Genomic DNA, 72089 nt, shown 5'->3' with positions numbered 1-72089 from the left:
TTACACACTGACATTTTTCCCAGTGCAGATTTGCATCAGTTCATTAGTACTGACAGCAGATGGTAGCACTTTCACACAAATTTACCTTCTGAATTGATCTAAGAAATGTCACTAAAGAGATCCTGACAGTTTTGATGTTCTTCCATTTCTGAAAATGGTATGTTAAACAAATAAGGTGTAGGATTTTAGATTTTTTTAACTCCAACACATAATTTCTAAACCAAGTAAAGATGCTTTTATCTCTGATTCTGGCTGTCTGAAGGAGAAAGTAGAAAATGCAGATAATCCTTCCTGATAGTGTAAACCTTAAAAAATCTCCATTGCAGAAAAAAGGCTTTTGAAGAATATTATCCAGATTGTCTACACTGATCAAATGCCTCAAATTATTTGTAAATTCTCTACCTTACTTTGTCTGAATACAAATTGCTTGGCTTACAGGATAAGCTCATTGAATGTGACTGAAAAAAATAGTATTGGCTCAAGTCACAAGGCTAACTTTGATTAATAACATACTTAAAGGATTTATTTAACAACAAGAAGGACCTTTTGAGTTCTAAATGCTCTCAAAAACGATACCTTTACTAACATTCTAATGGCAGGAGCACAAGTTAGTACTGACTTAATTTGGCTAAAATACAGTAACTTTGTTCCATATAGTTTTATCCCCTCCCTTCCTTTGTGCTATTATTGTCATGTATATTACATTTATGTATGTTATAAACCCAACACTACAGTATTATAATTTTTGCTTATATAATCCTATGTCAAAGTAATTAAGAGAAGAAAATATACTTAGCTCATTTTTTATGTTTACCATTTATGATGCTTTTTATTTTTTCCTGTGGATTTGAGTTACCCTCTGGTATCTCAATAATACCCTCTGGTATTATTGCCTGAAGGACTTCCTTTAGTATATCTTATAGGCAAGTCAAGGAATTCTCTCAGTCTGTTCCTTGAGAATGTATTTACATTACCTTCATTTTTGAAGGACAGTTTTGCTGGATATAGAATTCTTGATTGACAGTTCTAGGGGTTTTTTTTCCCCAGGACTTGAATACGTCTCTCTGCTGCTATGAGAAGCCAGCCATTATTGTATTCTTATTCCTCTTTATGTGATGAGTTCTTGCTCTCTTTGCTACTTTTAAGATTTTCTCCTGCCTTTGGCTTTCGGCCATTTGACTATGACGTGTCTAGGTGTGGATTTTTGTGTTTCTACTTAGGGTTTGTTGAGCTCCTTGTATGTGTAGCTTAAATGTTTTTCATCAAAGTTTAGAACTTTCCAGCCAGTATTTCTTCAAACATTTTGCCTGCCCTTTTCTCTCTCCTTTCCTTCTCAGACTCCTACTACGGGTATGCTGGTATGCTTGGTATTGTCCCACAGGTCTCTGAGGCTTTGTTCTTTTTTCTTCATTTTTTTTCCCCTTCAGATTGAATAATATCTATTAACATATCTTCAAAATCATTAATTCTTTTTATTGCCATCTCATATCTACTGTTGAACCCATCTAGTGAATTTTTTATTTCTGTATTGTACTTTCCAACTCCAAATTTTTATTTGGTTCTTTTTATAGTTTGTGTTCTTTGATTGAGATTACCTATTTGCAGAGTCATTATCATAATTTTCCCCTTTTAACTCTTTAAATATAGTTTTCTTTAATTCTTCAAACAAATTTATAATAGCTGCTTTGAATTCTATGTAAATCTGATAACCAGGCCCACTCAGAGTCAGTTTTTATTAATAGATTTTTTTCCCTTTGTGTGTATCTTTTCTGTTTCTTTGCCTGTCTCATAAATTTTTTTGAAAACTAGACAATTTAGATAATATATTGTAGCAATTCTGGATTCCTATATTTTTCCCTGAGGGTTGTCTCTTTGTTATTGTTGCTGTTGTTTTTGTTTGTTTGTTTTAGTAGCTTTCCTAGGTTTTACCTGCAGAATTTGCCTACTCTGTAAGTGTGGCCATTCATGTCTCTATTTTGTCTTTCATTCTTATTTTCACGTTTTTGCCTGACTTCCACAGGGTCACCAGCTCTATCTGCATACCTTGCTGGTTAGCCAGTGATTGGACAGAGGTTGTGCTTATATACCTCAGGCCTATAAGCCTTCCCTCATTTGTTCATGGATGTGTGTGTCGGTTGGGAGCACATCCAAATTTCAGTTAATGTTCTGTCATCAGCTTTTACTTTTCATCAGGCCTTCTTGTACCTCCCCTGAACATGTGCTTAGTTCCCATCAGCCCAGGATACCTGGAGAACTTACCTAGCCCTTCTACAACTGTCTCACCTCCAAGATCTCCCTATTAGATTTTGTTGCTAATGCCACCGGGCAGTAGTTTTCTTTGACTGTTGGAAATCAAGTCAGCCTTGCTAGCAGCACAGCTACTGATTCTCATGGCCAGCTCCACTCCCGTAAAACTTCCCTGTTGAGGAGCCAGGTGGAGGTGGGGGAGAGTATGAGAGTATTTCTAGGCAAGAAGGCTGAAGACTCTCTCTGTGTCTGACTTGAGGTTCTAGCAGCTTTTCATGAGTTAAACACTTACCAAATTTTTTATTTGCCTTTGGTTGATTTCCACATCCCAGAAGTGGGGTTTTTTTGACAATTTTGTTCAGTTTTATACTTGTTTTTCAAGGAAATTTGTTGACCTCTATATCATTCTGCTATAGCTAGAAGTCTACTCCTATTGTTATTTATTTATAAAACTTTTCTCAAGAGATTACACAAATGTCCCTTATTATAATTCCTATTATAAGGAGATCAACATCTCATAGCTTGGCTTTTTTAAACCAACGCATCTTACCAAAACAATATAATTTTCATGTTTAAAATACAATTTAAACATTTGATTTTTAAAGGCAGTCATTGCTTTAAATATATTCTATCTAATTATATAAATATAAGTTCTTAACATAATAAAAGACAAAGAATTTTTTTAAACGTCGCCAAACCTGTATTAAAGAACTGTCCAAGCTGATCTAAAAGCTCTTCTAAGGCATGAAAGTCCCTATTATTTAAAAAAGTGTTTCACATAAGTATTACCATGCATTTTATTAGAATATAACCTTAAATGCTAATATAACTGTTTTTATTTTGTTTGAGGAAAAATGAATATTAAAATGCTGTAGATTACTGAAGGGTTTTTCAAGTCCCTGAACTTGTATTTTAATTTAAATTCTTTAAATTTCTTTCCATTAATTTGTCCTGAATACCAATATATTGATAATTCTAATTGCCATATATATTGTATATAGACTTTTTACTAATTTAGAGTTTTCTTGCCCTTGGTTATAATCAGTTGTCAAATGTTCCTAAACATTTAGACACTGGTCAGTGATATTTTTCCTGTGCTGCATAACTCTATAGGAGCTTTCTGTTTTTACATATTGAAATTGGACTTTGTTATAGGGTATTATAAGACCATATTCTGGATGTCTGAGTGCTATTATCCTTGTCTGTTTAGATAACAATGGGTTTAATAATAATAGCCAACTAAGTGCTTATTATATATGTCAGGCACTGTTTTGAACAGTTTTCTGGCATTTTTTTCATTGAAGTAACACAGTCAGTCTATGAGGTGGATACTATCATTAGTCCCAGTTATCAGATAAGGAAACAGAGACATGAAATGATTAAGTGGTTTGCCTCAAAGCTCACAGCTACTGAGTAGTGGAGCAGAACTTAAGTCTTAACTACAGATCCCAAGCCCGCTCTTATCTACTTGCTATATGGAGTGAGCAAAAGATGACTTGTAGACATGAAGTCCAAGTCTTTACTAAGGAGCATCAAATAAGCAGAGCTACAATGTGACATGGGCCGACATCTGCTTAGAAAATGGACCCCTGAACTTTAAGTGTGTCTGTAACTCTCAGATGTATGTTATACTCTGATGTGGTTATTCTTCTGAGGTCTTGTTAAACATTAGGCCACAGACCTGTAAGGAAGAGGCAAGGTCTTGTCTGTATGATGAAGCCATTCCTCATGAGAGTTACCATCTCCTCAAGGAGACTGAATTATTAGGGGTTAAGATTCTTGGAGGACACTCTTGCATAGTGGTTGTGAGTGCTTCCATCCACCATGCAGGCCAGAAAGGGAAAGCCCAGCCAAGATCTCTTCCTAGTGTCCCCCATGACTCAAATGGGCCTGGGAGCCCCAGGATTGTAACACTCCCGATCTTTTAGAGCCCTGTTGCTTAGTGTTCTGTTACCCTTTCAGTATTCCCAGGCTTTCAGTAGAGTCTTGTTTGACTAGTCCATTCCACCTCAGCTACAGGAAACCTGGGCTCAAGTGTTTATAAAGTTGGAGGAGTTTCCCCATGAGCGTGAGAGTGGCCATGGGAAACAAGGGCTGCCAAGGGGAGGGTGAGTCCTGGAGGAGTGGAGGCATGGCTGAGCTGACTCTCCCCTTCATGAGTGTTCCATGTAATGCCATCCTTGGAGGTCTAGGTTTCATTTTATTAAAGAAGGTAACATGTCTTCATAGATTTGGTTACTGCTCTTCATTCCTTCCAGTGTTTACTACACAAGTAATCCAAAAAGAATTTAGACTAAATTTAACCTTTTAAATCTCAGCTCTGTAAACAATAATTATTTTAGCCCAGGATGATTCTAAAATTCTTTCACATTTCCTGTGTACATTTCCTGTACTCATTTCCCTTTATGGTCTACTGTATCCATCAAGTTTCTCTGCACAGTTGGGTTTTTCTTGCCATTCTGATCTCTGTTTAAAGATCACCTCTTCAGTAAGGCCTTCCCTTTCACCAAATCTAAATTATTACCATAGTCCCTCCAAAATCACATTACCCTGTTTTGTTTTATTCATAGCACTTACTATTATCTAGATTATCCTGTTTACTTATTTGTTCTATGTGTTTATTGGCTGTCTCCTGCACTGGAATGTAAGTTCCATGGGATCAGGGACTTAGTTTATCTTAGAGATAGTGATCTCTGTAACTAGATCCAGAACTATTCCTGGAAGACACATAAGAGATGATCACTAGATATGTGATGAATTAATAAATATTAGTTTGAGGCAGGTAAGTGGAGCCAGAATCAAGTTGGACCGGAGGACTTGTGATAAGCATAACACATCTGGGGCTGTGACCCCAGCATCTGGTTAGGGACAGAAATGAGGGGTAGGGAGAGAGCAGGAGATGGGAGCTCAAGCTCTGTGTGAGAATCAGGACCCTGGGCAGAGACATCCAGAGGTGGCACTCAGGGAGACATACTCCAATCTACTCCCAGTGGATAGCTCAGCCCTCACCACATGCGCACACACGTGCTCACAAACACATGCATCTCCATGCCCAATGTCACCCATACAAATGGAACTATTCCTCCCATTTCTTATGGTTGGGTGTGTTCGCTTGTGCACAGCCATGAATGTTTTAGGGTTGGACAGTGGAGGCAGCAGGATACAATTCTTCCCATGGACAGCTCTGAGTTCAGCTTCTCCTTGGACTGGCTGAGAAGAGAAGAAACCAGGAGAAGAAGCTAGGCAGCCCCTAGTCGAGATCTAGCCTACAGGCTTGTTTTATTTGGCCCACACCATGTTTTTAAAAAATTGTGCCCATGTTTAAATTTAGGGGGTTTTGCATAAAAATCTGGATTTCTAGGTTATTTTGACAAATGGGAAGACCTGGCACACCAAGCCTGCACCCCACATGGCAGAGCTGGCTGAAGCAGAGTGGCAAGCACAGCCTCGGCTGGGCTCTCCAGGTCCCCACAGTCCTTGTCACCTGCTGGTGTAGTTAATTGGCCTCACCCCTTCGGGTCACCTGTCTGGTCTTCATAGGTAGTTGTCTTGGTCTCTTTGGGCAGCTATAGCAAAATACCACAGATTGGGTAGTTGATATACAACAGAAAGTTATTTCTTACAGTTCTGGAGGCTGGAAGTCTGAGACCAGGTTTAGGTCTCCAGCCCTCTCTCGTGAGGGCCCTTTTCCAGGTTTCAGACTTCTGTGTCCTCACATGGCAGAAAGGGGCAAGCTAGCCCTCGGGAGCCTCTTTTATAAAGGCATTAATCTCATCATGAGGGCTCCACCCTCATGACCTAAGCACTTCCCAAACGCCCTACCTCCTAATACCATCACACTGGGCATTAGGATTTCAGTGTATGAATTTGTGGGAACACAAACATTCAGATCATAGCAGCATTTGGGTTTGCAATCTCTGGCATAATGGCTAATGCACAATGTAAGCAATTGATAAATTTATCAACAATAATTGTTTTTGCATTGGTAGAATTTCTGCATAGATCACTCACTATATAGAAACCTTCTAGGGCTCCCCAATGCTTGCCAAATGATGTTCACATCCCTAACTTGGCAGCAGTCTGACCTGTATCTTACATCCAGTCATTCTCTCGTAAAGGCAGTGGAGTTCCGTCTTACGGACTTTGAACTTACGGAAACAGCCCCGTAGGCTTGGGGGAGACAGAATGAGAGACATAGATAAACAGAGAAACTCAGGGAGAGAGAGACAGACAGACAGAAGCAGTGCAATTTAAATAGTGCCAGCTGTTCCCCTCTTCCACACCACCGCCTATCCCATCTGCTCACTGGACATGTGCCCACTGGCACTGGATGCAGTTATGCCTGAAACAATTAACATGTTGACAAAATTTATGTAAGAAAATATGTGAATGATTTTGGTCCCCTTACCATTGACAAAGGGATGAATAAAATGCATTGTTCAGATGGTCAGGCTCCTGGACTTCATGGATATCCTTGAGTTAAGACTGAAGAATAATTATAGGCCAAAGGAAACACTAGCTAAAGAACAGTTAGAGGGAACTGATAAATGTATCTGTAGCTTGTATTGAGTGCCTGTCCTTTATCGATAAATAGTTTCTTCTCACCAACTTTTTCTCATGTTTGGGTTATGAATTATATTTCAAAATAGGAATCAATCTGTATCTTAATTTTATAACTTGAAATTTAAAACAAATCTTTCTCTTAAAGGAGTAAACCAGATTATGGATTTTAACTTTTTCAAGGTAACTTAAGCTGGCAATCCTGGGCCAACTCTGATTCTTACAGGAGCATCCGATACTTGGACAACCCTTTTTTGTACTTCATCCCTGCAAGACGAATGAATTCATGACTCCTGTGTTAAAGAATTCTCAGAAAATCAATAGGTAAGAAACACCATCAAGCTACATTGGCTTTCACTCTTATTTTAAAAGTGTAAATCTTTTTATGTGATTCTAAAAGCTAAGCTAAAAAAGAAATGTTCTTTGTAATAATAGTAATGGCTAACATTTATTGATTTTTTTTTTTTTTTTTTTTTTTTTTTTTTTTTAACTGTGTGCTAGGCACTGGTCTAAGTATTTCGGATATAGTAAAGCACTGGATTCCTGTAACACCCCTCCGAGCTAAGGACCATTATTTTGCCCAGTTTGCAGAGGAGGAGGCTAAAGCAGAGAGGGGCTAAATGCCTCTGCTAAGGTCACACGTCTAGTTAAGTGGTGGAACTGGCATTTGAACCCAGGCACTTTTGCTTCCAAGCTATGCACTTAACTGCACTCTGCTTGCTACCTTAGCTAATGTTGTCAATTGCATCAACTTGGAACCATCGAGGGAAGTCAGGAGCCCCAGTGCCTTGACCTTCCCTTCAACTGCTTTAGTGAGGGATGGATCCTCAGCCTCTTTGGCCCTCGAGTCCCTGTTAAGCAATGGGCTGGCATTTGGAAATGCTGAGATTCCAGGTGCTGAGCGCACGTCTTTGAAGAAAGCCTCATTTCTATGATTGTTGGTAACTGATTTCCTACCACTCAAACAACTACAATGGAAACAGTTTTCTGTGTTTCACTTATTTCCCAGGAATGTCAACTACATCACGTCATGGCTGAGCATGGTAGGGCCAGCTGTCGGGCTGAATCTGCCTCTGAGTTACGCCAGAGCAGCCTTTCAGGATGAAGGAAACGTCGACAGACAAGGTAAAAAGAGAAGCCTGCGCTGCATGTTTCACTGTTGCAAAGATCCTGGTGTCTCTTTTGCACTTGGATGTGTCGTCCCTGCTGGCACCACCATGTATTAAGTCTGCTTTCATCTTTAACGGACTGGGCACTGACTTGTTTGTTTAGTTTTCCAACCAATCAGCAACCCACTCATTTAGGAAGCTTTTGGCTTTGCTATAACACTCACCCAACCACAGAGCTGAGTGGTTTTATTTTAGAATTGATATTCTTGAAACAAGTCTTTACTGCTCAGTTAACCTTCTTTTATTTTCTTGGCTTTTGTTTTGTTCTTGTTCTTCAGGTTCTTCTATTGAGCCAAAGAGCTTAGAAGAACTCTGAGAGTTTACGTGGCCGGCCCTGGTTTTAATGGGACCAATATGGTGTGAGATTCAGATCACCGAGATTTTGACGTGGATTTTTTTTCCCTTGGAAGCAAATGTCTGCAGCAACTGATGTACTACTCTATGTTTAGAAGAAACACTGCAAAGACACAAATCACTATAAATAGCAAAAAAGGAATCTAACTTGGTAATAGAAATACTGACATCATCAGGGCACTTCCAGGTCGTTCCCTCATGTCTCTGAGACTCATTCTCTTCATCTTTCATTTGAGAATAACAAGCTACCTCACAGGGTTGCTGTGTGAAGCACATGAGAGCCTTAGTGTATGAGAAAATATGGTAAAGTATTATGCAAATATTCATCAAATGGTCACCTTTCTTATATTTGATTGTCATTCACCTAGGCTGTCAATAAATTTAATAGTCAGTAAGATATTAAGATGAACCATAGAATTGTCGGTTTGGGGTTGCCTGTTTTGTTTTTCATTTTAACTTGCTAGGGTCTTAAACTAAGAGAAAAACGTAATTGACTCTTTAGAGCATCTAGATTAGTGTCTGTCAGTGGGGGATGCACTTTAGAGTCACTTGAGGATCTTTTACAATTACAGACGCTGGGGCCACCTGCTGGAACAGCCCCTCTGGGGTGATTCTGATGCACATGCTCCTGAGGAAGTTCTGGTCTGGATGTACCTTTCGAGTGGCATTTATTTGTGTTGCTTTGGTCTCCCAGTAGGTCTTTTCCAATTCTGTGCATAGCTCCTGCAAGATGGACTTACTTCCTAACATTGCCTGGGCCTTGCCCCGAGAATCTGGATAGCAAGGAAGTCTAGGAGGCATTTGGAGAGGCGGCCTACTTTGGAGAAGCAGTTAGGATGAGGGGATTATCTGCTGGCGAATAGCAGAGGACCGCGACAGCCCTGTGAGTCTCTAGGTTAAGGGCTGTACTCTCACGAAGGGAACAGAAGTAGAGAAAGGGTTAATTCAAACTGCTGGAAAAGCTAAAAGCAAATTTTAAAACGCTGAGCTGCACATATTCTTGCTGGGATGAGAGCCTGCTTACATGCTTGTTGGGCATTTTGGTATTTACCACTTAACATCTTTTCAGCTTCTGCAAGGGATTTCCACCTCCTGCCCCCGACTCTCCCTAATGTAAACACAGATTTCTCAGCAAGTCATTTCTCAAGCCATGTCATTTCTAGGGTAAAAAAAAATTGTAATAATGTGTCATCTGGGTGATGTACTCGTCTGGAAATACTAGTTATCCTTTTTGAACAGATTCTGAGATGATAGTAGTCTGTCAGGTTGGGGGCAGTGTGTAGTTTCTTTTTTTTTTTTTTAATTAATTAATTTAATTTATTTATTTTTGGCTGTGTTGGGTCTTCGTTGCTGCGCGTGGGCTTTCTCTATTTGCCGTGAGCGAGGGCTACACTTCTTTGTGGTGTGCGGGCTTCTCATTGCGGTGGCTTCTCTTGTTGCGGAGCACGGGCTCTAGGCAGGCGGGCTTCAGTAGTTGCAGCACGTGGGCTCAGTAGTTGTGGTTTGTGGGCTCTAGAGTGCAGGCTCAGTAGTTGTGGCGCACGGGCTTAGTTGCTCCACGGCATGTGGGATCTTCCCAGACCAGGGCTTGAACCCATGTCCCTTGCATTGGCAGGTAGATTCTCAACCACTGCACCACCAGGGAAGCCCTAGTTTCTTTTTTTTTAAGTTAAATTTTTTTTTTAATTCCCTGATTGATGAAGACCTAAAAACTCACCAGTGGCAAAAAAACAAACAAACAAAAACTCACCAGTGGCAGAACAAAGTTCTGAAGAGCTCCTGTAGGTTGTAGAGACCACCCTCCCCAGACAGATGCTTCTCCTCGAGCAGCTCTATTTCTTTTCAGAATTTTTTTCACTTAAACTTTTAATTTTTGGTTGATAAAAATTTCCATTTTTTAAGAATGCAGTTAAATAACAGACTGTTATCCCAACTGTTATAAAATTAGAAAATATTTTGTTTTGTCAAAGTAACAGTTCTTTCTCTGCAACATGAGGATATTTTTTCTTCGGGGTTTCCTCTCCAGCCAATACAATGCAAAGCCCCTTCAGTGAGGAACAAGACTGGTTAAAGCTGCTACAAGTTAGTCTCCTAAACTCTACTTTTGTGTGATCTTGGAAAAACTATTTCACCTCTTTGGTCCTCAGAGTCTTCATCTGCACCATGAGGAAGCTCAGCCGTGTGACTTGTGAGGCCCATCTGACTCTTGGGTCTGTGAAATTGGGAGAAGTCTAGGGAGCTGGACTGTGAGGTTGGTTTGCTACTAGCTGCGTGGCTTGAGCTAATTTTCTTAATCTCCTTTAGTCTGTTACCACTTCTGTTTTAAAAAGTCCGTTAATATCAATCCCACTCACCTAACAAGGGCACAGAGATCGAAATGGTGAGTGAGTCTGAATGTGCTGCATAACTAACACAGTGCCGCGTGGAGTCAGCAGGAGAGGATAATCTGCCCTGCTGCCATCGAGGCACATGCCTGCTCCTTCCCACCTCAGTTCAGGCCTGACTTCTCCCCAGGCGAAGGGGCTCCTGGTCGGGCCCCTTCTCTGCCCACAGCCTGACTGTCGCTCATGCTGGTTCTCACCTGGAAGTATTTCCCTCCCCATCTCTCTGCCCAATTCTCAACCTGCTATATGTGATCCACTCTTTACAAAGCCATCTCTGACCACCACAGCCCCCCGTGTTGGACCTCTCCCTTTGTTATCCTTGTACTTATTCATAGAAGCATTTAACTATCTCCTTTTTACTCTGATTTGATGGATAATAAATAACTTACTGAGCCACTTTTTTGGGTATGTTGTAAGGTGGCATTCAGGAAGGGTTGCTGTCTGCCCCTCGTAAGTGATCCAGGGAAAGCTTTCAGTCTGGGGACCCGAGTGGGTGGGCTAGTTCTTTGAGTAACCATGGAAGGGTCAGAGGGTGTGCTGATCATCAGGTACTAGCCTACAATCTGGAGGTTAAAAAAAAATGAAACTACCACCCCCCACCCAATATGTATAAGATAAGGAGGAAAAAAAAGTCAGAAGTGGGTTTTTGCATCCATTTCTCCCAAGATAGGTATAGTTTTTCTTAATGCTCTCAAGATATTAGGAAACGGAGCTCTGCATTATCAAAACTAGTTCTTCACATATATATGGAATCTAAAAAAAACAAGTTCTGAAGAACCATGGGGCAGGACAGGAATAAAGACGCAGACATAGAGAGTGGACCTGAGGACACGGGGAGGGGGAAGGGTAAGCTGGGACAAAGTGAGAGAGTGGCATGGACATATGTACACTACCAAATGTAAAATAGATAGCTAGTGGGAAGCAGCTGCATAGCACAGGGAGATCAGCTCGGTGCTTTGTGACCACCTAGAGGGGTGGGATAGGGAGGGTGGGAGGGAGACGCAAGAGGGAGGGAGATATATGTATATGTGTAGCTGATTCACTTTGTTATAAAGCAGAAACTAACACACCACTGTAAAGCAATTGTACTCCAATAAAGATGTTAAAAAAAAAAACAAAGAAAAACTAGTTCTTACATAATTCAGAGAGCTGATATCCCAGTGAGTTGGAGTTTGGGGGGGATTAAAATCTGAGAGTAAGAATATGCAAAGATTCACTTCGGCAGATACTTACTGAGTTCCTCTTGTGTGCTGAGCCCTAGGCTGGGTGGCAGGGGCAGCAGACCGAGAGCCCTGACCCGGCTCATACGAATGCCCCAGTCCAGTGGAGAAGACAGACAAGATGAAAATTGATGGCCCGACGTGTGCTGTAGCGGAGGTGTGGAAAGCAAGCACCAGGGAAGAGTCACAGAAGAGGAATGTGAGTAGAGTTGTGAAAAATTTAGGATTTAGCCAGGCCAAGAATGGAGGAAGGAAAGACCTTGAAGTTGCATGTGGGGGAGTGGTAAAGAGTGAGGCTGGCTAGCAGGACTGGGGCCAGGTCTGGAGGAGCCTTTATTGCCACACTGATGATTTGTATTTGGCCTGAAAACCACAAAGAGCTGCTGAGGGAATTCAAGTAGAACAGTTAAAGTGATCATATTTGTATTTCAGAAAGAACTCGTATTTTTAAAATGACTAATCACACATACACTTTGTTGTTTTTTTCACCAGCAGGCACTGGCCCACAAACTTTAGAAGAAACAGGAGTGCAGAAAGGGCTGGGAGTATGTCAAGGACAGTTTTTGAATTTTGCCTAGCACGTTTCAAAGCAAAACCTGCCAGTGTCCTGAAAAGTCTGAGTCCTGGTTTACTGTGTTATTTGGGGCAAGTCACTGCACCTCTCTGAATCTCTGTTTCCTAACGTATTAAATGGAAGGAAGGGTATTAGATCAAGTAAAATCAATTTATTGGATTATGACCAGTATTTTTTTATGAAATAGAATATGTCTAGGAAAAGCATTCCCTGGGTTTCCTTTACTGTCACAATACTATCATACAGCACATCTGACACTAGATGTTATGGGTTTTCCACACATCAGACAAGTCTGCAACACCAGCTAAGTGTTCTACAATTTAGTTCAGTTCTCACACCATCTACCTGAAGTTAGTATCAGATCCTCCAGGTTAAGTGTTCAGTTCCATAAGACTGCCCCACTTAAGATACCAGTTGCAAGTCCCAGATTGTCACCTGTATTTCTAACTGACCAGCTATAAATCTGGGTTCCAATGACCCCCCTCCTTGGGTCCAGTAATTTGCTAGAATGACTCACAGTACTCAGGGAAACACTTACTTATGCTTATCAGTTTGTTATATAACAAAGGATATGATAAAGGATACAGAGGAAGAGCTGCACAGGTGAGGTCCAGAAGGGTCACAAGTGCAGGAACTTCTGTCCCCCTGTAGTTGGGGAGCACCACCCTCTTGGCATGTAGACGAGTTCACCACCCTGGAGGCTCTCTTAAACATGTACTTTTGGAATTTTTATGGAGGCTGCATCACATAGGCATGATCAATCATTAACTCCACTGCTAACCCCTCTCCCCTTCCCGGATGATGGGGGATGGGGCTGAAAGTTCCAAGCATTTAATCAGGGCTTGGTCTTCCTGGAGACCAGCTCCCATCCTGAAGCTATTCAGGAGCCCACCAAGAGTCAACCCATTAGAACAAAAGCCACTCCTATCACCCAGGAAATTCCAAGGCATTTAGGAGCTCTGTGCCAGGAACTGGGGCAAAGACCAATATATGTTTTCTACTAGTTCACAAGTACATAGAAAAAAGTGCATTGCACATAGGGTATCATTGTTTTGTGAAACTTTGATTTCAACTAGAAGTAGAAACACAGACATAGAAAATCTGTGTCTATGGTGTGTGTGTGTGTGTGTGTGTGTGTGTGTGTGTGTGTGCACTAGGTTGTGATGTAAACGTATCTCTAACTCCAGGGAGCAGAGATTTGAAAACTAATAGGCAAATAAACTCCCTTCCAATTCTAAGACCTTTGATTCCCTTCTTATGCTGCTGACCAGTAAGTTGCTAAAGGTTGTTCTGGAAGGTATAGGGAGTACTTAACTATTAGCATGCCCATGGAACTGGGCTACTTTGATATGCACATAGGTTCTGGAAGCGCCCCTTCTGGGTTTTTATAGGGCTTGTCTGTAAAAGTGCTTTCACATTTTTATTCTTAAATTTCTTAGTGTTCTTTAAAGCAGTTCTGTAATGTAAACCCCTTCTTTTGTCTAACTTTTGTGTTGTCAATAGCGACACCTAGTGGTAAAAGAGTCCTATTGCAAATATCTTGTACAGACTTAGAGCTGAAAAGTGATTTTAGAGATCACCAAGTCCCATTTTGTAAATTATTAAAAACAAACTGGAAACTCACATGTATTCCTACATTCATATAAACTTTACATGAGAATAAATAAAACCTATGGCTAGGTGGTGATTTCTTGCGTTACTTTAAAGCTTTTCAAATACCCAGAGATCACTGTTAGCAATAACAGTGAAGCAGAAATTTAACAAAGCATACCCAGATAGGCTAACAGGAAGTCATAGTTCAGTATACCTGCAGCCGTTGGTGCATTGGTATTTACATGTGCATGCCAGATCTTCAGGGTTTAGTATGGTGCCTGGCACTTGGTAGTACTCAATAGATCTCCGTGGAATGTTTGTGTATGTGGGTGATCACTGAGCCCAGGGGAAGCCTCCCATGGTTTCCTTTCTGCAGACGCTAAGGACTGGACCTGTTTTGCTCCTGGGAACTGACACCCACTCCTCTATCCTTTGAGAAGATTCATTTCCCCTGCCACCAGCAGCAGAGTGGGAGGAGGTTTCCACAGCCCCCTCCTTCAGTAGGTTCAGAGAGAGAATACCCAAGCCTTTTCCTGCGCAGTGAGAGGGAGATGGTTAAATATAGTAGCATATAGTAGTTAAGGGGAGTGAATTCATCTCCATGTATCAAAACAGGCAATTCTCGGGGCCTCCCTGGTGGTGCAGTGATTAAGAATCCACCTGCCAATGCAGGGGACACAGGTTCGAGCCCTGATCTGGGAGGATCCCACATGCCGCAGAGCAGCTAAACCCATGCGCCACAACTACTGAGCCTGAGCTCTAGGGCCCGCAAGCCACAACTACTGAGCCTGCACACCTAGAGCCCATGCTCCTCAACAAGAGAAGCCACCGCAATGAGAGGCCCGCGCACTGCAACGAAGAGTAGCCCCCGCTCACCACAACAGCAACAAAGTGTGTGTATGTGCCGCGCACAGCAGCAAAGACCCAACGCAGCCAAAAATAAATAAAATGAAATAAATAAAAGAAAAAAAAACAGGCAATTCTCATAGAATGTTGAGTTAAAACAGAAAACAAAAACTAGATGCTAACTATGCATGCCACTTAACACTATATAAAAAATACACCAATACCACACATTTTCTGTAGTACATATTCAGTATATGTATCTAAAAACATTAAAGTGGTCAGAAGGACACACAGAAGTTGTAAGAGAGGTTACCTCAGAGGTGGAGAGTGGGAACTTGGACTGGAAGTGATCAAAGAAGACTTGGGCTCTTTTTTGGGCAGTATACACATGTATCCAGAGACTGCAAAACTAAAAATGCACTAAAGAAAAAGATTTTCGTCCTTATAGATAATTTGGAAGTCGCAGAAAAATTTGAAGGAGAAAATTTAAAACTTACTTGTGTTTATAACCCAGGATACTACAGTTAAAATTTTGATATATTTTCTTGTTGTTAAACATATTTAATTAGGATCATTCTGTATATGGTTTTACACCCTGATTTTTCCCACTTAACATTTTATGTGCAGCATTTTCTCATGTCATTTAACATTCTTTGAAGAAAAACAACTTAAAATGACTAGTATTTCTTTTAAATCAAAATGTACCAAATAGTTTTAGGGCTTTGGGGTTGTTTCTAATTCTTCACTGTTTATTTAACATGCATTCAACTAGCACTTATTTCCTGCATGGTTAGGAGGACTTGTGCTAGGGATATAGTGTTCAGTAGGGTCCCCCTCCCCCCAGAGCTTTCAAATATAAGATATGTGTGCAGAAATAGTTGCTCACATTATGTTTCTCTGGGTTACACTGTTACTAAGGGAATGAAGGGATCAAAGGATATGGACTGTTTTAAGATTTTTGATTCATGTCGCTAAACTGTTCTACCAGTAAGGCTATACCAATTTACATTCCCCAAAGCAGTCTGTGTTTTACCATTTCCTAAAATCAATGAAAATGATTTTAGTTTATTGTGCTTTTATTATTGAACTGATCATTTTTCTTATCTAGTCTTGCTAAAATTTGCATGGATTCTTTGTTCAGCTTTGTTTCTTCCTGATGTGTTACATATGTCTCAGTGCTCCTAGGGTTAGTTTCCAGCTTCTTTATTGTCCACTTGATTGTTCCATATCTTCATTTTGCCCCTATCAGAGCTGACTGTACTGGTTCTAGTATGACCAGAGAGAGTATGGCAGTTAAGCAATTAGGACATGTACGTAATTTTAAAAAATTATTATGGGAAATTTCATACATACCAAAAAGTAAATAGTACAATGAACTTTAACATACCTATAAATCAGAATCAGCAGTTACCAAGATTTTTGCCATATTTGCTTCATTTAACCCTTTTTTAAAACTTTATAGTTGCTTAAATATTTTAAAGCAAACACAAACGTTGTGTCATTTGTTTTTACAGGCACACACTGCACATTTTTTATTTGATCTATTCTGTCAAGTTTTACTTCAGTCTTAGGTGTTAAAACATCTTTGGGTTTTTGCCCTCTGCTTTTATTCCTGAGGTTGGGGCTTTATACCCTCTTTCTGATTCTGCATTTACCAGTGACATTGTGGAACTTTTCTCTAAAATGGCCCACTGCTCCATAATTAGGTTAGCTGGTGCCGTCAGAGCAGTATGTGAAATGTGCAGGTTGCAGGTTCTGCAGCCTGGATCATGCATCCGCAGATCCTCACCACTCTGGGGACATTTCATAAATGATGTCAAACCACAGGCAACTTCTCACGACTGTTCTCAGCTGTGATTAAATTGGAAAATTATGTAATAATTATGTAATAATCTGCTCACTGATGTACAAATTTAAACAGTAGCTGGTTTCTTGGGAAGAAACCATTCAAAACTCTGAAAAATATATAGATCCCTTTTCCAGAGAAATGTATGTGTTGGGTATGTGTGTGTGTGTGTATGCATACATGCACAGGTACATATTTATATCAGAAAATTCTACATACAGTTTCAGGAGGTTCCTAGACCCTCTAAAATATAATCCTAGACCAAGACTCTTAGTCAATAAATTGTTCAAAATGGCTTTCTTCTATTATACACAGAGACACACACAGACACACACACACACACCCATACATACACACACACATCTATGTTATGTCATGGGCAGGAGGAAAAGGGGTATGGTGACAGGGGGAACAAAAATACCTAATTATAAACATAAGAAAGTGTGTAAAATATAGAATAAACAAAGTCAACTATTGTATATACTGGAATTAAAATTCTAAGGAAATACCTGGAATCTATCAGGAACCTAAGGGGGGGCAGTGTGGTCCAACTTACCTGCAAACACACAAAAACAGAATACCTGAAGCTGTCAAGCTATATAGAGGAAATATATCTTCTTATAAACTGGATAAACAAATTCACCAAGCTGTTGGGGGAGAAAGATATGACAAGACAATCTATTTCATGTCATTGTTTCCAAAGCAGGTGTTAATGGACAAAACGTGTTTCAACAAGTAACATTTCCCTCAACTGTTCTCAGCTGTGATTGACATAAAAAAAGAATTATTTAAAATGTGGCTCACTCTGCCCCCTATTGTACAGGTTTAAACATTCACTGGTTGTTAAAGAGGTAAGAAAGCATTATAATGTATTTATCAGCATATAACCTCATCTTATTTGAAAATTTGGGTATGCTCAGCATGTCCTACACTTGTAACCCAGCCAAGTAACATGACCCATTGTTCGGCTTCTAATTAACTACAGTCAAAGAGGTTTAGAAAGCCAGACTTAAACAAAAACTCCTACACTGTGAGTAGATTAGACAATTCATGTCAATAATTTATTACCACAAATAAGCAGATCACTGGTAAGGACCTGCAGAGGAAGCTGACACTTCTCAGACTGGAAGGTCTGAAGGGGTGATCTGGAGGCCACAATTTCCTCCTCTCCCTCCTACAGGAAAAGCTCTCCTTATCCTCAGAATTGCTGTTTGAAAGCTTCAGGTCCTCTGGGAAGCAAGGGAGGTCAATGATGTTCATCAAGCCTGGCTCAAGTTCTAAGGGCTGTATGTGAGTGGCTCCCTCATTTTGAAGATAGACACCACATATTGAAGGCTTAAGTGACAGTCTGAATGAGGTGGCAACTGTTTGTGTGCATATTTGGAAATGTTGGTTATCTGTCACTCCTGGGTGCCCTCAAATGATCACTCTAAAACATTCAGTTGTTAAATGTTTTAATACTTTGCTCTAAAACTCCTGTGGTGACAATACCATGACAATAAGCTTTAAAAAGTCCACTTCTTTTCCTCACATACTAGTAAATATAACATCATTTTACCAAATCATACGGATAGAAATTGTGCTAGAAACTAAGAATGCTTAGTACATCCTGCCAAGGCAGTCCCCCAAGTACAATATCATAAGAAATGTGAGTTAATACTTGGATGATCCATTTTATTTTAGACTTTATAGGTTAGAATAAAGATTATACAAGCAGCTGTTAGTGAAAATTTTATTGTAATACGGTAATTTATGACCTTAGTCTCTTTTCTCAACTTTGTGTAAAATCAATAAAGACATGTTAGCTACTTTGACAAACGTGAAACAGGCTCCAGGAATGTTACCCAGCTGACTATTATAACAAAATCCAGACATTTACCTGGAATGAAACACAGAAAATTCATCTATACAAAGATATACATTCAAATGTGCATAGCTGTCAAATTAGAACTGTCTCAGCTCTATCAAAAAATAAAAGGAAAAAACCCCATATAGTTGAGGTATTGTATATTTCCATAATACAGTTAACAACAAAAACTCTTATTAAATACCCAGCATTATGTATGCCATAATTCATTCACTAAGGAGCCACCTGTAAGGTAGTATTTATTATTTTGCTATGAGGTGCATCTCCTATAGGAACAGTTTAATTTAGAGGACAGATTATTTTTCTAGTTTCAGCTGTGCCAATTACTTGGGCAAATTATTTCAAAAATACTTAAGAGCTATTTTTGGCTTCTGACTTATAAAATGAGGTGGCTGGAATAGAGCAGTAGTATCCCCATAAGTGCGGAAAGCAAGGGGATAGCTTCATAAAGACTGCCTGATAGCTTGTCGATAAGACAGATTTTTTCCAGAAATACTGTAAAGATTGTTTCCCAGAAGATCAGGAGTATTTGTATAATCTAACAAATGCCTTAAGGACTCTGATGTTCTGGATTTGGGAACCACAGGACTAAGTGATCTCCAGATTCTTTCTGCACTAACAATTTCTGATTTGTTTGGGGTTTGCTAGGCAAATGTAAGAGGTCACAGAATTTAAATATTTACTCATCCACAATTTTTAAACCTTTTAATTTGTAACTAAGACTCACAAGAAGTTGCAAAAACAGTATAGTTTGTATACTTCACCCAACTTCCCCTTAATAACATACTTGATAACCAGAGTATATTTTCAAAAGCAGTAAATTATTAACTAAACTACAGAACTTGCTTTATTTCATCAATTTTTATATGCACTTTCTGGGGACTATGAAATTCCATCACAAGTATTGATTTGTGTAAATACCACCACAGTCAGGACACAGGACTGTTCCATCACCACAAAGACACTCCCTCCTGCCACTCTTTTATAGTTTGTCTCTATCCCCATCATTCATCCTTGGCAGCTACCCATCTCTTCTCCATTGCTATAATTTGTCATTTCAAGAAGTTCATATACATGAAATGATACAAGACATATGTAACCTTTTGAGATTGGCTTTTTGTACTTGGCATACCACTAAGATCCACAGAAATTGTTGCACCCAACAAGTGTCTTTTACGACTGAGTAGCATTTCATTTATAGATGCAACCAGTTTATTTGCCCACTGAAGGACATTTAGGTTGCTTCTAGTTCTTGACTATCACAAATACAGTTGCCATGAACATTTGTGTACAGAATTTTGTGTGGGCAGACATTTCATTTCTGTGTGATAACTACCCAGGAGTGCAATTGCTGGATCCTAAGCATATGTTAACCTTATAAGAAACTGCCAAACTTTTCTAGAGTGACTACCATTTCAGAGTGAGTCCCACCAACAATCCAGTTGCTCCACAGTCTTTCCAGTGCTTGGTATTGTATTTTTAATTTTAGTCATTTGCTAGGTGTATAGTGATATCTCCTTATGATTTTAACTTGCATTTTCCTAATGGCTGCTGTTAATCATCTTTTCATGTGCTTGTCATCTCTTCAGTGAAATGTTTGTTCATTCGTCCATTTTGTAATAGGATCGTTTTCTTACTTTTGAGATTAGGGAGTTCTTCATATATTTTGGATACAAGTCTTTTACTGGATATATGACTTGCAAATATTTTCTCCCAGTCTGTAGTTTCTTTTCATCCTCTTGACAAGATATTTCACAGAACAAGATTTTAATTTTGATGAAGACCACTTTATCCTTTTTTTCTTTTTGTGGAACGTGCTTTTGGTGTAATCTCTTAGAACTCTTCACCTAACCCTAAGTCATGAAGATGTTGTTTTTGTCTATAATTTTTAAAGCTTTACTTTTTATATTGATATATGATCCATTTTGAGTTAATTTTTGTAAGAGGTGTGAAGTTTAGGTTGAAGTCCATTTTTCTGCTAATCGAAGGCCCCACTATCTACTGAAAAAAGTATCTGTCCGCCCCTCAATTACTTTTGTATCTGTCACATAGCTGTTGGTCACACCTGTGTAAGTCTATTTCCAGTCTCCTAGTTTATTGATCTGTCTGTCCCTCCTCCGACACCACACCCTCTTGATTACTATAGCTACAAATTGTCTGAAAACCAGTTTGTGATTCCTCCACCTTTATTCTTCGTTTTCGATATTGTTTTAGCTATTCCAGTTCCTTTGCCTTTCCATACAAATTTTAGAATTAGCTTTTCTATTTCTACCAAAAAGAGCTGCTGGGATTTTGCTTAAATTTTGCACCCAAGGTTAGTGCCTCATTTCCCTCCCTAGAACTTCGAGAAGGATCCAAGAATGAAGGGGCTTTATTCACAGGTGGTGGGGGAGTAGGGGGTGGGATGGAGGGAATACACAGGAGGCAGAGGCAACTCACATCAGGGTCAAACATTTGGGTCTGAGGCGCCTGTGGTGGATTTATGGGTCAGTCGTCACAGGACAGAGGCGTCCTGGGTGTACCCAGGAGATAAGTGCGAACCATCGTAGCAGGGTGTCTTAACTCCCAGGCTTGTTCATCTTTATAGGTTTGGCTAAGGTCTCAGCGCTGCAGGAGCGAGACGCGGGAGTAGGTGGCTGTCTGTTCCACCCGGCCTTATCGCCCGACCCCTCCTCCCTTTCGCGCGCCCACCCCTGAGCAGAGCTTCCTACTGCCAGGGCCCCACCCTCCCGCAAGGGGTGCCCTCCCAGCACCTGAGCCCAGGGGTGAAACTGTGATCCTCAGCAGCCTCTTCTGTTACAGGCAGGCGAGGCCCAGGGGCTCCCGATTTGGCTCAATTACGCCCATCTGGAAGCATCTGGTCAGCATTTGGGAATGGTTTAACCAGTAACTGTGCAATTAGAGGCACTAGGAAGCATCGGGATGGAAACCAAGAACTGCCAGTCCAGTTACCACATACAAACGTACCAAATTACTGACACTGCAGAAATACAAAGGATCATGAGATATTACTACAAGCAACTCTATGCCAATAAAATGGACAACCTGGAAAAAATGGACAAATTCTTAGAAAACCACAACCTTCCAACACTGAACCAGGAAAAAATAGAAAATATAAACAGACCAAACACAAGCACTGAAATTGAGATTGTGATTAAAAATCTTCCAACAAACAAAAGCCCAGGACCAGATGGCTTCACAGGCGAATTCTATCAAACATTTGGAGAAAAGCTAACACCTATCCTTCTCACACTCTTCCAAAATATAGCAGAGGGAGGAACACTCCCCAACTCATTCTATGAGGCCACCATCACCCTGATACCAAAACCAAAGATGTCACAAAGAAAGAAAACTATAGGCCAATATCATTGATGAACATAGATGCAAAAATCCTCAACAAAATAGGAGCAAACAGAATCCAACAGCACATTAAAAGTATCATACACCATGATCAAGTGGGGTTTAACCCAGGAATGCAAGGATTCTTCAATATACGTGAATCAATCAATGTGATACACCATATTAACAAATTGAAGTAGAAAAACCATACGATCATCTCGATAGATTCAGAAAAAGCTTCTGACAAAACTGAACACCCATTTATGATAAAAACCCTCCAGATAGTAGGCATAAAGGGAACTTCTTTCAACGTAATAAAGGCCATATATGACAAACCCACAGCCAACATCTCAATGGTGAAAAACTGAAACCATTTCCACTAAGATCAGGAACAAGACAAGGTTGTCCACTCTCACCACTATTATTCAACATAGTTTTGGAAGTTTTAGCCACAGCAGTCAGAAGAAAAAGAAATAAAAGGAATCCAAATTGGAAAAGAAGTACAGATGACATGATACTACACATAGAGAATCCTAAAGATGCTACCAGAAAACTACTAGAGCTAATCAATGAATTTGGTAAAGTAGCAGGATACAAAATTAATGCACAGAAATCTCTGGCAGTAATATACAGTAATTCCTATACAGTAATGATGAAAAATCTGAGAGGGAAATTAAGGAAACATTCCCATTTACCACTGCAACAAAAAGAATAAAATACCCAGGAATAAATCTACCTAAGGAGACAAAAGACCTGTATACAGAAAACTATAAGACACTGAAAAAAGAAATTAAAGATGATACAGATAGATAAACCATGTTCTTGGATTGGAAGAATCAACACTGTGAAAATGACTATACTACCCAAAGCAATCTACAGATTCAGTGCAATCCCTATCAAACTACCAATGGCATTTTTCACAGAACTAGAACAAAAAATTTCATAAGTTGTATGGAAACACAAAAGACCCTGAATAGCCAAAGCAACTTTGAGAAAGAAAAACGGAGCTGGAGGAATCAGGCTCCCTGACTTCAGACTATACTACAAAGCTACAGTAATCAAGAGAGTATGGTACTGGCACAGAAACAGAAATATAGATCAATGGAACAGGATAAAAAGCCCAGAGATAAACCCATGCACATATGGTCACCTTATTTTTGATAAAGGAGGCAAGAATACACAATGGAGAAAAGACAGCCTCTTCCATAAATGGTGCTGGAGAAAATGGACAGCTGCATGTAAAAGAATGAAATTAGAACACTCCCTAACACCATACAAAAAAATAAACTCAAAATGGATTAAAGACCTAAATGTAAGGCCAGACACTATAAAACTCTTAGAGGAAAACATAGGCAGAACACTCTATGACATATATTACAGCAAGATCCTTTTTGACCCACCTCCTAGAGAAAAGGAAATAAAAACAAACAAATGGGACCTAAAGAAACTTAAAAGCTTTTGCACATCAAAAGAAAACAGAGACAAGACGAAAAGACAACCCTTAGAGTGGGAAGAAATACAAATTAAGCAACTGACAAAGGATTAATCTCCAAAATATACAAGCAGCTCATGCAGCTCAATATCAAAAAAACAAACAACCCAATCCAAAAATGGGCAGAAGACCTAAACAGACACTTCTCCAAAGGAGATATACAGACTGCCAACAAACACACGAAAGGATGCTCAACATCACTAATCATTAGAGAAATGAAAATCAAAACTACAATGAGGAATCACCTCGCACCAGTCGGAATGGCTATCATCAAAAAATCTACAAACAATAAATGCTGGAGAGGGTGTGGAGAAAAGGGAACCCTCTTGCACTGTTGGTGGGAATGTAAATTGAGACAGCCACTATGGAGAACAGTATAGATGTTCCTTAAAAAACCAAAAATAGAACTACCATACAACCCAGCAATCCCACTACTGGGCATATACCCTGAGAAAACCGTAATTCAGAATCATGTACCACAATGTTCATTACAGCTCTGTTTACAATAGACGGGACATGGAAGCAACCTAAGTGTCCATCAACAGATCAGTGGATAAAGATGTGGCACATATATACAATGGAATATTACTCAGCCATAAAAAGAAACGAAATTGGGTTTTTAGTGAGGTGGATGGACCTAGAGTGTCATACAGAGTGAAGTCAAGTCAGAAAGAGAAAAAAAAAATACCGTATGCTAACATATATATGGAATGTAAAAAAAAAAAAAAAAGGTTATGAAGAACCTAGGGGCAGGACAGGAATAACATGCCGACGTAGAGAATGGACTTGAGGACACGAAGAGGGGGAAGGGTAAGCTGGGACAAAGTGAAAGTGGCATGGACACATATACACTACCAAATGTAAAACAACTAGTGGGAAGCAGCTGTGTAGCACAGGGAGATGAGCTCAGTATTTTGTGACCACCTAGAGGGGTGGGATAGGGAGGATGGGAGGGAGACGCGGGGATATGGGGATATATGTATATGTATAGCTGATTCACTTTGTTATAAAGCAGAAATTAACACCAGTGTAAAGCAATTATGCTCCAATGTTTAAAAAAACCATATGCAAACTGACAATGTACTTAGCACCCGCTCTCATGAAAGAGATATTTCTCATCTCTCCAAATCCTGTGGAATTGATTAGAGAATGGTACTATGTGTGTACGTCTATATTTGATATCTTTGGTTGAACTTTTCAGTGGAGAAAGCCTGTTAAAGATAGAACATGTCTACGAAAACCAACTTGCTCACTGGTAATTTGGTACACTCCCCTGGTATTATTCAAGTTGGGTGTGTGAATAAAAGCTTTTCCCCTATTAAAAAAAAGAAAAAAGTACCAAATTAACATGTACATCTTAGTAATATGTCAAATATATTTCAATTAAAAAAATAAAAAACAGCCTGTCTCCACCCTCGTGGAAAGACAATCACACAATTGCGACAAGTATAAGCACAGAGAGTACAAGTATAAGCACAAGTGTGAAGTGTGAATTTGGGATCAGAGAGGTCTGAGGTGGGAGGAGCAGCAGGTGACCTGCCAGGCACTACCTGAAGCTGGTTAGGGAATGCAGGTTTGAGCAAGTGAGAGGTCGTGCTGCTGAGCAGGCAGAGAAAAGACAACACACAGGGTCTTCTATGCCAGGTATGGATACTGGTCTTGATCTTAATGGGAGATAGTAAGACAAAAATTTCCATTTTCCAAAGATCTTAAACTTAACTCAGAGAAAAAATTAACTCATACCTACTAATGCTGCCAAAAGCAGTTCTTCAGATCACAGATTTCATAAGGCTAATAAACTTTTTTAGATATAATTTTACCGTTTTTTCCTATCGAAACCTTCAAGCAATTTGTGGACAGAGGACCCCTATGTACCCAACCAACACCCACTTCAATTATCAAAAGACAACCAACCCATCTGGACCATTTCTACGTAGTCACTTCCACTACTTTGTGTGCCTCGAAATAAATCTCAAGGTCAAAATCTATATTACTGACAAGCTCAAGACAAGAGTACTTAGATCAATCTTTCCATAACTGGTCTCCCTTACGCCTTAATTTGCCTGGGATACACTTCCATTAACTCCTGTCTACTAAACTGTGTAGTGCCTAAGTTTTGCTATCATAAACACAAAATTACCAGATGGATCCTGATGACCTTTAGATAAATGAAAATCACCAGAGCAGGGAGTAACCTGACCATAGTATCTATCATATTGGGTCCCTAAGGAGATGGATCCAGGAATGTACATTTCTCAGAGATCCCAAGATGATTCCCACTAGAAGCTCAGAGTTTTTTAGGCCCTTACACAGGAACACTGTATATTTATTCCAGATTTAAGCAATATTGTTTATTCCACGGAGAAGGGAAAAAAATTGTTATCAATTCCATTTACTCTAGAAAATCCTGAATTAACTGTTTTCTCAATCTCCTAAAATTGGTAAAGCATACAATGCATTTCTGTAGTAAGAAAAGACACAAAACATATTTTTGGCATATGGAAATTTATTACTATCATCATCAAAACTTATGACCTTGGTCTTTCCTTCTTGCCTTTATATAAGGCCAAAAGAGAGACATTGGCTACTTTGACAACCTTAAAGCGGACTCCAGGAATGTCACCAACAGCATGACCTTTGCGACCAAATCCAGCAACCAGAACTTCATCATTTTCCTGGAATAAAATCAACAGTTTACTTCTGGTGTAAGTGGTAATCACCAAAAATACCCATTTAGCCTATAAACAACTGAGGGAAACAGTTGCTACCCCAGAAACAGAAGCTAACAGACTAAAACACTTACCTCAATAAAATTCAAACAACCATCATTGGGTACAAAGGCGGTGATTTTTTTGCCATTCTTGATTAATTGAACCCTGACACACTTCCTGATGGCAGAATTCGGCTGTTTGGCTTCAACCCCTCTGAAACATAAACAGCATGTAACACAGTAAGCTGGCTTTCTGAAAAGGGACACATTTTAGTTCATTAAGCATAAAACTTATTAGAAACTGTAGTATTCCTACCTTTTCAACATAATCCTCAATTGCTAAACTTAAATGAAGTTTTTCTTTAGTCTTAGTTTCATTAGACCAATAGGGGAAACTTCTAGCCTCTTTATAGTTGTAAAACACGAACCAAGAAATAAAGCTAGAAATCCTGGATTCAAATCAGTACCACTAAATTTGATGGGATCATTTCATAAAGTCAAAAAACAGTCGAGTGCTGGCAAATTCATGTGGCTCAATCTTAGCTGTAGAACATCAGGCAAGAAACTTCTCCATATTAGTTTCCTCACCGGGAAAGACATAATTGTAAAGATGAAATAGTTGATGGGTGCGAATTACTTAGAATAGTTTCCACACATATTAAGCTCTCATAATGTCCCTTGTTTCATTATCGCTACTTTCTCCCCTCCGATGCCACCCCAATTCCTTCCAAACTAATGTTGAAAGTTTAAAAACCTCTGGAGGTTATTTAACTTCCCAAAAGACGCAGCTACACAAAGACCTAGAATTTACATCAAGACTTCTTCAAGCGCATCTATCCCGAGTTACCATACTAAAACCATGAAGGAAAGAGCGATGGACTTTCACTTACACTTTTTCAAGCACAATTCCCTTAGCATGAGAGGCACCTCCAAAAGGGTTGGCCTTCAGGGCAGTGCCCAAATGGGCTTTCTTGTACTGTTTATCATGCCACTTCTGGTCTCGTCGGTGGCTACGGAGCTTCCTGGCAGTACGAAGACCGCGACACTTGCCTAAAATTGAAAATCACCTTAGATCCCCAGTAAAAACACCCAAATCTTTTTTTACATTATCTCAGGTACTACTAGCCTCCTCTAGACTACAGGCCGGTAGGCTCTGACATCACACCCTGGCCCTAGTCCGAACCGCAGTTTCCCTTGAACCATCTAAGACGTGGACACAAGCGCTCCAACAGGTGTGCTCTCCCCAACGAATGAAGCCCCGCGCTAAAGCTCAGGGGGAGCAGCGCCCTCCCCAACGCCCCCGCGTCCCTCTCGAACTCCGGCTCCGCGGCCTCCGAGCAGCCCTGGCCCCTTCCCGCCCGGCCATGTGCCTGCGGCAGCGGCGTTCCCCCGGCGCTCCCCGTCTGCTCCCCACCGTGGCTCCCCCTCACCGTTCCGTTTCTATCTGCCCGCCCGTCCCCGAAACCCCAGTTTGCACGCAGCCCCCTCACCCCAGCCCGGGACACCTCACCCATCCTGCCGGCGCCACTGGCCTGAGCGAAAGAGAGAAGCAGCGCAGGAAGGAGCCACAAGCCATCGCGAGCAAGCCCCGCCCAGATGAGGACCCTTGCGGCTGTCTGCGCAGCGCCTTGTCCGGCTGGCGCCTCTCGGTAGAAAACGAGAAGTCTGCACCACTTTCCAGAATCTGCGTCGTGTTTAATTTGTGCGCAATTCAGAGATATCTAATTTTCACTGGGGTTTCTTTCTTTTTATGTGAATGCCTTAGACAGAAGGAACAGGGACTACCAATCCCAGAAGCCTTTGCACGAGCCCCGCCCCTGACGCAGGCGCCCTGGGCAAACCCACAGGGCGGGCTTTGTGGCGCTGGGTCGGAGGACGGAGAGGTCAGGCGTGTGGGTCTACGTGCAGTCGAGTGGAGGGCTTTTGCTTACAGTTTGGAAAATCAGACCTCGGAGCCTTAACTCCTACTCACAAGAAGCACAGTAAATTGAAAAACGTTTAGTGAAGCAAGGTGACGTAGTATTTAAAAACCCATGCTTTAGTGAGAGACCCGGCCTTAAACCTCAAAGCTGCCGTCTTGGTTGTGGAATCTTGGGTGATTCATTTAATTGAGTCTTTAACTTCCGTTTCTCCTGGAGAATGAAATAGATATGAAAGTTTTCTGGGATGTTGGTTCATTCCACAACTAGTTTTTAAAACGTATTCTCTGTTCCCGGCACTGTTCTAGGCACTTGAGGATACAACAGTTAACAAGAGAGTGAAGGTTTCTGCTCTTATAAAGTTTATATTCTAGGTACGAGAAGACAAAATATAAGTGTATTTAAAATAAAAAGATAGTTTTATATATGGATAAGGTGCTATAGAGAAAATGCAGTTGGTTAGGTGATAGTGACTTGGGGGTGTAGGTGGCTACCTTGGGTAGGGTGGTGTTAGAAGGGTAGTGTTAGAAGGTATCTCTGTGGCGATTACATTTGAGCTGAGATCCTAAAGAGAGGGAGTCATTCAGACAAGTGTATGGGTAAAGCCTTCCAAGAAGAGGGATTCTCCATAAGTAGAATGGGTTGGCGCTTCTCAAGAACTGAGGGATCAGGGAGGGGGGAGCTGAGTGCTTGAAGAGTAGTGTGGTGCTAGGTGAGGTTTGAGAGGTGCACAGGGCCTTATGGAGCCTGTAGACCATGGTCAAGACTTTGTTTACTCTTCCTGTGATTGAATGCCTTTGGAAAGTTTTCAGCAGGGGAGTAACAAGATAGGGTTTATATTTTTTTAGTTTCACTCTGGCTGTTGTGAGGAGAAAAAAACTGTGAGATGAATCTGTGAAGCCAGTTGGGAGGGTGTTAACGCTACTTCGGTTGGGAGATGATACCCTTCTCAGTCCAAGGTGGTAAAAGTGGCTGGATTAAATTTACAGTTTGATGGTAGAGCCAACAGGACTTGCTCAGGACTGTAGGATGTGAGAGGGAAGTTAATTATAATTTGCGACCTGAGCAACTGAATGACTTGTGTTATTTACAGAGTGGGAAATACTGGGAGAGGAGCAGATTTAGAAAGGGATATTAAGGGTGCTGTTAAGGATGCGTTAATTTTGAGAAGCTTGTTAGACTTCCAGGTAGGGATGTGAGGTGGGCAGTTGGATATACGGGTATGGTGTTCAGGAGAGTCATCAGTGAATAGATAGCATTGAAAGCCATGGCTCTGAGTGAGATCGTTTAGGGGATGACTGTAGGTGGAACAGAGAGAGGTTGGAGGCCTGAGCCTTAGGCACACGGAAACTTAGTGGTATGAAGGAAGCAGATGAAGCGAAATAGACTGAGAAGGAGTGGCCAATGCCGTGCTCTAATCAAAGCCAAGTGAAGAAGGTGGAAGTGAGCGAGTGTGAAGGAAGGGTAAGATGAGGACTGAGAATTGTATTTTGGATTTGGCAATGTGGAGGTTGTTGGTGCCGTTGTCAAGAGGGGATCCCGTGGAGTGGTGAAGATGTAAGCGTGATTGGGTTGGAGTCAAGAGAATATGGGAGAGAAGGAACTATAGACAGCAATTATGGACAGTTTTTGCAAGGAGTTTTTCTATAATGTGCAGAGAAAGGGGGCCATATGGAGAGGATTGTGGAGCCAGGATGGATTTAAGAGGGCACATTTTATGACATTTTTGTATACTGATGGGATTATTCCAGTAGAGAAGTAAAAAATAGATAATTCATAGAGAAAAGGGATGACTGCATGAGCAAGTCCTTGAGTAGACTAGAGGGGTGCCTAAGTGGAGGAATTTTTTTTTTTTGGCTGCGCATGCGGCCTGTGTGATCTTAGTTACAGTCCAGGGATCGAACCTGCACCCCCTGCAGTGGAAGCGCAGAGTCTTAACCACTGGACCACCAGGGAAGTCCCTAAGTGGAGGAGTTGACCTGAGGAATAATAACAATTCATCTACAGTAATAGAGAAGGCAGAGTATAGGGGTACAACTGCAAGTAAATTGAAAGATCTGTTGATAAGAAGATGTGGAACTTCTCTTTTGACTACCCTTATCTCAATGAAATTAGCAGGGTCATCAGTGAAGAGAAGGAGTAGGGAAAAGAGGTTTGAGTAGAGGGGGTAAGATGTGAAATCACGTAGGATAACAATGCTAGCATTAAATAGTATTTACTGTGTGCCACATATTTTATGTGCCTTACATATATTAACTCATTTAATTCTCATAATTCTGAAAGGTAAATACTTTTATTACCTCTTTTACTGAGGGATAGTGTCTTAATCCAGTCACACTGCTGTAACAGAATACCATAGGCTGGATGGCTTATAAACAGCAGAAATTTATTTCTCACAGCTCTGGATACTGGAAAGTCCAAGACAAAGGTACTGGAAGATTTGGTGTATGGTGGGAGCCCGCTTCCCGGTTCATAGACTCTTTTGCAATAACATCAAGTGGCAGAAGGTCCAAGGCAGCTCTGGGGTCGCTTTTATTTATATTCTGTTTTTTTGTTGTTGTGTGTTTTTTTCCAGTTTTATTGAGATATATTTGACATATTGGAGCCTCCTTATAGGAGTACTAATCCCATTCATGAGGGCTCCACCCTCATAACCTAATTTACTCCCAAAGGCCCCCCACCTACTAATGCTATCACATTGGGGATTAGGTCTCAACATGAATTTTGCCTTCTAATTTAGAAGTGTGGGAGGATAGATTGACAAGAGAATATAGGATTGTTGAACAATTTTGAGGACTCATTTGAAACCGTAGTTACAAAGTTACATCAGTTAGCATGGTTTTGTGTATTGTTCAGATTCATTCAGTGTAGTGACTGAGTAGGTAGAGAGTTAGCTTTTAACAGGCCTGGGAGTGGGATCTAGTTAGGTGAATGTGATGGAGGAAGGGCAGCAAGGGAGTTGAGAGTGATTATAAGGAATCTCTCTTTCCATGAGATTGAAGCTGGAGGAGTAAAGAGCCAGAGATAGGCAAAACAGTTCTGAAGGCCTGGCCCTACCAGATATGAGAAATTTCTATGAGGCTAAGTAAGATAGTGCAGCATTAGTACAGAAGTAGATAAATTGACTAATGAATAGAATTGAGAGCTCAGCAAAAGACTCCTATAGAATTAGTATAGAATATTATTAAATGACAGAATTAGATGTCAGATCGATGTGTAAAGGAAGGATTGTCAAACAGATGGAACTGCACAAAAAGTGGTTACCCAAAGTAAATTGAATCACCATCTCAGGCTAAAAACAAAAATCAACTCCAGGCAGATTGAGGGCCTGTATGTCAGCAATACAATTTTAAATTCTTAATAGAAAACAAAGGTGAATATCTCCATGAACTTAGGAAAGGAAAATATTTCTAAAGGAGAAGAAAAGAATGATACATTTGACCATATTAAGAACCTTTGTTCAACAAAAACACCTGAAAGAAAGCAAAAAAACAAGTTACAAACTGAGTTGATATTCACAGGAAGTGTTCATATAAAGTTGGGATGGTTTGTTGCTTGAAAGTTTAGTAAAACATCCTGTAAAATCATCTGGGCTGGGTGTTTTCTTTGTGGGAAGGTAATAAACCTCAGCTTAAATCTCTTTAATTAAATCTCTCATTTAAACTAAATCTCTTAATTTACAGAACTATTCAGAGAACTGTGATTTCTTCTTGAGTCAGACCTGGTAAGTCATTTTTTTAAAGAGTTTGTCTATTTCATCTAAGTTTTCAAAATTGTTTCATAAAGCTGTTACGACATTCTCTTATGCATGAATATATGTATTTTATATATATTTGTTTTTGGAAGGTTTTTAACAGTGAATGTATAGTACTATATATAGTATATAGTACTATACAGGTTATCTCTTGTTTTGAGTGAACTTTGGTAATGTGTGCCTTTCAAGGAATTTGTCCATTTCATCTAAGTTGTCAAATTTATGGGCATAAAGTTGTTTGTACTATTCCTTTATAATCTTTTAAATATCTGTAGATTTATAGTGATGTCTCATTCTCCATTCCTGATATTGGTAAGTTGTATCTTCTTTCTCTTTCTTTCTTGGTCAGTTAGAAGTTTTGTAATCTTACTGATGTACTCCAAGAACCAGCTTTTGCTTTCACTGATTTTCTCTGTTGTTTTTCTGTTCTCATTTTTATTGATTTCTGGTCTTTTTTATTATTTACTTTCTTCTGCTTGTTTTAGATTTAAATGGAAGCTTATGTCATTGATTTGTGGTCTTTGTTCTTTTTTAATATATGTAGTATGACTATCCTCCTAAGTACTGCTTGAGCTGCATGCTGTGAGTTTTGATATGTTATATTTTAGTTTTAATTCATTTCAAAACATTTGCTAATTTCTCTGTTGATTTTCTTTTTGACCTATGGATTATTTAGAATTGTGTTACTTAATTTCCAAATATTTGGAGATTTTCTAAATATCTGTGTTATTTATTTCTAATTTAATTCCATTATGGTCTAAGAACATCCTTTTTTGATTGCAATATTTTTAAAATGTGTTGAGGTTTGCTTTATGGACCAGAATATAGTCATTCTTGGTGCATTCTCTATGTACACTTGAAAAGAAAGTATATTTTGCTGAGGAAGAATGTCCTATAAATGTTAATTAGCCCAAGGTGGTTGATAGTGCTGTTCAGGTCTTCTGTATCCTGTGTTCAGGATGATAGTGACATTATGTGGAGAGAGTGGGGATCATAGTTGGATGTTGGGTTATGTTTACTTTAGGTAGTGGGTTTAATTATTATATTATTATATAAATCAACAAATAAATAAAGCATGAACCAATGGTCAGAATGTGTTATGAACCAAGGATTTTGATTACTATAAAAATTTTTTTAAAAGGATTTAACTTTTGTTTTTGGCGCTTTGAATATTTTACTTCGTGATAAAGAACTTACGTAATTTGGAGCCTGAAAGGTGACAGAATTTCCTTTGACCTTGGACCCTGAATTTTCTAAAAGGGTATCCAAACAAGAATCAGCTTGAGGAATTAGAGGAAAAGAAAGCTGCCATGGCTAAAGTGTGGTGAGCTAGCTGGAAAACAGAGGAAGGTGAAGTCCGAGAGGTGGACAGGATCAGCTCACGTCCAACCTGTAGGCCAGGATAAGGAATTTGGGTTTTATTCTGAGTGTGATGAGAAGCCACTGGAGGCTTCAGGTGAAAGAATGACAAGATCTGATCTGCATCTTAAAAATATCACTGTGCCTGCCATGGTAGGCCACCACAGAGGGACAAGAGAGGACTCAGGCTATCCAACGAGGGGACTGTTGCAATAGAATAGGTGAGAGATCATAGATAAGTAGCATTGGAGGTGGAGAGATGTCATAAGGGTCAGGATATAATTTGGAGTTAGATCATGTTGGAAAGAGCAAAATCATTGACATCATCATCACTATCACCACCACCACCATCACGAACATCTAACAGATATTGAGTACTGTTTAGTGTCAGGCTTAGGATTTCACATGCATAATTTCTTTTATCCTCAAAACAACTCCTCTGTGGTAGGTGCTGTTATTAGACCCCTTTTACCATTTAAGTTGAGACTTAAAGAAGTTAACTTTCTTAACCAGAACACATTTGTTGGTTTCCAGATTAGTTACAAGACACAATTTTGATTTTTAAAGAGTTTAGAAAAATGTTTGATGAATGTAAAGTAAATGTGGTGCAAAATTGATGGGAAATAATTTTCTAGCCAGCAAAACACCAGGAAATCTCAGGGGTATAGTTGTTAAGATTAAAGTATTCTTAATATAAATTGCAACCCCTTATCCATGGGTTACTAGAGATATGTGAAAACCGACAGACACTTTGTCACAAAAGATCCTATTTGGTAGTTCTTAAAATGTTCGGGGAATGGGGGCAGGAAGGAGAACAAGTTTTTCCTAGTATTTCCTCCAAGTAGAAGGTGTTAAATTAGTTTAACTCCTTATTTCTCTGCCAGTCTACTCATTCCATGCCAGGTGAGATGAGGTGACATCTCTCTTCATGTGGTAAATTTAGAAAAAATAGTTTAGGCATGTTCAGTTCTTCCTTTTTTCCTTTTTGGGACCCAGCCTCCCATGGAGCACACATTTCCTCCTGTTTCTTCTGGGGCAGGCCTCTCTTCCCTATTGAGAGCCTAGTGCTGCTGTGATAGGCTGCCATGTCTGTCTTCTGCAGGGAGGGGTTCAGTTACAATGCATTTTGCTCCTGCACTAAGCTTTGTCCTCCAACCTGGCCTTTCATAGTAATAAAGATGGTATTTGGGCCTCTGCTTGTCGTACTCCTTGTTTTATATCTCAGTTTAGCACTCAGGTGGGGCAGAAGAGTATTATTATTTGACTTCTCTCAGAGTCCCCCAACTAAGAAGAAAGATTGATCTTCATAAAGTAGATCAATTGATGAGACTTAGGTCAAGGGTGATGCTGTTTCTTTGTTTTGTATGGGCAAGAAGTTAGCTTTGGGGAAGAATGACTAAGAGTTTTAACAATGTTGACAATTGATTCTGGAGCATTTGGAATGGTTAGAAGTTTCCTAGTGATTTAGCTATAAAAATGGAGGCATTAGTTGCTGTGGAAATGTGACAAGATAAAATAACAGCTTTATGGGGCTTCCTTCGTGGCGCAGTGGTTGAGAGTCCGCCTGCCGATGCAGGGGACATGGGATCGTGCCCCAGTTCGGGAGGATCCCACATGCGGTGGAGCCGCTAGGCCCATGAGCCATGGCCGCTGAGCCTGCGCGTTCGGAGCCTGCGCGCCTGGAGCCTGTGCTCCACAACGGGAGAGGCCACAACAGTGAGAGGCCCACGTACCACAAAAAAAATAAATAAATAAAATAAATAACAGCTTTAAGTGGGGAAGAATAAGCAGTAAAAGTAAGACCAGTGCGTATATGCTCTGTATAACTACTATTAATAAGTGTTGAATGCTTCATTTTACCTGATTAAATTATTAAACACAACTTTTCCTTTATCCAAAATTAATGAGATTTCTTATCCTCTCATTCTAGCTACTTTTTGATGTAGTTGTTGTTTCTTCTCGTATACCTATTCTGTGGAACTAAAGAAATATGTGTATTGCCATATAATCTTACTAACATTCAAGCCTGATCTTTAAAATCTTGTTATTTAATTAAACCTCTGTGTAGGATCCAAGGGGAATTGACAGTGCTGTTCTTTGATGCCCTTTGTGAAGTTCCTGGAAGAGAGTTATCATTTTAATATGCATGTTAAAAGTTATTCTCCAGGTGTTCTCTAACTTGGCTGAAAACCAAACAAAAGAAAATAGGCCTCTATTTCATTAGGGACCTTTGAATTATAAGAAATGAAAGATAATTTTTCTCACTAGGAAAAGAAAATAACTTTCTTCACTCAATGGAACATTAAGTTTTAGAATCTTATTCCCTGGAGAGGTTTAAGAACCTGTAGATGGGCCAAATCTGTGCTGTCTGAGTTCAGTGGGGACCAGTTGATGTTTGTGATGGAGAATGGCTGGTGTCACTCTTTCTGCCTTTTCATTCCATAGTAAAATGAAGTTTCACCAGGACTGTTTGTAGATTATTTAAATGTAATAATATTATAATATATAAATATAAAACTTTTATGAAAGTAAATGTGTAAAATTTTGAGCATTTTCTGTTACTAAGATTTTTATTGTTTAAAGGACTTTAAATAAGGTTAAACAAGATTTTTTTCCATAAATTGAAAACAAAAGAGAAAAAGAAGGAATGAGGAAGTGGAGGAAGAGAGGAAGAAAAGAAGTGAGGGGTTCTGGGTTTTTATAGCTACACAAAGGACAGAGGTAATTTTTCCACTGCTCTAAAACATTACTTTTTGATCTTGTTGGTTCTAGCAGTCAATACTGATTATGAAGATAACCCAAATGAATGAATCTATAACCAGTTCATATATAAGATCATTTTTTGTACTATGTGCCAATGAATTTTGAAATTTACTTATATAGGTTTTCAGTTAAAATTTCCAGGCTTATGTTAATTATGCAACAGACAACATCTTGGATTTTTACCGAGTAGTTGTACATAATGCTCTGAAGTATTAATTTTTGTCCAAAGAATCCATTTTGCTCTTTCTATAAATGGCAGCTTAAAGTATAGGGCAACATCAAATAGCACATATTCTCAATGTGAGTTTTATTTTATGAATTAAAACTCTGATTCCTGTCTGTTGAGGTGAGGACTGTGCAGGTGCCTGTGAGAACATTTTTGAGAGTAGTAGAGGCATTTTCTTCGCCAGGAAAGCTGCTTCAACTCTTCAAAAGAGATAGTTATGACTCATCTCTTAACTCTTTATCTATTATATACCTGCCTGTCTCCCCCTCATCTAATCAGCCATTGCTTGGAGTGGAGGTGGGACTTCAGAGAAGTTTGCTAGGTGAAACATCCCCAAAGTGTTTACCCCAGCAATTATGTGGTGTTCACATCTCTGCATATCACTCGTTTGAGATCTTTTTTGGGGTGAAGACTAGGTCCTTTTTACCTTATATTCCTGGCATCTAGCATATAACAATCAATGTTTGCATCATGGACAGATTTATGAAACATCAGGCCTCCTGGTTCAGTTTAGCTTGAGAAACAAGAATGTAAAAGTGTGCCACTAATTTGGCACATTATCCACATTCCACGAAGTCAAAGGGGGATCTCAAGTAAGAAACATTAACATTTAAATCAAAAGCACTTGTGTTTCCTTTGCTAACTGATTCTAATCAACTCAAGTTGATTTGATGAAAATTGGTAGAAATCATGGCATCAGTTAGGCTCTGAACTTGATAAAGAGTCCGTATTAGTCTGGATTCTCCAGAGAAAACCAATAGGAGATATATACATATATATGCACACATATGAATATGAATATATGATTTAATATAGGAGTTGGCTTTTGCAGTTATAGAGGCTGAGAAGTCCCAACATCTATAGTCAGCAAGCTAGAGACCCAGGAGAGCCAATGTTGTGTAGTTCCATTTGTAGTCAGGAAAAGACTGATGTCCTTGCTACAAGACAGGTAGAGAAAGTGAAGTCTCCCTTACTCTACCTTTTCATTCTGTTTGGACCTTCAGTGGGTTGGATGAGGACCACTCACCTTGGAAAGGGCAATCTGCTTTGCTCAATCTACTGATTCAAAATGTCCATCTCATTCAGAAACACCCTGAGAGACACAACCAAGTATCTGGGTACTTAACAGCCCAGTTAAGTTGACACACATTAACCGTCATAGAGTCATACCCCTGACAAGGAGCAAGAAGTACATACATACTATGGTATTTTGCTAATAAACTAATGTAATGTGGGTTTTGTCGATTTGCATTTTCAAGCTACCGAATTTGATAGAATACTTGAATTAGTTGACTTTCTAGGTACAATTGCCTAAATATTCAGGCTCTAGGAGTCACAGCCATGTGGCATGAAGTGGGAATTAATTATGTAACATTTTTGATAGGTTTATTCATTATTCTGTACACTTTATTTAGCACCAACTTGGACCAGCAGCGTCTTGGTGTACATCAGTTAATTAGACATGTTCCCTGCCCTCACAGAGCAGGCCTTCTGATGAGGAAACGCAATGTAAATAGGTAACAAGAAAATAAATGTCTTGGTACAAATTGTGATATATGTTATGATGAGAGTGAACAGAAGGCAGGGAGAGCTAGAGGGGTGTGAGGTGATCCCTACAGAAGGAACAATATGTGCAGAGTCATTGAGGTGCAAAAAAGCTTGGCATATGGAGGGTGTTGAGAAGCTGAGTGCAAACCAGTGTGCTGGAGCATGGTGGAAGAAGGGTGGCCATAAATGAGGCGAGAGAGACCAACAAGGGCCAGGTCATGCAGGCTTTGTAGGAGGTATATGGATTTGGATTTTGAATCAGCGTGCAAAGACCATTGTAATTGATTTGAACATTTGACTAATGCGATTTTCAGTCTGAGAGCATTTGGATGAATAGAGACTGTGGTCTGACGAACGCTAGATGCTCCTTGAAGTAAATATTAGAATTAAGATATATCCATTTTTTTCCCATGAGAACTCAATTCTGTATAGTTATATATGATTATGGAAAATAGATTTTTTTTTAATTAATTAATGTATTTATTTTTTTTGGCTGTGTTGGGTCTTCATTTCTGTGCCAGGGCTTTCTCTAGCTGTGGCAAGCGGGGGCCACTCTTCATCACGATGCGCGGGCCTCTCACTATCGCGGCCTCTCTTGTTGCGGAGCACAGGCTCCAGACGCGCAGGCTCAGTAGCTGTGGCTCACGGGCCTAGTTGCATGGCATGTGGGATCTTCCCAGACCAGGGCTCGAACCTGTGTCCCCTGCATTAGCAGGCAGATTCTCAACCACTGCGCCACCAGGGAAGCCCTGGAAAATAGATTTTTGATATTCATATTTTCAGGAAACATTTCATTTAATAATATATAGTAAATCAGAAAATGAAGCAAATCCAAGTATTTTCAGTTGAAAAAAAGGCAGCATGGATGTACAACTTCCTGTTCTCTCATGGAAAATGTTGAGGGAATATTTTCCATGCACCTCTGTATTTTCTGTTTTTCTTGTAAGTCACTAATTGCTCTTCGTTTTGGAATATCTTTAGGATAGCGAATATCGATAGTATAGCGAACAGCCTTGAAAATGTTGAGGGAATATTTTCCATGCACCTCTGTATTTTCTGTTTTTCTTGTAAGTCACTAATTGCTCTTCGTTTTGGAATATCTTTAGGATAGCGAATATCGATAGTATAGCGAACAGCCTTGAAAGGTAGAAATAATGTCTTTCTCTCTAGCAGAGGGGCAGGTTTGTTTATAGCCTTGGAAACTCAGGGTCTTTCTCCTGAAATGAAACCCACCGTGTGTACAAGCATCCATCTGGGCCCACCTATATTGCTTTATGGGCAAAGGGAACTAACACAAATAGACTGATGCTCATACTGCTTGTTCTGTGGTGAGTAGTAAATAAAGTCCTTTGTCTCTGACCCATGAGTCTTGTCTTCTGCTAGTATCCATGAAGCCATAACAGGCTAATGTGTTAGCTCCCAAGTTGGGAAAAACCTCAGACCTTCAAAGTTTTGGACAGAGACCCCTTAGCTGTCTGAGCAGGCAGATACAATGCCACACAGGTGATACCCTGTGCTTTGCAGTCTGCAAGCTATCATATTAGCATTTTTTTTGTCACTGATTTTCTCCTCCAGAGTCACAAGATGAGCTATTCTCAGACAATCACATCTGAAGTGTGACTTCTATTCTAAAATACTCGTGTGAAACCTACTAACTAGTAATTATTCTGCCTTAAATATTCTTAACCAAGTGGGAAAAAATTTCGACACCAGAAAGAATGCTATATTAAAATTTTAGAATCATCCAGTCATAAAATATATTAAAATGATACTTGATTTAAATAAAAAATGTTGTATATGTGTATGTGCCTGAAAATATAAAGGAAGCGTATTTTCAAGAAAGTTTGTTACATGATAAGCACTAAGGGACTACAGAACCATTATTATCACAGTATAGGATCACCATGGGCTTGGGCTCTCACCTCCTCCTGACCAGGCGTTTGAGGAGCAATGTGATCAGCTACTCCTTCTACTACCGTGGGAGACTATGAGGTATTGCTCGGGCAGCTGGAGATGTTCTTTGTTTGCACTGTCCAGTACAGCAGCCACTAGCCACATGTGGTTATTGAGCACTTGAAGTTTGGTTAGTCTGAATCGAGATGTGTATAAGTGTAGATTAAATCAATATACCAGATTTCAGACTTAAGGCAGAAAAGGAAGGTAAAATATCTCATTAATAATTTTAAAAATTACTTATGTTTGGAATAATATTTTAGATGTATCAGGTTAAATAAAATATATTATTAAAACTAATTTCACCTGCTTATTTTTAATTCTTTCAATGTGGCTACTAGAAAACTTTAAATTACATATGTACAATAGCTCTTATTTTATTTCTACTGAGCAATGTTTTAGATCTTTGCTACTCACAGAGCAGTCCTCAGGCAAGTAGCATCAGCATCATCCGGAAACTTGTTAGAAACAAAGAAGCTCATGCCCCACCCCAGGCCTACTGAATCAGGATTTGCATTTTTAGAAAATCTCATGTGATTTGTATGCATGTTAAAATTTGAGTAGCAGAGAGTCCCTAAGACTAGGATTGCCAGATTTAGCAAATAAAAATACAAGTTGTCCAGTGGAATTTAGTTTTCAGATAAACAACAAATAATTTCTTAGTATAGTATGTCCCAAGTATTGCATGGGGCATACTTAGTAATAAAATTATTTGTTTTTTTATCTGAAGTTCACATTTAACCAAGTGTCCCGAATTCTATTTGGCAACACTGCCTATGACAGAACTCCTCCTGCCCAGACCTGTCTTGCTCCTTGAAATTCCATGGAATCAGGAAGAGGACAGAAAGGTAAAAGAAAAGGTGAAGGGTGGAAGTTGGGTGCAGTGAAAGAACAGAGAAGAAGGGAAATACATGCTGAGAAGTAGGAATAAGATGGGGCATGGACAGACCTTTTTTATTTTATAATTTTTATTAGCAATTTTCTTCCTTATTTCTCTTTTCTCCCACTTCTCCCAGTCATTGTGATTTAATCTCATTTTCTATAGGGCTCCCTAGAGCCATGTTAGAAGATGGTATTTGTGCAAAGTGGACAGTGAGGAAGGTAGTATCTCATCAGGGTCAAGTCCCAAGTCTTCCTATAATGCATCCTCTCTGAAATGCTACTTACAAATAGCCCCTTTCAGCTACCAGTAGTTTGCCATTAAAAAGATCAAGGTTCTTAAGTGTCAAAAATGCTGACACTTGGGCTTCCCTGGTGGCACAGTGGTTGAGAATATGCCTGCTAATGCAGGGGACACGGGTTCGAGCCCTGGTCTGGGAAGATCCCACGTGCCATGGAGCAACTAGGCCCGTGAGCCACAACTACTGAACCTGCGCGTCTGGAGCCTGTGCTCCGCAACAAGAGAGGCCACGACAGTGGGAGGTCTGCGCACTGCGATGAAGAGTGCCCCCGCTTGCCACAACTAGAGAAAGCCCTCGCACAGAAACGAAGACCCAACACAGCCAAAAATAAAAATAAGTAAATTAAAAGAAGGCTCAACATTAAAAAAAAAATGCTGACACTTTCATTTTGGAGGATTTTCTTTATTGTGGCTTTTTAATTGTATGTTTTTATATAAAACAATTGTTAGGAATTTTGTTTGTTGCTTTTTAAGTGGTGGTGGGTGGAAGTGGAGGCTGGCAAAGAAGGAATAACAATAGATATTCTTTATTTAGCTAGGCATTGAAGTAAGAAAAGGCTTTCATCTGTGTTAATTATTTAAAATTTTATTATATTGTGATAAAAACACAATATGAGATGCAGTCTCTTAACAAATTTTTAAGTGTGCAGTACAGTATTGTTAAATATAGATGCAGTCTTGTACAGCAGATCTCTAGAATGTATTAATATTGCTTAATTGAAGCTTTGTGCCAGTTAATTAGCAAGTTCTATTTCCTCGTTCCCCAGCCCTTGGCAGCCACCATTCCACTATTTGATTCTATGAATTTGCCTATGTTAGACACCTCATATAAATGGAATCATATAGTATTTGTGACTGGCTTATTTCACTTAGATAAATGTCCTCAAGGTTCATCCATGTTGCCACATATCGCAGAATTTCCTTTTTATTTAAAGGCTGAATAATATTTCATTGTATGTATATATCACGTATTGTTTATCCATCCATCCATCAACAGAGACTTAGGTTTTTTTCTACCTCTTGGCTATAGTGAATAGTGCTGCAGTGAAAATGGGAGTACTAATCTCTCTTTGAGATCCTGATTTCTATTCTTGTGGATAATGATCCATAAGCGCAATTGTAGGATCATATGGTAGTTCTATTTTTAATTTTTTGAGGAGTCTGCATATTGTTTTCCATAGCAACTGCACCATTTTGTATTCCCACCAACAGTGTACATGGGTTCCAATTTCTCCACATACTTGCCAACACTTCTTTTTTTGATAATGACCACCCTGACAGGTGTGAGATGATGTCTCTTTGTGGTTTTGATTTTTATTTCCCTGATGATTAACGACATTGAGCACTTTTCATATACATGTTGGCCATTTGTGTGTCTTCTTTGGGGAAATGTCTATTCAAATCGTTCGCCCACTTTAAAATTGTATTTGTTTTATGCTATTGAGTTGTAGGAGTTCCTTATATATTTTGGAAATTAACCCTATATCAGACGTATGTTTTGCAAATATTTTCTCTCATTCTGTAGGTTGCCTTTTCACTCTGTTGATTGTTTCCTTTGCTGTGTAGAAGCCTTTTAGTTTGATGTAGTCCTATGTCTGTTTTTGCTTCTATTGCCCATGCTTTGGGAGCATAGCCATAAAATTATTGACGAAGCCAACGTCCTGAAGCTTTTCCCCTATGCTTTCTTCTAGGTTTTAAGTCTTTAATCCATTTTGAGTTGATTTTTGTATATGGTGTGAGATAAGGATCCAATTTCATTCTTTTGCATGTGGATATCCAGTTTTCCCAGCATCATTTGTTGAAGAGACTGTCCTTTTCCCATTGTATGTTCTTGGCACCCTTGTTGACCAGTTACCATTATGTGCATGTATTTATTTCTAGGGTCTCTAGTGTGTTCTATTGTTCTATATGTCTGTCTTTATGCCAGTACTGTTCTGTTGTAATGTATTTTGAAATCATGAAGTGTGATGCCTCCAGCTTTGTTCTTCTTTCTCAAGGTAGATTTGGCTATTCAGGGCCTTGTTTAATCTTCACAACAATTCTTTGAGTTAAGTACTTTTGTCCCCACTCTGCAAATGAAGAAAAGTAACTTGCCTAATATCAGATAGCTAGTAAGAGCTGGAGCTGGGAATGCACTTGAGTGCTGTCTGACTCCAAAGCCAGTGTGCTTTACCATTGCATTCCATGCCTCTCAACAAGTGGAGAGTCATGAATTCAATAGGACACATACATAAAATTAGTTTAGCCTCAGAGAGTTTTACTTAGTTATTCACCTGAAAAATGCCTATGATATTGTATACTTCATAGATTTTTGAGGAGAATTTGTTTCCTGAAAAGCATTATGAGATTCTGAAGAGAGTACCAAAACTATGCCAATTTCTAAAAAGAGCTTAATAATCTTTCATTGCGCTGAATAATCAAACAACCTAAACAGACTCATTAGTTTCACTCTGTACTCTAAATTAAGCAGTATCAGGCCCCTCCTTCCACCCTCTCCCACACATAATACATCCTGGAAAAGCTATCTTTTTATTGGTTGAATATATTAGTCAGTCACATGGTGTAAAAAGTACTGTCTCTGATCTGTTTGCATTTATGAATTAACAGATGTGCCTGGTTTGAAAAACGGATTCATTTCTTGATGGGAAGAAAAATCTTTAGTTTTTCACTTTATTTTTTTATGTGTGGGATTTTCACTTACCTTGGACCAGTTACTTGCCAGGAAGAACGTAAGGTGAGTAACTGCACATCTTTTAATATAATGCATCTGCAAACTTCAGTGCAAATATGAAATTATGTGGTTCTGTAATTTCTTTATATTGTTGCACAGCTACATTTGTTAACAATTCAAAATGGGTATACTAGATTAGAGCATTTGGTAGCTACTAAAATCATTGAACGAGAGTTTATAAATAAGAGATTAAAACATAATCTTTATTATAAGAGGGAAGAGTTAATTTATTTGTTCAAAATATCCAAGAAACATTTGTATTATGTATCAAAGTATATCTCTATGAGAAAATGACTCAAATCAGTGTTCATGTTTCTTTTATACTTATAAGTAAATGTTAATTTCGGTTTCTCCTGCTGTTTTTATGTGAGAAGAGAGTAAGAAAACATTTAAAAACCTCAGAAATATGTTACCTGTCCCCCAAAGAACAGGTATTAAATCATTTTAACTGGTAGGAGATGGTAATTGTGTGTAGTACATACTATTTAAAACTAACAAGCAAAATTTCTATTTCTATTTCCTTTGTCCTTTTGGCTTCTTTCCATACCATGTAAGGGAACATATAGAGATTTCTATATAAAGAAGAACATGCAAAATCTGAACAGCAATTAACTTATGTCATATCCCCAATTACTTATTATGTGCTCTCACAACAAATCCATCAGGGGATTTAGTGTGAGCACAGAGGAAGGTGTCAAGCAGGATGATCTGCCAAAACTTGTGATAAGGAATTCTTAAGTCATCAGCTAATAAAAACAGTAAGTACAGGTATTTTTTATTTGTTTCCAAATCAGTTAGTGCTTTCCTTCAGGTTCACTTTCAAGTAATAAGTGACCTATACTCCTTAGGTGGTTAAAGCTTAGTAATGTTTCCTCACCTGGTTTATACAGAAATGACTGATTTGTGTATTACACTGGTAAAATATACACCAAGAACTGTAAAAATCCCAGTTCTGTTTTTGAAGCAAGATTAATGGGTTTAAATAATTTTAGTTCCAGAAGAGACCGTAGAAATCATACAAATCAGTGATCATTTGAATCTAATAATATGTCATATTAATTCATTATGAAGGAAACAACAGTTGCTGTTTTGTGAATGTTCTTTCATATCATAGATCTGAAATTTAAAATATATTTCAATTCTATGAGTAATTCAAGGTTCTTAAGTCTCTAGGAAGGGTGATTGTATTTTAAGCCTGATACATGTTACCTAAGCTTAGAGAAAGTAGGGGTCATCACTCTTCATTTACATATTCCTTCCTCAAATTGGGTTTATACTTAAAAAAAAAGGAAATCTTTTCCCTCTCACACAACACCCCCCGTTATCTCCCATTTCCCACTTGCCTTTCAGAGTTTGTTCGTTCATTAAATTGTTAGTTCATTTATGCATGTAACACATAGTTTTAATACTTGATACTTTTAAATAGGCACAGTGCTAGGTGCTGGTTGTACAATGGTGAGCAAAACAGATATAGTCTGCCCTCTTGGACCTTTAAATCTAGAACATTAATCAAATGAATGATATTATTACAAATAAACTGTGAAATGTGCTTTGAAAGAAAAGTATGGTAGACTGTGAACACATATAATAGGGGGATCTGAACTAGTCTGAAAAGTTAGGGACAGTGTTTCTGAGGAAGTTATATTTGAGCTGTGATATGGAGGACATGACAAGGAGGTAGGGGGAAGGGCAGGATGGAGAACATTCCAGGTAGAGGGGACAGCAGGTGCTAAGACTCTTATGAGGGAAGAAGGGAACATGAAGCATTCAGGGAACTGAACTAAAGAACGCTAGTGTAGCTGGAGGAGAGAGGGGCGGAGGCAAAATGAGCACAACTAGCAGGCTGAGGCCTTTCAGGGCCTTGGAGGCCTTGGTAGGAACCTGATCTTCACCCTGAGCAGAGCCATGAAGGAGCTACTTCACCTTCATCTTCATGAAGGCATACTTGGGAGACTCATGGTAGAACACCTGGTAAATCAAAACTATTTCACCAGCCACTGCAAGCCTAGGGCTCTTGATTACTTTTCATGTATTGCAGAGTTCCCTTTTACTGGAAAAGGGTCTGAATATTTTAGTGCTAATGTAGGTTTACTTTTTTTACATTAAAAATCAGTGTTTCTTAGTTTATTCACATGGATAATTTTAACCAGATAATCCTTTAGTTCTACTTTAGTTCAGAGATCATGTAGTGATGTGAAAATGCATGTGTACTGTATTTTGTCTTTGGTTGAGATTATGGCTTCCTTTAAAACCTCATTAGTTTAGGATTATGGGTGTGGGCAAGGCCTATCCAAATTAGAGTTTATTTGAAAAAGAATGTAGCAGCATTATTGTATGTCCATAGATTCATTGTAATGAAAATAAGCCTATTTTGTGTGCTAAAAGCTTTTCATTAGTGAATATGTGGAAAATTTTAATTAGTAGAGTCTCAAGCCAAGCATATTAATGATGTGATAACTCATTCATTTATTCATATACTTTTATTCAGTAAACATTAAACTCCTTTGCTGACTAGATATTTTCAAATGACTTGATATATTATTATCTTATATAGGTAAAATATATCTCAATTTTCTGTTTTTGTTCATTAAAACATTTTAAAATTGAATCCTTAACCTTGTATCATGATTTTTGGATAAAGTTCAAATTTAAAAAATTTAAAAATCTATTTGTATATGGTGATATTAGAAAGCTTGAAACTTTTCAAGAAATATTTCTGGGGTATTAGTGTTTCTTTCATGTATTCAGTTACTGTTTAACTTATACTATAGAATTTGGAGTTTAAGTAGGTAGATATCTTTCAGCTAAAGCATATCTCTATTGTGGTTATATGATTATTTTGATCGGAGCCTCACGCTTGCTGCTCAGGAAATTTAATTTCTTAGTGCTCCTAGGTGTGATTTGATTCAGAGGACTGATTAATGCTAACCATACTCACAAGAGACATAGTATAAATCAGAGTGCTAATTTATAAATTTTTAAAGTAAGGCATCTTTTAAAAAAGAATAAATTAGAAAAATTTCTCAAAGTAATACATATACATGGTTAAAACAATCAAATGGTACCAAGACACATAACAAATTATTAAAAAACTGTCTCCTATTTTGTCAGCTTTTCTCTAGTAACAAACAACTCCAAAATTCCAGAATCTTACAATCTCAAACATTTATTTCTCACCCCTGTTACATGTTGACAGCTACAGGTGGGCTGCCATGGCCCTGCTCCAGCTCTGTTTCCCATGTCTTCTCATTTCAAGACCCAGACTTGAAAGATCAGCCTCTATTTGGACATGCCATTATCATATCAAAGAGAAAAGGGCAAGGGGTGGCAGATGCATATAACATCTCTTAAAGTTTCTGTGGAACTGGCACATTATTGCTTCCACTCATATTCCATTGGCCCATATTCCAAGACATACAGCCAAGCCTGATGATGGGGCAGGAAATATTCCCCCCACAGGGAGGTACTACAAGGAATATGGCCAAAGACAGGGATACATTCATCTCTGGGATTGCTGTTCCTAGGGAGTTAGTTGGGAACAATCATACAGTCCACCACTGTATGTATTAAATATTATTATTTAAATGATATATGCAGATGATTTCTCAATTTACACATTTTAGATTTTGTGTAACAACTTCCTTTTATTATCAACAGAGTATTTAACATATAACATGGTCTCTCAGATCCTCCTTTTGCGTAGAGATCTCCCTCTAGTTTTCCCTTCTTCAGAGCCCTTTTGTCCTGTTCCTCCGATCTGGATTGATTCTCTCTAGGTCTGATGTGCAGTATTCATCCGTAGGTTTCTCTTCATTGTTCTTCTGAGTTTGATCGACTGTTTATTAGAACCTATGCTTTCCTCTTTCTTGGTTTTATCCCTTACTTTGGTGGAGCATGTCCTCCATTAGCTTTTGAAAGGGTGTAAGAAATACATTTTCTGAATCCTTGCATGATTCTTGTTTTTTATTTCTGGAAGCTTATAGGACATTTTCTTTCTTCCAGTCTTCAAAATGTTACAAGTACCTTACCTCACAAGTATCAACTCAGAATGGATCCTCACATAGCTAAATGTAAATGCTGAAACTTTAAAACTTCTAGGTAAAATGCAAGAAAAAATCTTTGTGACCTTATGTTAGGAAATATTTCTTTTAGACACAAAAAAATTGGACAATAAAAGAAAAACAAATTCATTAGACTTTTGAAATTTAAAACTTTTACTTTTTGAAAGTCACCATTAAGAAAATGAAAAAGAGGGCTTCCCTGGTGGCGCAGTGGTTGAGCGTCCGCCTGCCCATGTAGGGGACACGAGTTCGTGCCCCGGTCTGGGAAGATCCCACATGCTGCAGAGTGGCTGGGCCCGTAAGCCGTGGCCGCTGAGCCTGCGCGTCTGGAGCCTGTGCTCCGCAACGGGAGAGGCCGCAACAGTGAGAGGCCCGCGTTCCGCCAAAAAAAAAAAAAAAAAAAAAAAAAAAAAAAGAAAATGAAAAAGACATAGAATGGGAAAAATGCTTTTCAATGCATATATCTGACAGAGAACTTGTATCTAGAACATACAAAGAATTCTTTCAACTCATAAGAGGACCATGAACTTATTTTTAAAAATTGGAAAAAGTTTTAAACACACACTTTACAAAAAAAAATATATGAATGGCCATTAGACACAAGAAAAGATGCTCAGCATCATTAGCCATCAGGGAAATGAAAATTAAAACTACAATGAGATAGCAACCCACACCCATTAGAATGGCTACAATTAAGCAGACTGACAATACCAAATGTTTTGTCATAAGAATATGGAGCTACAGGAAAGCTCACATGCTGAAACTGATTGGCAGTTTAAAAGTTAAACAAACATACATTATGACTCAGCCATTCTACTTTGGGTATGTATTCAAGAGAAACAAAAACATATTCCACAAAACCCCATAAATGTCCATCAATGGGTTCATAGACAAAATGTGGTATATGCATAGAATGAAATATTTCTCAGTAATAAAAAGGAATGAAATATTGATACATGTAACAAAATCAGTGAATTTTAGTCATTATAAATCTGAAAGAATCCAGGCACCAAAGAATATATGTTACATGCTTCTATTTATAATTGGAGAAGATACAAACTAATCTAAAGTGACTGAAAGTAAGTCTGTAGTTGCCTGTGGCTGAGGTGAAGGAAACATCACTTCACTGCAAAAGTGCATGAGGAAACTTCTGTGGGATGTAAATATTCTGTATCTTTATTGTGGCAGTGTGTCATAGGTATATGTCTATGCCCAAATCCATCAAATTGTACACATTGAGTGGATTAATGCAGTTTACTATACTTAAATTATATGTCAATAGAGCTGATAAAGTGAAAAAATAGCTGCATGCATATATGAATTTATTAACAGCATCTAGTAGACATTATAGTTATCAATTTATCATCTTAAATTCTCACTAGCTGTTAGAGGTTGTATTACAAGGAGAGTGGTGCATTTAATTTGTAATTGGTTCCATATAATTAATTCTAAAGCATTTCACTATAATATAGATTTAGTAACCCTTTATATCCAAAATTATGTTTTGCATATAGATAATAATGTGTAATATATATATTTCTCTAATTGTAAAAATGTTGAGTTTATATGATAGTTATATATATAGGTCTTGGATAGGAATCTCTAAATACAGAATTTGATCTGTATTCTCATATATTACAGGTACAACTTATGAAAAATTAAAAATATGCAGTAAACTAAAAATTTTTATGACATGACACAATTGGAGATTTAAACTGATGTGATATTAAAGAATTATTAATATTTTCTAGATATAATTGGGCTGTTACTTTTTAAAGTCCTTATCTTCTAGAAATACATACCTAAATAGATAAATTTCTGATATTTTCTTCATAATACTAGAGTGGGGAAGTGGGTGGGCACATAGGTAAAACAGGATTGGTTATGACTTGATAATTACTAAAGCTGGATGATGGGCACAGGTACTTGGGGAGGGTGAAGGAGCTTATATTTTTCTGTTTAAATTTGTGTATGTTTGCAATATTCTACGATAAAAAGATGTATATATCTTCTAACATAGCAATTTCACTTCTAGGACTTTATCTTAAGGAACTTCTCAGGAGTATGAGCGAATAATCCATGATAATGTTCAATGTAGTATTGTGGAAACACTTAAATACTTAATAAGTTTTTAGTTTAAATAAATTAATACATTTGTATGATGTAATACCACATGGAATTCAAAATTATGTCAGAAAAATATGTAATAACGTGGGAAAATATTTGTGATATATTTTTAAGTAAAAAAAATGACACACTTTAAAATGGGATGTTTATAAAAATCTGTTTAAATGATATAAAAAATAAATTATACTTGTGTGTAGGGTGTGTATACATGTATATAGAGTGAAACACTGGAAGGATATATTATAATTTATATCTTCATAATTTTCAGAAATACCTTTTTGGCAATAGAGTCTGTCTTTTTTTTAATAAAAAGGGTTGAATATTTTTGCTTTAATATGTTGACAGTACAATGTGGTATAAAATTTCACTGTAAAATATTTTATTATGTTTTATTATTTGGTTATTTGATTTATTATTTGGTTATTATTTATTTTTGGTTAAACCTCAGTGTCTAGCATACTGCTTGGCACATAGTAAACTCTCGTGGTAGGTTGTTTGTTCGATGAATGAACATTAGGGTTGATATTTAAAAATATTTTCTACTTTAAAATTTTCAGTCTTTTCCTTATTTTCTTTGAAGAACATATATATTATTACTTTTAAAATCAGAAATTCACTATTCAAAAGTGAACAGTTTTGACAGGCTAAGGTTCTGCTCCTCTACTCTGAGATGTAATAAACCAAAATGTCCTTAAAATTACATACAAAATCTAAAATGTAGATATTTGTTCAGCATCGTTTTATTTTTGTTTCTTCTAGTTTCAGCTCTCCAACATCTTCAAATAAAGAAGTGGTTATGAACAATGGTAAGACTTGTAATTGCCCTTGTGATTCCTTGCGGGGTGGAGGAAGGGTTCTGTCTGTGATGGGCTTCCCTGAACACCAGTACTGGCATCAGCAGTCTGATGTGAAAATCTCTTAAACTACAGTATTCTAAATTATGAGCCAAAAGAGACTTAAGCCTGTGCTTAGCATATTATTGTCACTCAGTTACATTAATAAATATATGACACTTAGCCCTTGTACTCATATCATTTTATTTGACAGATCAGCAGAATAATGGAGGTATGAAACCAGTGCAGGATTTCACAATACGAATCACACAGGTATGAACATGTTAGGAAACTAGATTGTATCATAAAAAAAAGTAAACACGTTTCAGTCAGGTCAGAGCCACTGTGAAAATATAGGTAATAATTCTATTAATAACTAACATTCTTGCTTGAACTTTAGGTGAGGAAATGTATTATGGTAATCTTACAGTTGAGAAAACACTAAAGTTTCACTTGCTGTCATATATAGTATTTTCATTACAATATTCAGTTTTACTTTTGTTCCTTTCCAGATAGAATCACTATAGTAACAGTTTATCTTTGGTTACTGGTAAACTTGGGTTGTTGCTGCCTGTTCAATTTCTCTTTTATCTCTGTTTACACTGGAGTAATTGGTATGGAATAGTTGCTCTAGATAAGTGGATCTTCTTTCGGATAGAGACCTGCCTCTATGATCTCCAGAGTGACATACTGAAGTGCATTGTCTTGGGCTTCCTGGAAATCTGCAAAGGTTTCATAAGATGTAGAATAAGGTTAGTACCTTGCTAGTTTATGTATATTAAATGACCTGGAACTACACTGTCCAAGACAGTAGACACTAGCCACATGCCGCTATTTAAATTTAAATTCAAATTGGATAATGTTAAGTAAAATTAAAAATTAAGCTCCTCAATTGTACTGGCTACATTTCCAGTGCATAATAGCTAGTATCACAGGAAGTTCTGTCGGACATTAATGGTCCGGAGAATTATGCTTGATTTTCAGAAACCTCTTATTTTCTTTATTTAACATATTAATGAATTTATTTAAAGTTCTGAATTATTTGGGTTCTTATGATATTATTTTTTGAAAAGATTACCACCATTAGTTTCAAGGCATGGTGAATTTTTAAAAAAAATTAATAGACTTTTTTTTTTAGTAGTTTTAGGTTTACAGAAAAAATTGACCACAAGTACAGAATATTCCCATATACCTCTCCAGTCTGCAGCCCCCACCCCTGCTAATTTCCCCTGTATTTAAAATCTTTCATTAGTGTGATGCATTTGTTAAAACTGATAATCCACTATTATTACTTTCAAAGTTGGCTTTTGGTTTGTTTGTTTTTATAATTTGGTCCTTTACATTTTTGGTGCTTTGTGGAACTGGGTTCATGTGCCTTTCAGGTATACCTATCATTTTTAGGCTTGGTAGGTCCACCCATCTTTTCCCCACAATAGCATGGACTCTGAAGCCAGCAGAGTTTCAACAGGTTTTGAATTGGCTCTTTTACTTCCAAGAAGCCTTTTGTACCATGGATACAAATTCGTATCTTAAATTTCATTTATTTGGTTAATTAGGCTCTCAACTACAATCTGAGCAAAGATTTAGAAAAAGAACCTTGGAATGCATTCAGCCATCATAGCCCGGTTAATGTCTCCGTGGATGGAATTCCCTGCATTCTCTTTTGGGCCAAAAGAATAACAATTAAATTTAAGAATCAGACCTGGCTGGACCTTACAGATGAAGCCATTGGCCACAAGGCAATAGTGGATGCTGGCAACTCAAATTGCAGTGAAGGAAGTGCCATGTAACTTGACTGCTTTGCCGGAGCAAGCCCTTAGGGCGAGTGTAGCCTATTAACTAGGTGGTCCAGTTTTCTGTCATTTCGGAAAGTAGAAGTAGGCTCCTTTGTACATGACCCTGACATACATTTCTGAGGAAATGTCTAATGTCTAAAATGAAAGAACAAGTCAGAAATTAATTTTTTTAATTTCTTATTTTTTTTCCCAATTTTCTTCTGAACACTTTAGCTAATTGTTATAATACTTTGTGGAAGTTCAGGATTCTGAAAATGAAGTTTCCCAAACTCGTTCTGAAAAAGAAAAAGGATTCCAGGCTCTATGTCAACTCCAAATGTGAGGTGTCAAACTACTTTTGTCCCAGCAGGAAGGAAATTGCATATCGGTGAGCAGAGTCATACATATTCTAGTGGGTGAAACAAAGAAAGCTGACTCCATCTAGCCAGGGCAGATATTTGATTCTAGGAAGTGTTCTGAAGTTATGCAACATTGCCTGTTTGCAAATGTGCAAGGGTAACTTTGAATGGCCAAATTTCAGAGAATTCTTTAGGACATTTAAAAAATGATTAGAATAATTATTTTTGACTTGAGATAAGCAGATTAAACAACTATCTCTTTCGAAGAGGAAGTCAATTTCCAGTGCCTTTCTCTGCTTTTCAGCCATCCAAGCAGATATTTTTTGCTTGTATTTGTTTTGGTCCAGAGGGAGGAAGTCTGGCATGTCCCACTTGCTTTCTATAAAGCTCCTTGCTTTCAGCATTTGTTGGCATAATGGAGGCTTTTGGAAGATTTTCTGCATTTGTTCTGGTCTGGTTTAGATGGGCAGAATGCTTTGTATAAACCATAACATGCTCTGTGTTTGTGTGTGTGTGTGTGTGTGTGTGTGTGTGTGTTTCTCTGTATTATTCTTATATACTTTGGTGGGAACACTTTTTTATTTCTGAACTTTACTTCTCATTTAAAAATTCTTGGTGATGGGTAAAAAATGGATTATATTCATGTATGCTTACAAGTTACATTACAAGTTTTAGTAAGTATGTTGCTATTCACAATGACTATCTCTTATCAGAGAGCTAGGGAATTGTAAGCAAAATCCAGAGTCCTCCCGGATTTGTTTATTCTGTTACAGCATAAATATCAAAGAGACTCCAACATTGCTGAGAGCTCAGGACTTTTTCCTCAGCCTCTAATTAATTCCCTACAGTGCTCTTTATTTGTGGTCAGCTGCGGGGAGAGAGGCTGATTGCCTGGGGATAGTCTTGCCTGTCCATAGCTGACTGGCCCTCCTTGATTCCATTTATCCTGACCCCAGGGAATTTGTGGGGAAGATCAGGGCACCACAGGGCTTTTTGCTGGACTTTAGAAACCTTGATTACCACTGGGAACCTAGAGACAGAAAGAATGAAAACTTAGCTTCTAGGCCTAGTTCTGCCAGTGAGCTCTGTGACTTTATAAACAGGAGCCACTCTAGGATCATCATGTGTGAGATGGAGATGGTGGCATCTATTACTAGCAGCTAACAGGACTGGAGCACTTGGAATTGGCCGGGCACCTTGTGAGGACTTCACAGGTATGTTATCTGTTATTCCTCACAATGCTATTGCAAGTTAAGACCCTGAGTCTCAGGTACAGTTATCATCGGTGTTTCAGGTGAGGGTGAGCTTAGGAAACTTGTTAAGATCATACAGCCTGTATGGTAATAGAGCTGGGGTCTAAAACATCTTGAACAATGCCATTTTCCCTCCTCTCTCTTGGCCCTATCTCACTGCAGTGTGAAAATCAAATGAGGAAATGTATGCATGAGAACTTTGCCAAGTGCTACTCAAAGTATAAGATACTAATGACAACTAGAGTAAAATAGTGTCTAGTTACCTGGTAGAGAGGCCTAAGGAACCTTTGGTTTTCATAATACACAAATTAATGATTTTTTTTTTTTTTCTGTGTCACTGCCCAAGAATTCTAGTGGGTGAGTTCTGAGCGTGTATCATCCACCTTTTGGAGTCCTGCTCAGGTGAGTGTGCAGGCATCCTGGAGAGCCCTCCCAAGGGCATGAGGGGGAGGCTTCCCAGGTTGTGAGGCGCTCAAGGACCAGCTGCTGAGACTGTCCCTGATTCCTGTGAATTGCATAGATTAGTGAGATGCCTTTGTTGTGCTGGCAAGGAAATCTTATATTCAAGAACCAGAAAGGGAGTTGCGGAAAGAACAAACCCAAGCTAAGACATAACCATGTAAGGTCAAAAGCACAGATTTTAAAAAAATGACCATATTTTAGTGCTTGGAAACAAAATGTTCAGGGAAAGGCAAATTGTTGGCAGACAGATTTGCTACAGAAGTCTTTTTAAATAGTGAAAGCCTTACAAACAGAGCATAATCCCAGCATCTGTGTGTATTTTGAATTTAGGCAATTAAAGTCTCAAGAATTCAGAATCTGTTTTAAACATGGGAGGGTAGGGTGCTTGGAAGAGTAAATGAAGCTCTTTTTTGAGTGACTCCCTAGGTTGTATTTCCCCTTTATGGTACAGCATGTGGTGCAGTGCTTGGCACATAAAAAAATCTCACTGAATGATTGCTGAATTTGCTTTGTTGAAATTGGGCCTCATGTTCTTTACTCCACAGCAGAGCATGTTAACAGCTTTCATTGAAACCAGGACTGCCGAAGAAAGCTCTTGGGACATCAGAAGCATGGAGGCCATTGAGCTGCTCCACCAGAGATTCGGGTGGGCGCAACGTGGCTTTGCTTGGAGCTTCAGTTCATTAGTTGGAGAGCCAATTTGTGGGTAACTAAGCTATTCTGATTCCTTGGAAGAACTAGAGAACTTCTGTTAGAGTAAGTGACCAGTCAAATTTATAAAGTACAATCCAAGAAATACATTCATTTCTTTAAACTATTTTCAATAATTTGTAACAGATTATCAGAATATTGTTAGAGAAAAATCCTCTTGAAAACTTGCTTTACCGAGTAAATTAGCTTATAAAGTGTTTGTAAATGAGTGCTTCTCAGGTATCTAAGCTTATGATGTTAGGAAATAAAGATATTTCTTTTAGCGATCTTATTAATATGGTTAATTTTGTAAATACTCTTTCCCTTTCTCCATAAGTAGTAGGAAGATAAATGAGCTCAGTCACTGACATTTCTATTTCTTGATAAGTGGGACCAAATTGATGAGATTATATTTGTGTGATTTTTTTCAAATTTGTAATTGGACATTTTATAACCATCTACTTTGACTTTTTTGGTTTTATAATGTATATTGAGGTGTTATAACTTCAAGACATTATAATGTCACATATCAGCGTCATCCTTTATATATTTAAATTTCTCACATTTTCCCATTTCAATTGTATTTAGCTTTTCATCATTCTTATTTTTCAACCTTATTGAAATTTAAATGAAATATAATAAACTGCACATATTTCAGGTATACAGTTTGGTCAGTTTTGACATACGTTTATACCTGTGAAACCATCCTCACAAGCAAGACAGCAAACATTTTCGTCACACTCAGAAGTTTCTTTGTGCCCCTTTGTAATCCATCCCTCTGCCATTCCCACCTTTCTAGGTAACCACTGTTCTGCTTCCTACTGTTATAGATTAGTTTGCATATTCTAGAATTTTATATAACTATAATCATATAGTGTACGCTCTTTTTTAGTTTCCTTCACTTAGTATAATGATTGTGATATTCTTCTACATTGTTGCATGTGTCAAAGGAGTATTTCTTTTTACTGATGAGTAGTAAGTATTCCTTTGTATGGATATATCACAGCTTATTTATCTTGATGGAAATTTGTTTTTTCCTCCAGTTTTTAGATAACTTTCCAAATAAAGTTGCTGTAAATATTCATGTACAAGTCTTTATAGGAGCATATATTTTCATTTCTCTTAGGTGAATACCTAGGAGTGGAATGGCTAGATCATGTGGTATGTGTATGTTTAGCTTATTAAGAAACTGCCAAATGGTTTTTTAAAGTGGTTGTAGCGTTTACCTTTCTACCAGCGTTGTATGAGAGTTCCAGCTACTTCACATCCTTACCAACATTAGGTATGATCAGTGTGGGACTACAGAGAAAATATTATTATGTTTCTATATGGTTAGCAATTTCTAAACAGATTTTGCTCGGACCTGGGTTAAAAGATAAGTCTTGGAGTTGGTAAGGGATGTACCTCCTCAGAGGAATGTGATTACATGTCAAGGAGTAATGAAACTCAGCACCGTCGAGATATTCCAGGGCTTGGAAACCCAGAGAAGCTTCTTATCGTCTGCTTGGAGACTTTATTTACCTACATGGGTATTAGACATGCACCCATTTGTTCAGGAGGGGAAGAATTGGGCTAAAAGGGGAACCAATGTGGTTATTGCTCTGGGTTAGTGATAATCTATCTCCCCTCCAGGAAATCTTGTGTTAATGTTCCAAATAATGTGAATAAATATAGATACTAAAAGCTTAAGAGTGTTTTTTTTTTTTTGAAAAAAGTTTTAACCATACCGATTACTGTACTACGGCATCATATTGTGGTTTCATTTTATATTTGCTTGATGACTAATGATATTGACATCTTTTTATGTACTTACTGGTTATTTGTATATCTTCCTTTGTGAAGTGCATGTCTTTTGAACACCTTAAGGTTGGGTTGTCTCCTTATTATTGAGTTGTTAGTGCTATTTGCTGTATTTTGGATACGAATTCTTTGTGTATATGTGTTGTGAATATTTTCTCCCATTCTGTGACTTGCCTTTTTCATTTTCTTAACAGTATCTTTTGAAGGGCAAAAGTTTTTAAATTTTGATAAAGTGCAATTTATCAGTTTTTTATTTTATAGTTCATACTTTTACATTTTTTCAAGAAGCTGTTTCTTACCCCAAGATTGCACAAATGTTATTTTATGTTTCTTCTATGTGTTTTATAGTTTTAGTTGTTACATTTAGACCTGTGATCCATTTGGAGGTAATTTTTGAGTATAGTGTGGAGTAAGGATTATTCCTATTTTGATGGACTGTGTTTCTGTTTTCTAAGGTTGTCTCTGAAGTTTGGTGATGCTGAAAATCCCAGAGGTATTGATATAAGGTAGGTATGGATAGCACTTTGGAATGTCATAGGTTCAGCACTTCAGATTAGCTCCATATAATTTATTCATTCAACATGTATCAAGGGACTGCTGTGTGCCCAGTATTATGACACATGAAATGCCACATTTATCTAATTACACTGAAAAGTCAGTGATGTTATGATGGGATCCTATAGTAATACTTTCTTTAGTTTCTACCAAAGCAACTATACTTTTTCCTTCTTCCTTTAGCGACCTAGAAAATACATGAACCTGAGAATGTGATACCTCTTTCCTCTGAACAAAGAATAAAATATGTTTAAAGCTCCCAAACTGAGGCTCTAGTTTGAAGTTATTTTCTGTATAGCTCCTTACAACTGAGTCACACTTATCATTTAACTGTAACTAAAAATTCTCTGTTAGCTGAATTCCCCAGCAGACCATCAACATAGGCCTGCATTTTTCTGTGTTTATGTATGGAATAATGCATCTGCCAACGTTGGCTTATCCAAGCAGTTAGGAACTGCTCCAGGGGTGGGGAGCAATTTGAAGGCATTAAAAATTTTTTTCTTATAAAAATATAATGTTTCCTTTCCTATAGGAGCAACCTTTTAGTGGAGATAAGCAGCCGTGTCTTTAACATTTCTTGAAAAACCAGAAGGATGTGCTAGGGCAGTCTTTCCTAAGCTGTGTTCTATGGAACACTTTTACTCTGTGTAAATGTTTATAATGTTTCCAGAAAAGGGGTCCTGTGGTCAAACGAGTTTGAGAAAGACTGCACAGCGTATCCTCTTGGAGATTCATGGTATAAATCTGTATGTTGAAGTTTCTGTGAAGACGCGCTCTTAAGGAAGATTGCTGCACTTGGTGACTTTGATTAACCTAGCATTTCCTGTCTTTTCTTGTTGCTGTTGATGGTTGTTCAGCAGTTAGTTGTGATTTTGGTGTTTTCATAAGAGGAGATGAGCTCAAGTCCTTCTACTCTGCCGTCTTGTCTCCAGTCCCCCTTTCTTTCTTTTTTTGCCTCTAACCTAGCATTTCCTATGTTTAACTTTGGAAAGCTCTTTCCTCAACATGTGCCTACATATCATGGGATACGAGTGTTTCACTGGTCATAATTTAGAACATGCATGCCATCATCTTTCAGAGACACTTTATAGAATCTCACAAGGTGACCAGACACATATACATATCTGTTTGATATAGGAATGGGGAATATTTTTGATTCAAATAGCACCTTTTAAAAATTTTCCCCTAGAGGAAAGTAGCTTTTTGATTATTATTTTTTCTGATGATAAAGCTGTGTGGCTGACATTGTCAGTGTACCTTGTCTGTATCCTCTTGGGCATTTCCATTTGAGAGCACTATAGTCCACCAGCTCAACTTTTTTTTTTTTAATGATTTATTTATTTATTTAAAGATTTATTTATCATTTATTTATTTATTTTATTTATTTTTGGCTGCGTCAGGTCTTAGTTTTACCATGCGGGATCTTGCATTGCAGTGTGTGGGCTTCTCTCTAGTTGTGGAATGCAGGTTTTCTCTCTTTAGTTGTGGAGCACAGGTTCCAGGGTGCGTGGGCTCTGTAGTTTGTGGTACGCGGGCTGTAGTTGAGGCGTGTGAGTTCAGTAGTTGTGGTGCACAGGCTTAATTGCTCCATGACTTGTGGGATCCTAGTTCCCTGACCAGGGATCAAACCTGCATCCCCTGCATTGGAAGGTGGATTCTTTACCACTGGACCCCCAGGGAAGTCCCCACCAGCTCAACTTTCAACTGCCAGCCTTTCTTTGCCTAAAAGCTTTCTCTGGCCAAAGGGGCCCCCATCTGTACCCCAGCAATGACTGAAAGAAGTCTGTAAATATCCTAGCTCCCTCACCCTCGGGTGAGATAACTCAGAGGTGTGTGTTCTATGCTGTCTCCCAGGATTCCCTGTGGGCATTAAGCCCCTGTCGCTCATGGTGGAAACTTGCTTACCTTTGTCTTTTGGGGCTGCCTTCCATTCCTCTGTCATTTCTCTTCTCTCCTTCTACATGCTTTTGTTTGTTTGTTTGTTTGTTTTTATTTGCAATACTTCATTTAAAAATTTTTTAATTGAAGTATACTTCAACTATAGTTCATTTACAATATGCTGTATAAGTTTTGTACAGCAAAGTGATTCAGTTATACACACACACATATATGTGTATGTATATATATATTCTTTTTCATATTCTTTTCCATTATGGTTTATTTCAGGATACTGAATATAGTTCCCTGTGCTATACAGTAGGATCTTGTTGTTTATTTATTATATATATATAGTAGTTGGTATCTGCTAATCCCAAACTCCTAATTTATCCCTCCCCACCCCTTCTCCTTTGGTAACCATAAGTTTGTTTTTTATGTCTGTTAAGTCTGTTTCTGTTTTGTATCAGTTTTTAGATTCCACATATAAGTGAGCATTTGTAGAGACGTGGATGGACCTAGAGATTGTCATACAGAGTAAAGTAAGTCAGAAAGAGAAAAACAAATATCGTATATCAACACATATATGTGGAATCTAGAAAAATGGTACAGATGAACCAGTTTGCAAGGTGGAAATAGAGACACAGATGTAGAGAACAAATGTATGGACACCAAGGGGTGAAAGAGGAGGGGTGGCATGAATTGGGAGATTGGGATTGACATATATACACTAATATACATAAAATAGATAATTACTGAGAACCTGCTGTATAACACAGGGAATTCTACCTCACTTTGCTGTACAGTAGAAACTAACACAACATTGTAAAACAACTATACCCCATTTAAAAAAAAAAATAGAATACTACTCAGCCATAAAAAAGAATGAAATAATGTCATTTGCAGCAACATGGATAGACCGAGAGATTATCATACTAAGTGAAGTAAGTCAGAAAGAGAAAGACAAATGTCATATGATATTCTACATTTTTTGGCTGACTAAATTCCCCAATAAATTTGGGATCACCTCCACAAAATACTTGTATTCACATCCTTGTCTCAGGGTCTGCTTCTGTAGGATCCCAAGCTAAGACAAGGTTATATATATATATCTGTTGAAAACTGAAAGATTGGAAAATACTGAGCTATAAAAAGAAAATGAAAATCATTCATAATCCAACCACCATTGGTCATCACAATTAACATTTGTTTTTTCTATTTTTACTTTTTTTTATTGTGGTAAAAGTTACATAACATAAAAGTTACCATTTTAAAGTGTTCACGTCTGTGGCACTTAGTACATTCACAATATTGTACAACCATCACCTCTGTGTAGTTCCAGAGTATTTTATCACTCCAAAAGGAAACTCCCTACCCCTTAGCAGTCGCTCCCCATTCCCCCTCCTAGCCCCTGGCAACCACCAGTCTGCTTTCTGTCTCTGGATTTGCCTGTTCTGGACATTTCATATAAATGGGATCATACAACATATGACCTTTTATGTCTGACTTTTCCAACATATCCTTTTAAAAGAGCAACTTGGAAGGGCAGGAACAGAAGTAGGCACTGAGCTGCTCCATCCACTTCCCTCCCTCCCTCTCCTTGTTTAACAACAGGCACTCTGTGTGGTTGCCAGGGGCTCTCCTGGGCTGCCAGAGCACCCTTTGCCTGCATGTCCACCAGAGGGCCAGACGTCCCCCAGGACAGCCCTAACCAACAGGCGTTTCCAGATATCCCAGCAGAACAGAGCCACAGTCGCCCTCGAGGGACCCTGCTGGATGCACGCCCTTACTTGTTCTCCTTTCCCTCTGCCTGTTTCACATCTTTCCTCTCCTGTCCTCCTGGGATTTTCTTAAAAAATCACTCGCCCACAAATCCTTGCTCAGGCTCTGCTCCAGGAACCAGCACAGGTTTGAGAGGCCAGGGCAGAGGGTGTCATGTCACCCAGGTCCATGGGCATGCCATTCCTGCCTTCAAGTGGGCCAAGAGACACAGAACCAAAGACCCTGTGGGCTGGACAGCTGTTTGGCAAAACGACCCGGTGTTTTCACCAGGAAGGATTTTTTCGAGCAGTTCCATTGGTGCATTAATGTTCCCACCGCACTGAGGCTGTGTCAGAACAGCCTCAATCTCAGGCCATTATCTGAAACAGGGCTGCAATGTGGCGGGCTCCACCCCAGCCCTGAGCACAACAGAAGTCACTTCCAGGGAATCCAGAGCCAGCCTGCCCTTTCTGGGAATGGCTTGTCTCTCCCATTGCCCTCTGGAACAGCTGACTCCAGAGTCCAGATCTGAGATGTCCATCACCTCCATCCTTCTGGCCTTCAGCGTTCTCAGTGGTTTGTTGCAGTGGGCGGGGGTGGCCAGACTCAATTGCATCCCTCAAAAAACCTTTCTGTATCTGAGTCAGGAGCCCAGGGTGAGCAGGGCCTGTCCCAGATAACAACAAATGTTTTATAACACCAGGCCAGCACAGAGCATTCTATTTAAACAAGCACAACCTATTTTACAGATGAGGAAAGCAAGACCCAGTTGGGTTGTTTAACAACACTTACCATACCACTAATAAGAGCTGTATTTCTGAGAACTCTTGGCTGCATAAAGTCAAAAGGTAACTGATTAATAGGATTGAAAGTGTTAACTTCAGACACTTAACTTACCTCACCAGGGCAGCATCTTTCTCCATCTCTTGGCTCTGCTGTCCTTGTGTCAGTTTCATTCTCAGGCTGGAAAGATGGTGGCCAGCTGACAGTTATCCACTTAAGCAACATAAAAGAACTCTGTTGCTTGATAGCTATAGCACAGCTTTCATCTTATTGACCCAGCCTGGGGCATATGCCTCTCTCTAAACCTATCACAGTGATTAAAGGGCCGCAATACACTGATTGGCAGGATCCGGGAGACCACTGAGAGGGGAGAGGGTCAGCCCTATACACACCAAGATGCTGTTCCCAGAAGGAGCAGGAACATAACCTACAGGTGGGCAGAGCCAGGATCAAAACCCAAGCTTTCACCCTGAGCTATACTGATCTCAGCTGCTTTCTTTTTCTTTTTTCCATTTAAAAAAATTGAAACATAGTTGATTTACAATGTTGTTAGTTTCAGGTGTATAACAAAGTGGGTAAACGTATTAACATTTTGATCTCTGTCTTTCCAGAATTTTTTTCTATGCAGTCACACATTTTTAATGAAAAAAGTGATCATGACATATGCATATTATAACTTTTTTATTGCTAGAGAATATTCCATTCCAAAATGGCTAAGAGTAAGGGCTCTGGTCTCAGATGGGATTCTAAGCCCAGCTCCAGTGCTTACTCTCTGAGTAAACTTGCACAAGTTAGTTACTTAACCCCTTTGTGTCTTAGATTCCTCATCTGCAAAATGAGGATAATAATTTTCTCTATCTCATGGTGTTGTAGTGAAGATTAAATAAAATATACATAAAGAATTTAGAGAGATGCTTGACACATAGTAAGAGCTATTTTATTTTTGACCATTATTTATTTAGCTACTTCTATATTATTGTCCATTTAGGTTTTCTCAATTTTTTTTGCAATAATAAAATTATTTTAATTTTAAAAAAGAAAAAATACCCAAGCTTTTTGTGTTTTTCCTTTTGTAGGAATTTGTATTGCTCACTTTGGGGCGTTCTCCTGTTACTTGCTTTCATTCCCACCCATCAGGAGGCTCTTGTTCAGAACTAGAAAGTAAAAGCCTCTCTCTGAGCCAGTTCTACTACCTGACAAAAGAGGGCGCAGTTGTACTATTCGTCAACAGTGTCCTGCATCAGCAAATGTAAAAGTGCTTTGGGGGTAATACTGTTTTATAATCATTGTCAGATTCACTCTTACCAGTTACAACAAATTGTCCATCCAGAGCTGGTTTAGTTTGCACCGAGTTGAGGTTATTTTCAATAATTCAATTCCAGCAACTTTTAATGCAACTGGCATGTTTGCTCCGTCAAGTTACTCCTACCAATGCCAACGCATCAGCAGCCTGTAGCGGTATGATGCCCTTTTGTTGCCCAGCGACACCAATGATATGTCAAGCCTGTGGGAGGTCACTTTTGTTGATTTCCAGGTAATAAACTAAAGCATATGCTCAATGCACCTGTGTGTTTGGTGCCAAAGAAATTCTGTTTGTTTGAAAACAGATGTTTAAGGAAAAGAGAGGAGTAGATATCTTTAAAATTATATTGGTATGAATTATGTTCTTTATCTTCTAAGGTATGAAATAGAATAGGATCAAGTATTTCCTCTTCCTGCACAGTGATCCCCCTGCCCCCCACAAGGACTTTCTTTTATATAAAGGTCACTAATAATTATCAGTGAGGAATGCCAGCAATGTAAGCCAGAGTGAAGCTGTGGCATGAGCCCAGTGACTGACACTTCCTGGAGCAAGAGGCCCTTCTGGGGAGAGGAATTGTCGGACAATTATTTTATTTCCTTCAGGGAGAGAAGCAGTGATCCTATCAGGGCAGATAAGAAGTACATCTGAAGTGTGAGTGACAGCTTTGGCATTTAGCATAGGAATGGAACTGTCAGCCAGGGAGTCAAAAATATCCTAAAGATCCTCTTGAAAGTATTTGGGGAAAGGCATAGAGGCATAAGAAGTTCCTTTTCACCAACAGAATCTCGGGCTGAGAGACATCTGTCAACTTCCTCTGACCTGTTTACGTGTGAAAAAAGCTTAACTTGTTCTTCCAACTCCCTGAAATAGGCAGGGTTTCACATGTCCCTTTTATGGGTTCTTCCCAGTCTTTTCCGTATATAAATATATATTTATTCCCCTTCCCCCCAGCTTGGAGAAGTGTGGTGAGGTAGTTTGGGGTAGAGAAGGAGTTTGCATTTTGGAGTTTGAAAGACATGGTTTTGAATTACTTCTCAGCCACTTGGGCAAGTTACTCCACCCTCTCGATTTCTGACCTATCTTTATGGATGTAAAGAATTCATGGCCTAATATATATGTGGCAACACCCAGGACCGTATTAGGCATGGATTAACAATAACTAATACTTTTTGTGTGTTGTGTCCTCTTTGTGTGTTGGCACTCTTGTAGTTATTTTACATATTTTGTCTTCAAAACTTATCATAATGCTGCAAGGTAGCTGTTATTATCCCTGTTTTACAAATGAGATGACTGAAACTGATGATTACATAATTGTTCAAAGTGATATAATTGGTAACTGGTAGAGGCAGAATTTGAATTCTGGCTCCAAAGACAATTTATAATACATGTAATATATATATCTATTTATATAATATTTATAAAGTATATATTGTATCTATTTCTCTCACACTTTTAAAAGAGAAGTATGTGGAAAGGGAAATGAGGTAATAATGAAAACAAGGAATAATTCACACATAATCTTGCCTAACAGATGAATTCACTGATTTATATCTCTACCTTGTTCCAGAAATGACTTACAATGACTTATAGAAATACTTCAAGAAAAATAACTTTGAAAAATGGGCAAACCACTTCACACCCATTAAGTTGATTATTATTAAAAAGAAAAAAAATCCCCCAAACTGAAAATAACAGCTATTGCAAGGATTTGGAGAAATTAGAACCCTTGTACATTGCTGGTGGAAATGTAAAATGGTGCAGCCACTATGGAAAACCGTATGTTGGTTCCTCAAAAAATTAAACATAGAATTACCATGTGATTCAATAATTCCACTTCCGATTATATACCTAAAAGAATTGAAAACAGAGACATGAACAGATATTTGTGCATCCATGTTCATAGCAGCATTATTGACAGCAGCCAAAAGATGGATATAACCCAAATGTCTATCAGTGGATGATTGAAAAACAAAATCTATCATATACATACAATGAAATATTATTTAGCCTTAGAAAGGAAGGAAATTCAGATAAATGCAACAGCATGAATGAACCTTGAGGGTATTATGCTAAGTGAAATAAACCAGACACAAAAGGACAAATATTTGTATGATTATACTTATGAGGTACTAGAGTAGTCACATTTGAAGACAGAAAGTAGAATGGCAGTTGCTAGGGGCTGGGGGAAGAGGGGACTGGAGAGTTAGTGTTTAATTGGTACAGAGTGTCAGTTTTGCAAGATGAAAAGAGTTTTGGAGATGAATGGTGGTGATGGTTGCACAATGATGTGAATGTACTTGATGCCCCTGAACCGTACACCTAAAAATGGTTAAGATGGTAGATTTTGTGTATTTTACAATAAAAAATATAAACCAAAAAATGGGAAGACATGGGATTAAGGAAAACAAAAGGAAGAAAAGATCAGCTAAACCACTAGTGAAGTTGGTACACAGAACCATGAGACTATCTGTCTGCCCTGGCTGGAAGCAGCACAGTAATTTCGCTCTGAAGCTCTTGAGCAGCCAGCATAAGAAAGAATCGCCCTTTACGTGTTCATGGGGTTCATAAGACTACTGAGAATGTGGTTGTGAGGAGCACATTCATCCCTGGTGTTGTGCAATGCGTGACAGCATCCTCAGCAGCAGCCTCATGGGGGACAGAGCACTGGGTGTCAGAGGTGGACCTTGTAAAACACTCTTCATGTGGACAGATACAGAAGCAAGCCCAGTCCAGGGAAGAGGTAGTGCTGGTGGTGATGGGGGTTAAGGTATGCATACAAAAGGCTGCGTTCCACATCTACAGCTTTGCTGAGCTCTCTGGTTTATTCTAGGAATAAAGTATAGAGTGATGTCACATGCATGGCAAACTCAGGTGCCTCAGGTGAAAGCTCACATGCCTCAGGTGGGCCAGCTGGGGACTTTGGCAAAATGTAGCCGGCATCACAAGAGGTATATTTCATAAAACTTCAGCTAATTTTTGCTTTGTAGGAATGCAGGCGCAATCTTGCTGGATCTTCTGACTTTTCAATTAAAGATAGAAATGTAGATTCCTGGGGGAGGTTTTCAGGATGTTCAGAACTCTGGGCCAAACAAAACTTACCTGTGGGCTACATGCAGAGTGTTGACAGTCTCTAGTCCAGAACATGGATAGACAATGTGTCCCTCAGGCATCCTCCACAGATATTGTTCTCAGTCAAGTCTTAAGAGTTAAGTGGCCGTCAGTGTGAGGACATTCTCTTTGGCTGGAGTTGTAGCATCAAATGAGGCCATCTTTTGTCATTGAGGAGCTTGACTCTTCAGGCTAGTGCCTGAAGAGAAGGCCACTTTGCCTCTTCATAGAGTGGGCAGGCCAAGTATCCTAAAAGCCAGGCCAAGAGTCTCCTTCAGTAGTTGTTTTGGTTCAGTCTAAGTACAGGTAGTTGGGCAAGCAAGGCCCCTAATGTCTATGGTACGATGGGTGGCTACAATCATTTTAGCATGGAAACATGGTAAAGTGCCCACCTAAGTCTTAAAAATGAATCCTCAGTAAAGCATTCATGGATAATTCAATTTTCTGATGTACCCTTTTAAAACCAACTAGGTGACTGAATGAGTTGACACTGTTGGGTTATATTCTAAAAGCCAGCTGAATGTGGAAGCTGCCTTCTACAAGTGATTGTTCTCATTTAGAATCATTACTCTGTAGACTCTGTAGCCCCTGTTTCTTTATTGTGATAGTATTTAGATAACGGGGCCAGTTGTCGATTTGAACCTCTCCTAGTTCCAAGTAATTAAATCACTTCATTGCACATATGAGAAAGCTTTTCTTTCAATTCTCTGAGCAGACTGCAAGTGGTATACAGGTCTTCCAAAAACAGTAAGTCTGCATGGTACATCTGATAAAGAAGGAGAATTAGTGATGGGGGGAAAAAGAGACACAATATACCAGGAGTTATGGAGTTGTAAACTGAGAAGTGCCTCTGAAACCAGACTGCTAAGGTTTGAATTACAGCTTCATTGTACTTAATACTGTGTGACTCTGGGCAAGTTACTTAACTTTTCAGTGCCTGTTTCCTCATCCATAAATTAGGATAAAATAGTAACTTATTCATAGGCTCTTGTAAGTATTAAATGACTTAAGGCAGTGTCTGGTATGTGAGAAAAAAAATCTTCAGTAACTGTTAGCTTTTATTGTCTATATTTTACGTCACTGGGACTCATATCTTCCCTTAAAAGACTCTTCCTATCTACTTCCTGTCAACAGAATCAAAGGCAGAGAAAGTGAGAATTAATATTCTTTGCGAAATTTATATTAACACATAAAATTTTGAGTAGGCTTTGAATTTTAGAGACAACAGACGTGGTTTTAGGTGAACTAAGGATCAGATAAAAGAGGTTTTATTTCAGAGCCTTGAATTTCTCTGGTCACTTAATTATGACAACCATATATCCCAGAGTTTCTGGGTCAGTCTTGATTTAAAATTAAGTTTCACTGTCCCCAAGAGCACACTCACATTTGTTAGATAATGTGTTTAAATTATTCAGCAAGTATGGCCCCAGTATTTAAATCTGACTGATTAGGGCTCTAGAACCCCTAGCCCAACTGTGAAGCAGATTTTCAGAGGAAAGAGTATGTCACTTCAGCTCTTTTCTTTCTCTTGACAGATCCAAGGCTTTACCATCAAGGGGGGACAGTTTTCCAAGGCCCGAGACTGTACCTCTTCCTTCTCACCAGCCATTCCAATCAGCCTGGCCATGTCCCTGATCCTACTGCTGGTGCTGGCCTCTGCCCTGCACATGCTCATCTACCTGTGCTATCGGGACTGGCACCATGATTTCATCGCCTCTCCGGCTCACTTCTGCCAGTTGAAAGCTCGAGATGCATCAGAAGAGAAGGAGCTGCTGAGGAGCCAGGGAGTCGAATGCTATGAACTGAGAAGGCAACAGATCTGCAAAATTTATGTTTAACAGCACAGGTCCCTCTTCCTCAGGAAGTCCACGATAGGCTCTGAAAGGAGGTGTCCTGTTGTGTGCTGTTTGACTTGTGATATAAGATTTTCACCAAAAGGCTTGATTTTCTTTTTTTAAAGGAAATACATGCAAAGAATACATTTTGGAACATCCACTGGCCTTCTTAGATAGACTTGGAGCAATGATAAAGGTATCTCAGGGATCCCACGGAGATAAATATGATTGCTGCCCCAAGGTGTCTTGAAAGTAAAAGAATATTTCAAGTTAGGGACACCCCCCCCCAAAAAAAAAGAATGATGCAATATAAAGAAGGGAAAACACACTTTTCCCTTCTTTAAATATAGAAATGGTAAATATAAGGTTATCTGGAAGTTCAGAATTTAAAGTATTTTGTAACATAGTTTGCATTTCTCAGAAATTATATCCCAATTTTGTTTTAAAAAAGTCTTTTTTTTCCTCTGTCACAGAACTGTTTAGGGAAGACTCCTGTCAATATGGTGGAACACTTTATTCAAGGGCATTCTTGTCTTTTTCTTTGCTATTCAGAGGCAGCCCGATTCAGTCTCTGAAGGAGCAATAATAGTCTTGGCAGTATCTTACCTTTCTTATTTCATTATGGTGCCAAGACTTGCCTCGTGTGTCTGATTTAGACTTCCATCAGCTCTCCTAGTAGGTGCCACTTAAAATAAACAACTAAGCTAAATAAAAACAATTTGCTTACTATGCAAATACATCTCCAAGTCCCCTTCCAATGAGATAGCATTCCCTAAAGAAATTCTGGAACCACCACTGATCTTCTTATAACCATTTTCTTCCACATGGATTTCCCCATAATCCTTTTCAGTTCTTGGCAGATACTGAAGAATGGCTCACTCTGCATCCTCACCAAAGCTTCTCTAGTATGCCTTCTGTATTTAAGAGATCTTATGTGTAAAAACTACATTGCATTTCCCTAACTAGGGTTTCACACATGAGCTAGGTTCTACTAAGATACCCTGCACAAAACCTTGAAAGCAGTTGAGAACAATGCAAGATAGGGGGTCATGCACAGAGAAATTGGATCCTCTGGGCAGCTGTGGTGATGGGTCTATAGTCTCATCTTTAATGCCAAGTGTGACTGATCATGACTGTGGGATTTCTGATAAAACAGTCTCATGTTGGACATTTCTTTTGGCTGCATTATTCTTGGCTGTGAATGTAGATTTGATTGCCGCCCTCTCAGAATTCTGTAAGCTCCTATTAGTCTGTAGTGAATTCCTTTTTGTTTTTTTAAATTGAAGTGTACTTGATTTACATCCTTTCTGTTTTAATACCTGGAGTAGATTCTGTAGCCTGCAACTAAGAATCTTAATTTATGTACTTATTTGTACCAAAGATGGTTGCAGGGAGCACACCCTCAAGAAAATGGGAATATAGGATTGATTATCTGACTCTGTTTAGCTTAAAATTATAGGGGACTTTGTTAGCATTAGAGGATGGAAACAGAGCCCATGCCATTCCATAAAGAAATTTTCATTGTGGTTGCTTTGAGTGTCCACTGGTGGTATAAATGGTTGCTGTGAGAGGCTGTAAGTACATGAAAGGTCAACATAACTTATTGTTCAAGCTGGGACACTTTTGAAAGTAAAAGTGAGTGTCATTGACCATTCTAAGATAACAGACATAAACGGGATGGCTCCAGGCAAACTGGGGTATATAGTCACCTTAGGTATGGTGGTAACCCTGTAAGGCAGGCTCGCTCTTTCTAGCTGTGCTGGAGGGTTTACAGAAAGAAAATGATAGCTCAGGATTTTAAATTCACAGCTCAAGGCATGGTTAAAAAAAAATCCAGGGAGTTTCTATAACTGATCTGCAAGGATCTCTTACCTCTTGTCAAAGGGCTGACATAGTTGAAAATCAGACACAGGTCTGATCCTGCAAATTGGTAAACTGCATTGCATGTGGAATTCACAGCCTTGCCAGGTCTCTTACATATATATGAGAACATTTGTTTCAAAATAGAAGGAGACTGAAATAGGAATGGTAACTGTTGGGAGAATTTAGACAACTTAAGGTATATTGAATCCCAAACTCCATTAAGTTTTTCCTGCTAGCAGAAGCATCCTCTCTGAGATGAAATATTCTTGCCTTGCTTGAAGGTCCTGTGATGACCTCATCAGAGACAGTTACCTTGCCCATTTTCCTCAATGCCTCTAGACAATTAGTGTCATATTCTAGCATATTCCACGGAACCAATTGCAAAGTTAAATATGGGAGAATAAAATTGCAAGGTTTTGCTAATTTATGCAGCATAAGACTTGGGGAATATATTTGTGAATGGATTCTGGAGGTGCTAGCTCAGAGAGTGAGGTGTATAATTTTAGATCAGGCTGAATCTTTTGAGATAGGTTCTCTTACCAGATTTTGGATTAATTGTGGTGGTTTGAGCAGCTGGGAGTATTTCTAACAGTTTTCTCAGTTGGTTGCTTACAATCTGAAACTCAACAGTGACAGACACAAAATAAAATAGACCAGAAATTTCTTGGTGTACTATGGAGAAAAAAAAAATTTAAACTTAGAAAATTGGGATATAGGAATGGATTTATCATGTATGACCTGTTCTCCGTCCTTATAACTATTTTCCTCTGTGAAGGACCAGAGGATACTCCTTTTGTCATAGCACTGAGAAACACATTGGGAACATGGTATCAGCATTTTTGAAAAGTGTTCCAGTAACTGTCCTCTGTAGTCTATGGGTGAAGGTAAGAGGTGCTATCCTTGAACTAAGGATTTCACTTAGTCTCATAGGGAAGCTGGGATCCTGGAGTGGCAGGGGTCAAATAGCAGCAGAGCAGCCTTAAGGGGCTGAAGGGTGGAGTGTTAATCAGATTAGGTTATGTTTATTAATGGTATTCTATGGTAGATTTGGCTAGACAGTCCATTGGAATACTTATTTATCTTAATAATAATAATAATAATAATAATAATAATAATAAATGATCTAGTTCTGGTGTAAAAAAGACCTTACTTGAGCCATCATGGTGGACTCAGAGCTGAGTCTGTTCATGACTTAAGAGAGCCCTTGACTGAAGAAGAGACCTATTAAAAGAAGGTCTTTGGTCTTCATATCTAATGTTGAGTATCATCATGAACAATTTTATGTTTGTCCATCAGGTATCTGTCTTTTTGTATCACTTCTGGTATGTTCTGACTTTTAGGTAAAGAACTGACACTATTCCCATGGGTACTTTTATTATTAACCTAGTATGTATGTGATTATTGTCCTGTAATTGTTAGTGATGCAGGAGCACAGCCTAAGAGATGTCTGTCTTCCTGGGAGGTCTGGAAAAATATGGCAAAGAAAGTGATGTTTGACATGAGTAGCAGTTAACCAGACAGGTAACATGGAAAAGGACAGATATGGCAGAAGGAAACACATATGCAAAGATTGGACCTTATCATGTGCAGAGAACATGATAAATACATGTATATGGGTTGGCACATACAATGTATTTGGAGAGTGAAAGAGAGATGCAGCTGGAAATGGAGAGAGGAAACAGATCATTGTACTCAAGTAAAGACTTAGAATCATGACTTGAGTTAATGGAGAGACCATTTGAGAGGATTTTGGAGGATTCAGAGGTTGGTTCAATAAGACATAGCGACCAGGTGTCAAGTCACAAATGACTGGTAGATAACTTATTTTGGGTGCTGGTGGAAGGTGATGCCGATCTCTGCAATCAGGGAGAAACAGGTGAGGGTGGGAGTGGGAAATGGGAGATTCCTGTAGGCAGGTCCTGTAGTAGAGGTCCAAGGAGGTGGTTGAATGTATGAATATGGGGTACAATGAAGAGGTCTGGACTATAAATAGAAATTTGGAAATGTAGCAG

The 72089-nt window shown here is 38.7% G+C and overlaps 3 protein-coding genes across 3 annotated transcripts in view; 2 read left to right on the top strand and 1 right to left on the bottom strand.

Moving 5' to 3' along the window:
- ATG10 (autophagy related 10) overlaps positions 1-9505 on the top strand; it is a 223141-nt gene extending 213636 nt beyond the window's left edge. Inside the window, exons 6-8 of the mRNA XM_007451711.1 lie at positions 7034-7131; positions 7817-7932; positions 8255-9505. Coding sequence (XP_007451773.1) covers positions 7034-7131; positions 7817-7932; positions 8255-8292 — 252 coding nt within the window. The 3' untranslated portion in view covers positions 8293-9505. The remainder of the gene's footprint in view (positions 1-7033; positions 7132-7816; positions 7933-8254) is intronic.
- A 16459-nt stretch (positions 9506-25964) lies between these two features.
- Positions 25965-27746, bottom strand: RPS23 (ribosomal protein S23). Its single transcript, XM_007451710.1, has 4 exons — positions 27712-27746; positions 27092-27251; positions 26295-26415; positions 25965-26166 (listed from the first exon to the last, which is right to left on the bottom strand). The coding sequence occupies exons 1-4, from the start codon at positions 27713-27715 to the stop codon at positions 26020-26022; spliced, it is 432 nt and encodes a 143-aa protein (XP_007451772.1). The 5' UTR covers positions 27716-27746; the 3' UTR covers positions 25965-26019.
- Positions 27747-43544: 15798 nt separating this feature from the next.
- Positions 43545-68217, top strand: LOC103090643 (V-type proton ATPase subunit S1-like protein). The gene is given in 8 exon segments (XM_007451709.1): positions 43545-43574; positions 43576-43637; positions 50582-50628; positions 50870-50928; positions 52212-52441; positions 57450-57500; positions 63262-63502; positions 67915-68217. Coding segments are annotated over 8 exon segments (1023 nt in total).
- Positions 68218-72089: the final 3872 nt, after the last annotated feature.

The sequence above is a fragment of the Lipotes vexillifer genome, unplaced genomic scaffold (assembly GCF_000442215.2).
Source record: "Lipotes vexillifer unplaced genomic scaffold, Lipotes_vexillifer_v1.1 scaffold740, whole genome shotgun sequence".
Classification (NCBI taxonomy): domain Eukaryota; kingdom Metazoa; phylum Chordata; class Mammalia; order Artiodactyla; family Lipotidae; genus Lipotes; species Lipotes vexillifer.
The sequence above is the reverse complement of the archived record's forward strand: the minus strand, read 5'-3'. Positions and strand labels throughout refer to the sequence as shown.

Excerpts from the sequence above, each read along its gene's own strand:
- RPS23 (XM_007451710.1), bottom strand. Across the intron at positions 26,416-27,091 it reads GGAATTGTGCTTGAAAAAGT|AGGGGTTGAAGCCAAACAGC; the intron begins GTAAGTGAAAGT and ends TTTATGTTTCAG. Across the intron at positions 26,167-26,294 it reads GTTGTTTGAATTTTATTGAG|GAAAATGATGAAGTTCTGGT; the intron begins GTAAGTGTTTTA and ends ATTTTATTCCAG.